Genomic DNA, 70,379 nt, shown 5'->3' on the forward strand with positions numbered 1-70,379 from the left:
TTTTCTTCAATCCTGTAGATCCTGCTTATGTTGAAGTTAAAGATTTTTGGATACAATACTCACAGATGATGCTGAAGACACAGTATCAGGCTGGTCCACATTTAGAGAAGACCAGACTCAGCTAGGGTAAGGTGGGAGGGGCCAGACTCTTCCACTGTCATTCTGTTTCCCCCTTGATGACCAGCAAGCAATCCCTGGGGAATAATCGTGCATATGTCAACATTCTGTTCCCTAGTGCCCTTTTGTGAACGATGCTGGCATGAAATCAGTTATTAGGGTATGCAAAATACTGATTTTCTATCATTCCTTTTACATTATTTGGCTGGCATATTGCTGTAAGAACTATTTCCACATCAACTGGGGCTACTTGATTTACTTTGCAATACACGTGCAACTAGAAGGCAGGAAAAATGTTTAATTCCTTTTCCTCCATTACCACTTTCCAGAGTCAAGAGTTGGTGTCATAGTTCCCACCAGTAAGTAAGCATGAGAAATGAGGGTTTTCAAAAATTGTTTTTTTTAGATTATGCTCACTCTTTCTGGGGAATGACTTTTTTATGACATGTTCAATCAATTGCAGTTTTGAAGTTCAAATTGTTCTAACTTTGGCCAGTGGGCATTCCTCCAAGCTGGCTCCCACGTCCTTTTAAAAAGACCTCATTTTACTTGTCTACTTCCTGACTTTGTCACCAGGCGTTCCAAGCACTCATTCATTCCCAGCTCTTGACGTGGCCTCAGCCCTTTCCCGTAGGAGCCCTGCTACTTCTTACTGGAGAATAGAGGTCAAAATCTAGTTGCCAAGAATACTGCTTCTAGGCCCCGAGTTCATATGAATTTCTCCATTTCAAAGTTAACAATATAGAGTTTTATTTCATTGTTTTCATACTCCTGTAATCTTATTTTACACTAGGGTTTTTGCACTTAATGACATTCACAAATTACTCTTTTAATACTTACACCAACGGGCAGCGTCGGAATTTAAACTGGGCACCGCACTTCCGTTAGAGAAGGGAGCCTGAGACATTCATAGGGGCTTCTCCAGGAGGCAAAGGGACCCTAGAAAAGGTATCAAGGAGACCATGTGGGCTGAGGACACAGGAACCAGCGTGTGGGGTGACCAGACCCTTCCGGACAGATTCCTCCAAAGCGGGCCAAGGGCTAGCTGCCGGGAGAGGAAACCGTCTGAGCCCGGGCCACTGTCTCGGCTCAGATCTGCCCTGATCCCCCTAAAGTGCACACACGACCACGTACTCACACTCGCCCCCCCCCCCCCCCAATACACACCTAGAGTAAAAATTCCTGCCTGGGGCCCGCACGCCAAGACCCCACAAAGAGCCCACGCGACCTGACCCGCCGCTGCGAAGAGCCCGCCCATCCGCCAATCAGAGGCAGCCTTGACCATGAGGACCGGACAAAAGAGAAGCGTGTCCAATGAGAAATCAGAACCCCGTGGCCTTAGGATAGAGTATTTCCGAGTCTAAGAGGAAGGTGCGGAGGTGGTGCTGCAGTTGACCAATCAGAAGGGGCGGATTGCAACGTTGGGACCTACAGCCAATCAGAAGAGCACTCGCCCCTGACCCTTGAGACCCTCACTTCTCGCCCAGCCCCGAACGCTGGAGGCAGTGGCGGTGTGGGGACCGCTGAGTTGGTGTCATCCCCCAACCAAGCTTCGCTCACCGTTCTCTCCTCATACTCTTGCTGCCAACGCCTGGACCGTGCGGCATCTAATGGGTCATGGCGACCTCGGGCTTCAAGGACCAGCGGGGCCAGGAAGAGGAGAGTTTTTTGTACTTCGCCTATGGCAGCAACCTGCTGACCGAGCGTATCCATCTCCAAAACCCCTCAGCCGAGTTCTTCTGCTTGGCCCGCCTGCAGGTCAGTGCCCCCCCCCCCCCCCCCCCCCCCCCCCCCCCCCCCCCCCCCCCCCCCCCCCCCCCACGCCCNGGCCCCCCCCCCCCCCGCCGCCCCGCACCACCGCCCCGTCTCCACTCAACAGTGGGTACAGCGACTTTGTACCTATTTAACAGACAGGGGGCCAGGCACTCAGCTCTTCCCGAAAAGAGTTGGTATTATCTTCTGGCCGCTGCCCTCTTGGGCAAGCCCACCTAGCCCTGTTGGCTCTATGCTTGACTCCTACTGAGCGCTGACACCCCAGCAACAGCGCCCCGACAGACTGCGATGACTCCCCACCTAACGTTCCCACAAACTGCTCGTACTGCCCAGATCTGGCTGCCTTCATCCACCAACTCAGGGGCATCCTCCCTGAATCCACTCAGTTGATACTTCTGAGTTTTCTCCAACCCAAGTCAGGGAATTGGCTGTTTTCTGTTATATACATACGTTTGCAGCTGGACTGGTCTCCTGGTATTGTAATAATCTGTTTACCTACCATTTACTACCCCGACCTCCCAAACTGAGAGGCCCTGAAAGCTGGAATCGTTTCTTATTCTGGGTGAGGGCTGTGCTCCATTAAGTGGCTGGATGAATGGTAACCCATCTGTGGGGGAAAAAAATCACTGCTCTTCAGTTCATTCCATTCATTCATTAGTACATACTCTTCCAGCGCTTACCTGGAGACACAAAGATGACTGGGTAAGCTGGCTGCTTTGAGAGCCTCCTAGACTGTAGGAGAAACACGCAGGCAAATTGTTAGAAAACCGTTGGGCTTGCTGAACTAGACAGATATGGCCTTTGCTGTCATCAGGGTTCTTCGTTGCAAACAAAAGAAAGTGGCTGATTTAAGCAGAAAAAGAATGTATTGAAAAGCTGTTGGAGAGCTTACAGAATGACCAGGAAGTTAGGACCACAAAGTGCATGAAACAGGCAAACATAAAGGGAGGCCAGCAACTGCAGTGCAGCCAACGTCACAGACAGAAGCAGCCAGGAGGCCACTCCTGCACCCCTGCTGAACTCGGTAAACGTGAACACTGCCTCTTGCTCTGGACCCTGCCTGCTGCTGTCACTACAGCCCTGCAGCTCCTGGAACCCAGATGTGGCTGCCACCCCCAGGGTGGAGTTTCTGCTGTCCTTGGTGGGCACAATTCAAAGTCCCAAGGGGTGCCCTCATTGGCTAAGTCTTGGCCACATGCCTGTGCCCTGGCTGCAGGCAACGCAGAGAGAACCAACTTTTGGTGTCCAAAGTTTCAGAATTGGGAGTCGGACTCTGGCACACTCAACCCTGCCAGACACGTAAGATGGGGAATTCCCCAAATGTGGGAAGGGGGTTCAGATACTTCTAGTTGAGATGAGGAGGGGAGCTATCCAGCAAATGATTATTCAGTTACAGGTGTGGTTAGTCTTAAAAAGGAAACATGTTGTACCTTCCTCTCAGTTTTGCTGTGAACATAAGACCACTCTAAAAAAAGTGAAGTTTTTTTATTTTTTAAAGGAGACGAACAAGGCACTAGCTATGAAAGTGTAACAGGGGTGTCCAACCTGCAGGCTGCATGTGGCTCAGGATGGCTATGAATGCATCCCAATACAAAATTGTAAATTTACTTAAAACTTTTTTTGCTCATCAGCTTTTGTGTTTGTGTATCTCATGTGTGGCCTAAGCCGCCTTCTTCCAGTGTGGCCCAGAGATGCCAATAGGTCAGACACCCCTGGATGACATTGGGACCTAGCCTAGCTGGGATGATCAGTAAAGCTCTTCTTGAAAACATGGTTTTAAAGCCAAGACTGAAGGATTGGGGGAGGGAAGACACAAACCAGATGAGGGATGGTGTGTACAAAAGACCTCGGGAGAGAAGCTGGATCATCCAGCTAGTGAGGCTGGAACCGAGCATGCGAGGAAGACGCAGCATGAGGACTGCAGGGGTAGCGAAGGGCCATGTGTTGCAGGACCCCAGGGGCCAAAGAAGACCTTGGTTTTTAACTTGAGAGCAATGAGAAGACCCATTGCGGAAGTTAAGCAAACAGAAGATCAGATGTGCATCTTCAAAAACGCATCTGGTTGCTGTGAAAATGGGTCGGAATGAGGGGAAATTGGATGTGGGGAGCCCAGTTAGAAAGCATTTGTACAGCCCATACTGCAGATTATGGCGCCTTCGGTGGTAGCAGTGGAGGGGAGGTTGGTTTGGGAGATACTTACGAGGTGACACTGTCATCTTCTTGGTGACGAATTATAAAGGGAGGAAGAGATACTAGAGATGACTCAGGTCATTGGTGTAATAACTGGATGGGTGATGGCGATGTTTGCAAAGGGAACAATAAGGTTAAGGAGGGAACATCAAGCTCGGTTTGAACAAACTGGGTTTGAGATGCTCATTTCACATCCAACTGAGCAGAAAAATATTAGTGAACATTTATTAAGGACTTGGTATGGGCCAGGCCTGTTCTAAGCACTTTCGAAGCTCAGAGAGAGAGAGAGAGAGAGAGAGATTTGGGTTGGATTAAAAGATGACTAGAATGTTGGATGGTAACTGAAGCTGTTGGGACGAGGCTGGCTTGAGCAAACAGCTGAATGAACAGACAAAAGGGCCTAAGCTGAGCCCTCAGGAGCCCTGGTCTGAAGACCGGGTTGTGGAGGAGGAGCCGGGTTGTGGAGGAGGAGCCGGCACAGGCACCAAGGAGGTCAGGGACCGCCCAAAACCAGGAAAGAGGGACACGAAGGCAGGGTGGCTAATTGTGTCGGGAGCAGCCAAGAAGTGGAAGGAGATGAAAATGAAAATCATCCCTTGGATTTAGCAGTAGACAGCCAGTTCCTAGTGTGGTTGTAGCTTTTGCCAGACCCGCTGATGAGAGGCTTGGTCCTGGAATATCCGATATACCAGCTGAAGATACGGGTCACTCAAAACAACCATTTCCCTAAAGTGTCTGACGAGGTTTTTAAGAAAATAAAGGGGACAAAGATAAAACATAAACCTTAGACTTACTATCTAGTCCAACCATTTTTATTTTATGATTAAGGAAGCTAATTTCGGAAAAGATGGAAAAGAAACCTTCCCAGACCAAACAGCCAAGTAAGAATGTTTACGCTTCCGCAGGACTGCTTTTTTTGTGAGGGAAGAAGCCACACCCGAGACCTGGCTCCATTGCTTATTAGTGGTGAGACCTTAGACAAGTTGCTTAATTTTTCTAAGCCACAGTTTTTCTTGCTGTGAAATGGATACAGTACGGTTATTAAGCAGGATAAAAATGAGCCTATATAAAGTTCATTCCACAGTATACAGAACCCAGTAATTTTCCGGTATGTGTTAGCTGCTTTTATGATTATTATAGGTAAATTAGTATAATTTATTAATATTAGATTAGTGTTCATAAGTACACAAATCACCCTCCAATGCCAGCTCCCTTAGGGCAAACACAGTGATGAGCGCTAGTGGGATGCTCTTTACGCACACAGAGGTAGGGAGAATGTTACCGCCCCTGGGTAGCTTTCCCCCGTGTCAGTAATACACCCTGTGATCGCCTCTGAGTTAGTCTACGGGCAAGTAGGCTGGGATGTAATTTTCAAAAATGAAAATAGTGGTGTTAAGGCATCAGGATTATGAGATTTTTCTTTCCCCTTAAACCTTTTGTTTATGGTGAAATACATGTACATATTCAGCATATATTTAATTTTTTAAAGAAAAATATGAAAAAATACATCCAGTCCTTGAGATCTGGGTTTTTGTTTATCTTTGTATTTTCCACAGCTTCTTACACATAGAAGGAACTCAAAGTTTATGTTTTAATTGAATGAAGTTCAGGGTAAATCTCTCTTCTCTTGAGGAGGAGGAAATGTTTGGTTCAAGAGGATATTAATCATTATCACTTGGGTTTTTTTGTAGGATTTTAAGCTTGACTTTGGCAATTTCGAAGGCAAAGAAAGTGAAGTTTGGCACGGAGGTATAGCCACCATTTTTCAGAGTCCTGGCGATGAAGTATGGGGCGTAGTATGGAAAGTGAACAAAAGCAATTTAAGTTCTCTGGATAAGTAGGTGGTTTCTAATTATGCATTCCATAATTATAAATTCCAAAAGTGGATCATATGCAAGGATGTGTATATGCTTGTGCGCACACACACACACACACATATATGTTGGCTTTTCAAAACTATGTACTACCTGTTCTTTACACTTTAGAGTTAACATAAAAGGTATACTATGTGTGTCCTAAAAAGGAAAGCCTAGAAGAGTCGCATTTTCTGATTGAGATTTGGGGGCGATTGTGTGATCTCTTCTGTAAAAGATGGAAGTCCTCATTTCCTTCTATTTTATTTGTCTTATAAAAATCTTTGTAGTTTCATATGGTGAGAAAGCATGGAGACGTTAATAATTGTTACATGTGTTATTTGTTATTGATTTATTTGTTATTATTGATTTCAAAAGCAGTTGTTCTGTTTTTCTTAGAGCCAGCTTTTGCAAACTAATTCTTTACAGTGGCAGTTGAATGTAAAAGTTAATAATAATTTGTCAAAACTTGAGCAACGTATTAAGAATGCTTTGTTACTTTTTCCTAAAAGTCAACTAAAGCAGAATTCAGCTCAAACTGCTGCCTGTGGAATTCCCATGAGGTGTGCGCAGAGCGTTTACTACAGCGAGGGTGGGTGGGAAAGAGTGGGACCTGGAAGGGCGGATGGCCCAGCGCGCCCGGCACTGTGGCTCACCGTGAACGACAGTGAGTCATTCTCTCCATTCTTCTCTGGCTGGCCATTCTCCTCCTGTCAGAACACACCGTCCATCTTCTGTGGCCTAGAGAGCAGTGTTTCGGGACATAAACACGAAAATAACTGCGCTGAAGCATGTTTTTACATAGGGTAACTACAGAGGTCTGTTCAAAGTGTACCAAGTAGTAATAAGTCTCTGGTTTTCAGATCAAAATACTGTTTACATGTGGAATATGTTCTATATCCCCAAATATTAATACATAGGGAGTAAATACATCCATATATAGTTAAATTCTTAATTCAGTAAACTCACTTGGCTAAGTCAAGTGTGGTTAAAATTTGGCGGTTCTGGTTCCAGGCAAGAAAAAGCATATGCCCCCATAGAAGTTACTGTTTACACTCAAGAAGGGAAAGAGATAACCTGTCGAACTTACCAGATGAGAAATTATGAGAGCGCTCCTCCTTCACCCCAGTATAAGAAGGTAAGCTGCGTACAAAGATTTTTGGTGATTGCTCTTAATTTTCACGGAGCTAAACTAAAGACATGTCTTATTTTTAAAAAGCTTTGTGTGTTTTAATTCTACTTGAACAATTCATTTTAATCAAAAATTTTAAATACAAAAATTATAGTTATTTACCTGAAGTACAAATGTGCAGATTTATTCGTAATGCTAGAAGTATATCCCTAAGATTTTGTTGATTGAAAAAAAGGCTTTTAGAAATACATATGATGCACAATTCCAGACACGTATTTTATTCCTACACATAGGCTTTTGTAACAGGATTTTTCTCCCCAAAACGTGAACACCAAGATTAATTGTAATGGGGAAAAATGCATTTCCTACTGCTGAAATGTTTTCCCTCCCTACATAGAGAAATAAAAGTCACACTGCCTTTCAGGGAAACCACCCCCCACAAGCACAGGGAAAAAAATAGAGACCCGCAATGTGCCTTTTCAGAAACCCCAACTCAGGTATTGTTAGAAGGCCCAGTCAGGACCTGGCATCAGGAGTGGGTGACCCAGCACCTGGGCCTGCTCTGGGATTTTCTAGCATGGCACCCAGAGGGCCAGCCTGGTACGGGTCTGCGGAGGACCGCTGACCTCACAGGGGTAGACTGGACTCTGAGTTCAACTAAAACTGCTCCCTGTGCATTTGAACTTTTCTCGAAGAATGATTTCTTAGAAGATCATGGAAAGTCTATACAGAAAGCTTTCTGTCTTGATATAAAAATATGTTAAATCTTCCTGTTGAGTGAAATCGGCATTCCGGGGGATGGATGCCGTGGCTCTGAGAGCCCCATGCACAGCCAGGCTCGTTGAGAAGGAATGACCAGGTCCCCGTCTGTTCTCTCCTCGTTTATTCTGGAGGTGACCTGGAATTATCCCCACGCTGACAGTGCAGACAAAGCTGTCTCACACGAAGTTAGACTACATTCCTAACTAAAAGAGGTGTTTGCTCCTTTTACCCCTTTCTAGGTCATCTGCATGGGCGCCAAGGAGAACGGGCTGCCCCTGGAGTACCGGGAGAAGCTGGATGCCATAGAGCCCAACGGCTACCGAGGACGGGTCTCGGACGACGTCGAGGACATTATCCGAAAGGGGGAAACAAAACTCATCAGCACCTAAGAGAGGAGACCTATGGGTGTTTTCTCTGCACACTCATTTGATGCATTTTTAACGTGTAGAACAGGGGTCTGGGATGTCTCTCCGTCTAAAATATTTTGAACATCGTTCTGAAGGGATGTATTGCTTGAGTGATTCCTTGTTTTCAAGCTGTGGGAAGAAGCTTGGGTGAGGGTTGGGCAGTTGCCAGGAGGACCAGGAGGCACCAAAATGCAGGATGTGTGGATGTGGGTTCTTCTTCTGAGAACACTTTTCTGTGCTTGAGTTGACCTGAAGTGCATTCTGACTCTGGGACAAAGGATATATCTGCAGCTTCATGGCAGTGCTGGTGACCCACTATGCTCTGGAATTACTATTATTATTTTTGTCACCTTAAGAAGAGCAAGCAAACTGCAGAGACAGTTGATAATAAAACTTTTTAAATGTAAAAGCTGGTATACTCTTCTCTGAAGAATGCATGTGTCTGTGGTTTAACCTGTGTCCCCCTGACACACCCCATTTCACTTCATTAGGTTCAAATCGTCACATGTGTGCGTCCCCTCTGGGCTGTGTGTAGTCCGTGTCCTGTGAGGGTTAGGGCACAGGCCCCCAGACAGCCTGGGGCCGGTCGTCGATTCCACCAGTTTCTGGCTGGGAGGCTCTGGGCTATTTGAGTCTGTGCTTTGGTTTCCTCCCCTGTTGAACGAGGGCAGCCAAAACACCTATGCCTTAGGATTGTTTTGAGGGGTAAATATATGTCATGGCTTTAGAATAGAACCTGGTATGTCATAAGCATCAGCGATCATTGCCATTCCTGTTGAAGAATCAAGTCTGTACAGCGCCACCTTTGGAAGGGGGACTGCAAAGTAGGAGAGTCAGGATTATGGGGGAAAGTGTTTTCTGACACTGACCTTGACTTGGAAAGAAACGGTCACTCTCACATTTATTCACTGAATCAACACGGGAGTGGAGTCACGCAGAAAACAATGCTGGTTATCAAAAACTGGCTTCGCTCTCTGTGAGGGGCCATAAGCCCAACCTCCAAAATAGGTAACTGGGATGAGAGAGCTACCTGCAGGACCACAAAATAAAGATTTGGTTTGTTCTCTTGGGAAGAAAGACCAAAGGACTTTCCAGCTCTGGCTGCGATTCTGCAGTGACGCCAAGCCAGACTCCAGGTCAGCCCCTATTTTACAGTTGTTACACCCCTCGATTGCTGAGTATCCCCTCCAGTATTCTAGTTCCCTCCAGTTCGTGATGCCTCCAAAGAAGACCTAGTGGGTCGGTGACCTGGAACCCAGTGGTGGCAACATGGTGGGCAAGGCTCAGTTTTGCTGGGGACACTAGAAATCAAATACTACTTTAACAATGCAGTTCACCCGAAATGACAACTATCATTAAAGAATTTAAAACACAAAACTTTTCATGCCTGGCCTTTTAAAAAAATCTTGTTATCAGACATAGTTTTTCCTGTCACTTTGAAGGTGATTCTACCAAATGTCTTATGGAAGGGTGTCTGTTTCTACTGGTGATTTTGGCTTTCTAACCACAATAGAAACCAGCCCCTGGATAAACCATAAAGTCATAGGTTTATGAAAAGCATTTCTGGGCTTGCAGGCAAACAAGAACAATCTTCAAAGAGTGAATTCCCTTCCCACAAAACAGAAGACAAACAGCAAGGTCAATGGGTAGACAGTACTGGTAAACGGATGATCCTGATGTCCTTGGGTACAAATGCCAATTACATCCCTGGGATTAGACTCACAGCCCTGTTGCAGGGCAGGAAAACCACCTGAGAATTCTCCGTGAAACTAGGACCCTTGGAGAAAACTAATGCTGTCCCCACTCAGTAAGTCTTAGGGCTCCCAGCAGAGGCAGATGCAAATCCTCTGAAGAAGTAGCCCTGACTTCGGTCCTCAGGGCATCCACTTTAAAAGATAAGGAAAGTGATGCATCAGGAGTGGGAACAGAAAAAGCAAATTGAGCTTCCCTAGGTTCTGAGATCATTGAAATAATCGAAAGCACTATAAAATAAATATATATGGTGACTTTGGTTTCTGGGGAGACAAAGTGGACATACTTTTCCCTATTCCTTTACTTCAGTGCAACTGAATTCCCCAAACATGCTGTGTAAAAAAACCCAGAAGACTAAAAGCTGGAGGGAAGGCAGACCTGCCAGGGGCCTCGGGACCCAAGGCACGGGCACGGCACTGCATCCCCTGGATTTTCTTTGCTTCCCCTCACTCTGACTTGTAGCTGAAGGAGCCAGCAACCCCAAAGCACCAAGGAGCACAGTCCCCAAACAACAATGAGAAAGCCTGCTCTGTCTAGCAAAAGGAGTAGGAAACATGATCTAGCAAGACAGAAAATTTTTAGAAAATAAATGCTGTACTCCAGCCAAATGACAGAGAAAAACTGTGGAACCCTTCCCCGCTCCTCTAGCTAGCAAAGATCAAGAGGAGATTTAGACTTCAGCCTCCCCGGACTGTCACTGGGCACCCTAATCCAGTCCACTGCCACCACTACCAGGGCACTACCAGAAAAGGCAGAGTAGGGGGCAACCAGCAGTCACAAGTGTCACCTCCCCCGCTCCCCATAATGACCTCTTTAACAGTGCTGGAAGTTCTAACCAGTGCAATAAGGCAAGAAAAGAAAGTGAAAGGCATATGGACTAGGAAGCAAGAGATGAAACAGTCTCTCTTTATAGATAACATGATGGTCTATGTAGAAAATCTCCAGGAATCTGCCAAAAGCATCCAGTAAGATACTGGATAGAACCAGTAAGTGAGCTCATCAGCAAGGTCACAGCACACAAGGTAAACACAGGAAAATCAGTGTAGTTCTGCATACTAGAATACACGGATGCTGAAACTGAAAACATAATAGCACTTATGACTACCTTTTTAAACTAACTTTCTTATTGAGGTGAAATTCACTTAACCTAAAGTTAACCATTAAAAACTGAACAATTCAGTGGCATTTAATACATCCAGTGTTGTGCACCGGCTCTGTCTACTTCCAACATATTTTTCATCCTCACAGAAAGCCTAGATTGTTAAGCAGTTACTCTCCTTCCTTCCTTCCCCCACTCCCTGGCAACCACCAATACACTTTCTGTCCGTACGAATTTACTATTCTGAATGTTAAACATAAAAAGGACTCATACAATATGTGGCCTTCTGTGTCTGGCTTCTTTCACCTAGCATCACACCCTTGAGGTTCACCAACATTTAGCATTGTCGTTTCCAGGCTGTGCCATATTCTGTTGTGTGAGTACACGCAGTCTGTTCATCCATCCAACCACAGGTCACGCGTGCATCTGCGGCTGGGAATGTAAGGCGGCACAGCTGCTCTGGACAGCAGTGGGGCCGTTTAAGAAACTAAATGTGCCACTGCCCCCACACCCAGGAGGCGCACTCTGGCGCATTTCTCTGAGAGGAATGAACACCTGTGTTCACATGTAGACCCCCTACATGGTTGCCTATGGCAGCTTTAGTTACAAAGGCCAAAACCTGGAAAAATGGGTTATTGAGAATGGCGTGGCACTGTGTGTGGTCATACTGTGAAACTACCTACTCACCATTAAAAAGAAAAGAACTATGTACTGACTGACAATCAGTGACCTGGATGAATCTCCAGAGAACTGGACTGCGTAAACCAAAAACAGTGCTCGAGCGTTACATACTGTGCGCTTCCATTTACAAAGCATTCTTGAAATGACAAGTTGCAGAAACGGAGAACAGCCTCGTGGTTGCTGGTGGTTCAAGAGGGGGCGGTGTGGCATGACAGGGCAGCGTGAGGGCTCTCTGTAGTGATGGAAATGCTCTGCATCCCGACTGTACTGACACCACATCCTAAATGTCATACTGCCAGATGTCACCACTGAGAGAAACTTGGTTAAGGGAACATGGCTACTTCTGCATTATTTCTTAAAGCTACATGTGAATTTATAATTATCGCAAAATAAAAAGTTAAATAAAAACAAAAATTAATGCATTTTTTAAAAGATGGAATCAGCATAGGAGACTTAAAAAATGACCAAGTAAACTGGAAATAGAACCAAAAGACTCTTTGAAAGCCAATGCATTATAGTGGAAGCTAAAAACTCAAATGGGTAGTGTTTTGCTTTCTTTCTGCTGCTGCAACAAGCTACCACAAATTGAGTGACTTACGACAAAACAAATTTATTATCTCACCGTTCTGGAGCTCCGAAGTCTAAATGGGTCTCACTGGAGCTCAAGTCACACCGTCAGCAGGTCAGCACTCCTTCTGGAGGCTCGGTGGGGGAATCTGTTTCCTCTGCTGCTCTGGCTTCTAGAAGCCACCCGCATTCCTTGGCTCATAGCCCCACTCCTCTGTCATCAAAGCCAGCAACATCCTTCTGGGGCCGCTGTTTCTGATTCACCTGATTCCTTCTTCCTCTTGTAAAAACCCTTGTGATTACATTGGGCCCACATACAAGTAATCCATGATCATCTTCCCATCTCAGAGTCAGCTGAGGAGCACCCTTCACCCCATCTGCTACCTTAATTCCCCCTTGCCATAGTCACAGGTTCCAGGCATGGGAGGTGGACCTCACAGAGGAGGTGGGGAGACTAGTCTCCCTTTCAATTATTTATGAAATGATTAATGAACAAAGGAAAAATGGAAGAAGTTGTCCAGAATGCACCCAGACAAACAGGATATGGAAAAAACCGAAAGCGTTAAAAAGACATGGAAAGTAAAATTCAGAATCCTAGAAATTCATAGAAGGGTACACTGGAGGAATTAGTATCTTCAGCACCTTAATTTTGGGGCTTGGAAGTTTGCACAAAGGGGCCCATGAATTTTGCATTTGCAAAGTTTCACTTTCTAGTTACGAAGACAGCCTGTGATGGAAATTTCATGTTCATGAGTACATGTGGTCTCGTGATTGGATGTATTTTAGTGTGAATAAGTGACAATTTTGTATAGCATCCCTATGCCTAATGCAGACATTCCCCATTTCAAACATTTAAAGCATATTTTATTAGGGAAATTTATTGCTGTTAAAAATCTCTTTACAAGCCGTCACAGCAAAATGCACAGAATGTAAAGTGTACAACTGCCAAAAACAGATTTAAGGCCAGGAAGAAAAACTCAGATTTTAAAGTGTAACTCAAAATGTATGCTCTGTTGCAAGATGTTCGATTACTCTGAGCTAGTATTCATCTGAGAGCACGTGTGGCATTTTAAACAAGAGTTTCGCTGTCCTACGGCTGGGTGGGGGGAGGGTATTGGTGGAAGAGGGCAAAGGGGGATGAACAGTAGCAGAAGGTGGCCGAAAGAGACTTGACTTTGGGTCGTGAGCGCACGATGTAGTATGAAGATGATGGGCTATGCACTTGAAACTTGTATGGTTTCATTAGCCAATGTCACCCGGTAAATTCAATTAATAAAAAATAGTTTCACTGTCATACCCAGGCGTTGCCTCCAGTTGCAGCTGCTGGGTTGGCACTCTTAGGGGGACGGGCCTGGGCTGGTGGCAGTGGCCGGCCTTGGCCCAGCTGGTGTGACAAGTTTCCAAGAGTCACCCCTGGGCGAACTCTCAGGCCTGCCCACCCTCCCCTGCACGGTGGCTTGACCGCCAATGCTCAGCAGGGAACGCCCACCCAAGGCCAACTTACTGGCCCCCCCTCGCACACCGGGGGAGTTGCCGCCCCCGCCTCGGCCACCGGGCACGCCCGGGGCCTCCCCTCGCAGCCAGAGAGAGGAGTCCAGCCACTTCCCGTTCTGGGCGGGCCGGCGGTGGCTCCCGCCCTGTTCCCCTGCTCCGCTGCGGGTGCTGCGGGCGCAGCAGGCGCAGCGGGCGCTGCGGGCTCTGCGGGCTTGGGGCTCGGGGCTCTGACCTTAGGCTCAGAGACCCGGCTGCCTGCTCTACAATCCTGGAGGCCAAGTAAGTCCCAGCACCGGGGCGGTGGGGGGGGCCCGCGGTCACGCGGGGCAGATGTGCCCCGCCCCGGCTCCGGAGTGCTGTGGAGGGGCGGTGCAGGCGGGAGGCGGCACCCCAGGTGCGTGCGGGCTGCGGAGCAGCTCTGAGAGAGCTCCCGGGGTGGGGGACGGGAGGTAGAAACTTTGGTGGCAACAGAATTGTTGGGCCCACGGGGGTCTGGCCAGGGCTTCTCAATCCTGCCTGCACCTTCGAATCACCGGGCGCTCTTAACGTCCAGATGCCCAGGCTGCACCACACACCAATGCTTCAGAGCCTCTGGGGCTGGGACCCAGCCTCCGGATTGTTGAAACATCCGGGTGATGCCAACGTTGCAGCCAGGGCAGCGGACGTCCCCTAGGGCTTCCTGCGTGGAAAAGAAGGGGAGACAGTTCCACGCAGCGTGCCCTGGGTGGGGTGTCCAAGAGAGGCTCAGCCATTCAGTCTTTCGGACATTGTGTAAAACAGAAGGAATGCCCTCTTGGCATTCCTTCTGCATTCTGGGAAATGCCTCCATAGTTGGCATTTCACATTAAGCTGGGGGCAACCTGTAAACCCGTGGCCTTGACAACTTCTGGGTTTTCTGCTTTAGGGAAGCCACAGGGCTCGTCCAGCTTGTCTCTCTTTCTGAAAGTAAATCTAAGGTTTACTATGAGCAGAGAACCATAACCTCTCCCACAGATTTTAGGAGTGCCCAGGGTGGACCCGCCTCACCCTGGGGTAGGTACTGGGGGCAGACAGCTGGAGACCGGTTTTCTCCGAATATGCAGGGCAGATAAGAAAGGTGGGTTTAAAACTAGCAACAGCTGGGAGATGGGAGTGACCTGGACTTTCAGAGAGTCTGAGAAGTAGTTTTTATTTTTGTGGACTGGAGAAATAAGGTCAGGCTCTGGAGTTCATCAAACGTGGGCCCAAGTTCAGATTCTGTCACCTGGGACCTGGGACCATGGGCACATGATTTAACCCTTCCAAGCCCGTTTCTTACCTGTGCGATGCGGGTGGACGTTGTAATTGTCCTGGGGCTTACATGGTGAAATGAGGCAATGTGTGTCTGATGCCTGGGTGGGAGGCACGTGGCAGGTGCCGTCACAGGTAGTTTTCTGACACAGTAGCAGTGATTTGTGTTTGGCAATTGTTTATTTAGTATAGCCGCAACGAGGGAAAGTGTCTGAAAACCGTCTCCCTCACAACACTTTTCTCCCATTCTCCTCCTGCCCTGCTTGGGGTGGGGATGGGGTGTGTTGGGGGGTGGGCTGTGTGGCTCCACGCTCTGCGTGCTGTGAGGTCTGGAATCTCAGGCGACTCCCCACCAAGAGGACTTAGTAATGAATCTGAAATACAGTGTTACTCCGTGTGATAGGAATACATTTCTTGATAAATGAAACTGGACCTTAATCTTGAGACATCCTCTGCCCCATTGGCACATATGTCAATCAAATGGGCTCCCAAGAGAGCTGGGTGGTCGACAGGATCTCAGACTAGACACATGGCCACACGCAGGACGCTGCTGCTGCTGGCGGCCTCCTTAGGTCACACCCTGGCTGTGGGTGTTTTCCCCTTGACTCTTGGCCTAGGGACAATGCATTCTTCTTGGATGATCTAGAGCAGTCAGGAATCTGGAGAGGGAGGGGACCGACATCCTACCATTGTCAACGCCAGCAGAGTATTTCTCCCTGGTCTCCAGTCTGTGTGTCGGTGATGATTAGTTTGATAGTAACGGCAGCACCATTAAGCCATTAGAAATATAAGCAGTGACATAATATAGGCATAAGGTCAAGTGTTCTCACAGTGTCTATGCAGTTGCTGACATTAATTAAGAGACTATCAAATTCATGTTCTTTTTAATCTAAAGAAAAGAGTTCAATATTTCTTCAAAATCCAAGACATAAACCTTTGAGGTCTGAGTTACCAGTTTTTCATTTTTGGGGGTTTTTTAAAATGATTCTCCTTTAGGAGAAGGGGATTTTAGGCAAGACAAAATTAGAAAAGCTAAAATTGTTACCTGTGCTGAATTTCTGTTGAGCAGAAGCAACGGCATTTTGCAAGTTTCTGAAAGTCCTGTTCTCTTTTCTCTCCTGGACAAAGTCAGTGGTGACTCACACCAAGAGCCTCCTTTCATCCGCCCACAGAGTCCAACCTTGTTTTCAGGAAAACTCTTTGGCCCATCGGATGCTCGCCAAGCGCCCGAGTGGTCTCTCTGACCTTGACTCTCGCACGAAGAAGCCTTGTCACTGCCATTTCCATGAACTGATGGCTTTTCCCCAGAGCCAGAAGTCTGTCACAGCGAGACTTCCTGGCTGGAGTTCTCATTCTTGTGTTTTATCTGGGACTGCCACGGACCCAACTGTGGGCAGAGATTGTGAGCCAGAGTCAGCCAAGGCAAACTTGCTGCCGCCACCACCCCCCTTCCCCAGCCATCCTTCTGGCCTCTGGAGCCACTGAGCCAGCCGGGCTGGGGGTGCTGCCCCTGCAAGTGTTGGCTCTCTGATGGGGCCGATTGCCCTAACAAGGCAATTTTGTGTTGCCCTTCATTAAAATCAATAAGGGTACCCCTAGTAACATGCCAATATGGAATTTGTCTTGCTGAATAGTCATGTTCCTGCAAAGTATAGAAAACTATAGTTTAAAGAATAATTAATAGGTCCATGTGAAGGCCCAGGTAACTGCAAAGTGAGCACCAGATTAGCACCAGGTTTGGGTTGGTTAATATTTTAGTAAAACACAAAGTCCCCCTGTGATGTCTTTGCTTCATGATGCTGCGATTCCTCGCCCTTCAGTCTCATCGCCACCACACAGGTCAGAGTGCAAAAGGTACTGTAACTGGTAGGTATTTTCAGAGCCACATGGGACCCCGAAAATATCTGGGTAAGACAGTCACGTATTGCTATGGAAAAGCCTTCTATGGTAAAAGATCTGTGAGCAGACGCTGATTTACATGAGACAATGTCTGTGTTGTTCTAACTCCCAGAAAAGAAAAGTCGAATGACTAAGAACTTCCTGTGATTTGTTTCAATCCATTTCCCAATTGTTGTCTCTGACCCCCAAACCAAACCCTCTAGAAGGAACTGGATGGAAAACTATGCTTTTATTGGGGGGATTTCATAACTCCTTACAGTTCAAGACAATGGATGGGTTCGGCCATGTCTGGACTCCATTCAACAAAGGATGCTGTTTTATATTTCATATGAACTCAGGCGCATGGATGTTTCTAGTGGAGATAAAAGACCTGTAGCGAATTCAGCACATGGACTCCACCGATACTATCAAGAGATGGCACTGGTGCAGGGGTTTCCTAAGTGGTGAGGCGTTGCCATGGATAGGACAGACCTGGCCTGGCAAATTGGAGCTTGCAGGTTCTTGGAGGAGGGCGGGGTGGGAAGCACATGAACGGTTTGCATAAGCGGGTAAGTCCCTTTGGTGAAAACAACACCATGGGTGAGACACATTAGCAGAGCCGTGCTGGGGTCAGGGAATCTGGGATGTGCCTCTCCACGAATGAACCTTTGCAACTAATTCTTGGGAATGAAGAAGGGCGGGAGCATGCCAGACCCCGGGAGCAGCATGTCCAAAGGCTCGGTTTGGGAATGAGGCGGGTGCAGAGACAGCTGAAGAAGGAACACCAGGCTCAGGGCCCGCGGAGCCTCCTGGGCTGCGCAGGATTTGGATTTTCCTGTAAAGGGAGTAGGAGGCCTTAAGGAGCACAGCCCCCTCCCCCTGCCAAATGTTTTCTGCGTTAGCAACCGACAAGAAAGAGATAATCAACGACCTTTATGCCTAATGCATAAAACAATTCTGGAGACAAAAGTGATGGTTTCCAGGTTCCACATGAAGGAGCTGAAGCACGGAGCAACGTGCAAGGTGGCAGGACCAGCGCTGGGAGGCAGTCTCCCCGAGCAAGCACCCTCTGTGTGGTTTTCTGGGGCAGGTGTGAGTCACAGAGTGTGGGTCTCCTGGGTGCCAGTGTCTGTCAACAGGAGCCCGAATGGGGGGATGGATGCAGATGGATCCCTGTCCTCCTGGCTCCTTGGAAACAGGAAGGAAAGGCCCCACAGAGCGGAGGTTGTCAGCATCCGCAGGTACAAAATGCTGTGGACCCTCCGGCCAAGGGAAGGGGTGTCAGACAGTTTTCATGCTAGTCTGTTCTCCCTCTGGCTCTAACTCTGAAGTCCCAAGAGAGCTGATTTCCTTGCCCTGTTCATTTACTGGGGAATTTGCATACCGTTAAAAGGCACAGTTAGAAAAAAAAGTCTTCTTTATTTGCAGTTTTCAGGTCACAGAAAAAGCCTCCAAGCCGTGAGGGGCTGAGAATGCACCATGCATACTAGCTGGTTTTGGGGTGTCCACACTACCCGCTTCCTCTTCCTTCGTGGGAGGTTATGAGAGGCCACGGTGGGTCAATGCATCTTGGCCAGCTGAGTGGGCCTGCTCCTAAGACAGCGCCCCACGGGGTGGTACAGGCCCCGGGGAACTTGCTGCCTCAGGAGAACATGCACCTTCTTATTCTTTCAGTGGCACCCAGGAGTCACCCTGACACGTTCCAGGCATCTTCTAGCCAAGCCCAAGCTCAAGGGTTGAGCTGTGTCCCAGGCAGTTGCTGACTCTGGATACCCATTCAAGTGGGATGAATAAAAGTCTCAGGCTAAGTGTTTTGGCTGTCAATCGGCAGAGTGTTTATTTCCGCCAGGCCAAGTTCAACACGAGCCTCCAAGGGAACTAACATGTTTTGTTCTTGTGGAGCGCCTTTCATCGGAGAAATCCCAGACACTTTCTGTGTCGGCCCTGAACGCCATCTCTGGAAGCCCTCTGGCTTCTGGACCTGTCGCTGTGTAGCACTTTCTTCCGCACAAGCACTCAGTCCCACTCCCAGACTTCCAGGTCAGGGTTTCTGATTCAAGGCCCTGTTTCTTTCTTTACTAAGGTGGTTGTACCACTGGCCCCTCAGAGATGACTACTAAGCAGGGTGTTTTCAGAACTTGGATTTTCAAAGCCTGGATAACACCAGGAAAATGACAGTCAACCAGTATATTTCAACCCCTGTGTGGGGACTCTGTCACAAAGCAGTAGATGACTGCACCAGGATAATGCTCTGGAAATTGAGAGCTGGGCTCTGGTTAAACTTGTTAAGGCAGCAGCTGATAGAATAAATGCCTTAGCGCAGTAAAAGACACGGGGGCCTGCAGATCAGAATTTATCCACCAGTAAACTCGGCAAGTGACATTCCCTAAGTGAGCCTGTGAACTCTGGAAATCCACGTGTTCCTTCCCCTGCACTGGACAGGCACCTGGTGTGCGCTGTGCACTTTGCCAGGGTCACACGGTTGCCTGTTTTTTACCCAGCGTCCTCTTATGTGCTGGAGACCCAGTGACCAAGCTGATGGGCCTGTCCCTCATAGTCAAATGCTGGGACTTGACGATGGACCAGACAGAAGTCCTGGCCTAGACCTCTGTCTCCTTGATCCTGATAAATGCTTGCAATGTGACCTGTGCTGTTCTAAGCGCCGCATTGTCCTAATGCATGAATCGTCACAGTGATCTGTGAGGTGGGTGCTATTACGATCTGCCCTTGCAAAGAAGGGGGGTGTTATTTGTCCAAATCACACAGCCAGTGATTAGAGCCAGGCCGCCTGGGTGTAGAGTCTTTGTCTTTCACTGCCACCGTCCACCAGTGTGAAGCAGAATTTAGGAAAGAAAGTAGCACATCCTCTGACAAGGGTGGGGATAAAGAACCAGGGAGTTTTAAGTGGGAGGGAGAGTGGCGAGGGGAGGAGCAGGGTGGGGTGGAGTCCCTGCCCTTTCCCCATTCTGATGGGTGTCAGCCCTGGGGGGGGGAGGGGGATGAGGTGACCCTCCAGGCTGCTGAGGGAGCTGCTCTAACCAGAAGTGAGCAAAGGAAGCACTTGTCTCAGAGCTGGAGACCTGGGTTCTACTCGTGATGGATTCTGTCCTTCCCGGGGCCTCGGCTTCCTTGTTTCTAAAACGGGAGCATTTGACAGCATTCTGTCCTATTCCAGAAGTCCTTGGTTTCAGCCCATGAGGGAGGGGCTGGCTCTGCACGCACTCCACAGGGTTTCTCAGCTGGAAGAAATAGGTGCTTGGCTGTTCTGAGAGACAAGGAGCCAGATGCACCTGACTTCCTCTTGGGGGCCCAGGCAGCTGCGGAAGGATGTCTGTGCCTCACCACTGTCCACCAGCAGTGCGCCCATCAGCTCTCTCTGCCTTCCGTTCTTTGTAGTCAGGGTGGCAGTGTCTGTGTGGAGTTCAGACTATATGCTGCTTTGACAAGAGAGAAAAGGAGCTAGAGAGCAGGAGGGAGAGAGCAAAAGAGAGAGGCGGAGGGATCTGCTTTGTAATTCCGAGGAATTAAGTGCTTTCCGATTAAAGTGAATGAGTGTTAATGGGGCTTAACAGCTTCAAATAATAATTGTAGTCTTGTCCATCTGCTAAATTTTCTCCAGAGGCAGCCATTAGTTTTCCAGTATGGCAGAGGCAGACAGGACTGGGCTTATTTTCCAGGAAAACAAAATAAGAAAAAGGAATAGACCAGAAAAAAAATCTCACAAAAGACAAAACCAACCATGAGAGACAGGGTTCTATGCAGACCGAATGAAGCACGGTGGCAGCTTGCGTTGATTTGGTTTCTGAAGTCTGGGAACGTAATGGAGCTAACGTTGTGATGGATTGTGCAGCCGGGGAGGGAGGACCCACTCTGAGCCGTGGCGCTGTGTGTGTTCGCTGTGCAGCTCTGTCCTGGCATAGGCGCGTGCTCAATGTCCACTTGTTCTTCGATTGTCTTTGGGCTGCAGTAGTCCACCCACCTTGCTGTTGGGCAGCTCGAGAGTGGTAAAGCCAGGCTGCTCAGATCATCACTTGGCCCTTGAATTTCCAAGTGATTCATGTCAACAAATGTGGTATAACTATCTCCTTCACAGGAAAGGTCTGAAGAGGCTGTGGATCTTATTTGCCAAAATGAGCCTTATTCAAGAGAGCGGTAGTTTCCTCGAGGAAAGGTGGGTATGACCCTTGACATTCAGGGACGTGTTCACTGGATGCCTGGCTTTACCATAGGGCTGGCGAGGTCTCCTCTCATTGGCCTTTTGCCATCTGGTTGTAGCACCTGGGACTGCAACAAGCCATGTGGCCACCTTAGTACAAATCAAGAGTATGTATAGCTTCATGTTTCAACCTTTTTTTAAATGTAGATTACTTCTTACATCAATTTTCTTAAGTAGTTAACTTCTAAGCTTGAGGTAGACAGGAAACAATGCTTTATGTTAACTTTTAATTCTACCAATAAAGTTAGTTTTATGGTATCTGAAGAATGGTAGGGGTTCTTTACCATGAGTGGTCCTTTAATGTCGTGGGTTCTGTCCCACAGAAACTGTCCAAGGAAGGGAGAGAGCTGTGGCACATATTCTGGGCGACACTCTTCAAGTTCCATCTCCGACCGGCTGTCTGGAAACTGGGCCTTCATTTCCTAATGTGCTCGATGTTCTTCTTGTGCAAAATTGTGGTGTCCGCCAGGCTGGGCTAGGTTGTGCCCCAGCAACAGATAATCCCAAACTCTCAGTAGCCCACAGAGCAAAGACACATTTCTCACTCTGTATGTACATCCCAGGTTAGCAGGGGGCAGTCTTCATTGGTGTTATTGGTGTGCCCTGGGGTGGGGGGGGGTGGAGCTGCCACCACCTCACTGGAGCTGCATGTTGCTAAACTATGCACTGATGTCAAAAGCTTCCTGCCCAGGGTCACTCATTCCCCTTCTGCTCACATTTCGTGAGTCAAAGCCGGTAATTTCAAAGGGGTAGAGAAAGGTGATCCACCTGGTGCTTAGAAGGAAAATCCCAACCACCTCATGTGGTCATCCTTTGCTCACTGTGGTGTCTTTCAAGGAAGGGGTAGGAAAGTCCATGGAAACCGTCTGTGGTCAATGGAGTCACACCGCATAGACTCCTCCTTTCTGTATGTACAGAATCATTGACCTTTTCCCGAGGCCTCTGAGGTTGCAGAGAGCAGCAGCATGTTGGGGAACCGCATTCTGAGAAGAGAGCAGAACTTGGGGAAAGGCAGGGTCAGGACAGGAGCAGAGGCTTCCAGCCCTGGGCCAGAGTCCATGGAGCTGGCAGAGGCCTCAGGTCTGTTTCTGTCGGTTCCAGCTGATAGGCAGGAAAGGTCGGCGTGGAGATGCTTGTAGAATGGCCCAACTGATAGAGCCCACTGTTGAACAAACTCTGGGGTTGTGATTCCAGGTCAGCATCTACTGCATCGGTACAGACTGTTTTGAGGAGCAGGACTCATCTGTTAGGAATCTTATCTGCTGGGATTGCAACACCGGTTTGCAGAAAGCTGTATCAGTTATTGTGAAATATACAAATATATTATAAAAGAGTGAGTGATGATTCCCAACGATTGGGCATCTGAGAAAAGAGTGACATCGAGAGGCCAATGTGGGTGGCAGGAAATGGTTTTCTTGAGGTCTTCCCCCTCTTTACCCCCAACAGTTTGGATAGAGGCCAAATTCTGTCTGCGCCTCCTGGGAGGGGACAGTCACACTGCTGGCGGGGTGACCTCTACGCTCAGGCTCTGCTGGGCGGTTTGGCACAGAATGGAGCTGCTGCTGAATGCGCGTGTTTGCTAGCGTCCTTCTGGGAACGGGGCGCGCTGCAGTGTCTCTGTCCATGGGGTTGGTGTAAGGACACACGGGACAAGGGTTGGCATGCCTGGGTGACCGTGGAGACTCTGCCCCTCAGCAGGAGGCAGCCTTGTGCACCACTCATGTGTTCATGGGTTGTGGGGACTCTCTGGATGTCTCAGATTCAAAGTCCCTCGGGGACAGGGGCTCTGCCCACTTCTCCCCTCCTCTACAAAGGGCTCCGGCGGTGGGGGGGGGGGGAGTGCCGAGGAAATCTTCGGGATGTGTGGACACCCTGGCCCTCTCCGCCCATTTCTCCTGCCCCATGCTCACCACACTCTCTGCCCTGCCTGGCTGTAAACCCTCTGAGGGCAGGGAGCTACTTAACCTCAATGTGCCTCAGTTTCCTGCTTTGGAAATCTATAGTGCCAGTGACCTCTGCTTCCTACCATTCAGTCCTAAGGATTCAGCGATTAAAGATGAAATGAGGTGATCATTATCAAGTATTCTCTGTAGGCCATCCCTGGTCTAGACACTTGGAGGATGTTAACTTAGTCCTTACAGTAACACTGGCCAGTGGGGGTTCTCATTTTGAGGAAACTGAGGCACCGAGAATGGTTACCTTGCTAATGAGCCCAGCTGGCCCCAGAGACCACCTCTACCCCGGGTTACCCTGCCTCTCACAGCAAAGGGACAGATTTGACCCATGCAGGGCCTCGAGTAAAGCGCTTACCCAGGGCTCTCTCTGATCATTCCATGCCTGCTGGAATCCCCAGGCGACACGAGGTTGATGCTGGATCACAGGAGAAGGATGCGTGAGACGGCTGCATTCTGGCGCCTTTCCCGCACCCCCGGCCGGGGCCTGGCACAGGGAGGTGCTAGCATTCAGCGTCATCTTTGTTCCTCTGCTTGGCACAGGGAATGTCTCAGACTCAGGGCTTTAGGAGAGCAAAGAGTGATGGGTGGGCCTTAGTATTCTTTATAAAGTAAAAACCAGGTGAGCAAAACATCTGTCAGAAACCAGCCTGTGCAGCTGAAAAGAGAAACATGAAATAATGGTGAAGGTGCAGAAACATAGGTGCCCTTGACCCTGAACAACATGGGTTTAACTTTGCTGGTCCACTTATGCATGGATTCTTTTCAATAAACATTGTAAATGTATTTTCTCTTCCTTATGATTTTCTTTTTAGAAAAAGACTTTATTTGTTAATTTTTTTGAGATTGGGGAAGGGAAGGAGAAAAAGAAGAGAAATACCGATGTGCAAGCAAAACAATAATCAGTTGCCTCTCACACACCCCCAGGTGGGAAGCTGGCCCACAGCCCAGGCCTGAGTCCTGATCGGGGATCAAACTGGCGACCTTTCAGTCTACACATGACGCCCAAGCCACTGAGCCACCCCGGTCAGGGCCTCACAGTTTTCTTTTTTCTAATTAACTTTGTAAGAGTAGAGTATATAATACATACACAAAATATGTGTCCATCGACTCTGTTATTGGAAAGGCTCCCAGCCAACAATGGGCTACTAGTAGTTAAGTTTTGGGGGGTTGACCAGTTATACATGGACTTTTGACTGCACGGGGTTTCGTTCCCCCAACTCCCTGAGTTGCTCAAGACCAACGATAGTGTGATACAGAACACGTGAAAAATCAGTGTGGGCACCGCTGCCCGTAGGGGAAAGCAGAGAGGAATACTCTGAAATCTTCGTAGTGGGTGGTAGGTGACTTTTTTTTATCTCCCAAATTTTCCACAGTGAGCAGGTATTGCTTGTACACTTGGGCAAAGTTGTTTAAGCACAGAAGGGAGCATCTCTGGGGATGGGGAACGTCTTTCTAATTTATTTTTAATTTTAGCTTCTCAGTTACAAAGAATGTACATTTCCTTTCAGGGCCCCCTGGGGTAGTGGAAGGGGAGGAAAGAAGCAGTCTGGGGTGAATCCCTCTAGACAGTGGGAGGGGGGATGTGTGTGTACGTGTTCTCTGGGGTAGAAGCAGGCATGGAAGCCACCCTCTGCCCATGTGTCCTGGTTGCTCTCCTGAGGTGGGACTCCCTCATAAGTGAATCCTTTCTCCCAGGTGCCCCAGTGACCACACTGTGTGCATTCTGACAACAGGTCAGCCACAGTGCCCCTCTAAGCCTCTCCCCTACCTTCCCCAGACTTTCAGCAGACAATGACCTCTTTCCATTCTGGGGTGCCAAGTTCCCCTCATTCAGAAGCCTTTGCTTTCTTTCCTCCATTATCATTACCTTCTGTCATTCTGTTTGCTTGGCATTTGGTGGTTTGGTAGGGTTCTGTCAGTCACTGTCTCTCTGTCTGTAAGCCCCCAGAGGGATTTATTCACTGTATGTCCTGTAAGTTGCACAAATGCATGCTGACTGAAAAAGAATTATGAATGTCAACCATAAGTCTTCTGTTCTTACTTTCTGGTGTTTCAGCAGCCTCATTGCCCATCGGGCACTAGGACTGCCTTGAAGTAGCCCTGTCCAGGCAGGTGGGGCTGCCTGCTACTCCAGCCCTCCCAGTTCTCCTAAGGCCAATTTCATTCATTCATTCACCATTCATTACAATCTTTTCTTGGATTTTGCAGATGCCAGAAAGACATTGGACACTGAAGACTGAAGGGGAGAAGGTTGTTTTAAAATATTCTGACTTACTTCAAAGAACAATGCCAGAAACTTAAAAAGGTATTGTTAACTGCTAATTTAAATTTCACATTCTCAACTGGTATTCCTTCTAGAAACCAATTTTCTAAAGCTATGGCTCTTAAAAGGGGTCATAGAATTGACCACAATCGAAAAGGCTGAATTGGTATATAATAGATAAGCACTTTTCTTAGTGGACTAGTAACTAATCAATCATGTCATCTCCTAAAAAGTTTGTCTACCTCTGGTCACTGACATTTGCAAAGGAACCTGTTAGCAGAAGCAATTAAATGAGGATTTTTTTCTTTACCACGTCAGATCACTGTCTTCAGCAAGACTCCCGCTTGCTCTGAACAGACATATTCCAGGACCGAAGACCTTTCCCAAGGTCTTTGCCTTCGTACAGGGGCTGTGCTGAGAGGCAGGGGCCCTGGACCCTGGTTGTCCTCTCACATTGCCAGGAAGACACATTCAGCCAAAGATGAGTTTGGGACAAGTAGCCACTTGCTCCTTTGACCATGGAGAAGCAGGGCCACAGTGAGATGGAAATAATCCCCTCAGAGTCTCTTCACTCCTACATTAAGTTGTTGAAAAGCAACCGTGAACTTCTGGTCACTCACATCCGCAACACGCAGTGTCTGCTGGACAACCTGCTGCACAATGACTACTTCTCGGCCGAAGACGCAGAGATCGTGGGCGCCTGCCCCACACAGCCTGACAAGGTGCGGTGGGAGGGATTGGCCTGGCCAGAGGCGGGGCTTGGTAGGTGGAGGGGCTTCTCTCGGTGGACCTGAGTGAAGAGCTTTGGGAATATTGCCCACTGGGCAGAATTTCCCAGTGCGGCCATTTCTAGAACAGAGAGGCTGGAGTTATGGGCTTATTGCACAAAGATGGGTCATACCTCTGTGCTCGTGGGAATAGCAGATTCATACATCTCTCCTGCCTGTGAGCATTGGTTCCCAGCAACCGATTTATAAAGTCACTTTAAATTAGCAGGAGGGAAAAAGAAAATGAGCATAAACCATGAGCAGTGACGTCCACCCTGGGTTTTTACTTTAGAGGCTGGGCCGCTGCTCACTGCTGGTAAGACTGGGTGTGGCCCTCTGGCTCGGGATGATGGCATCCGAAGCCAGGTCCACAATAAAGAGTTCTCCCCACTCCACTGTGGGAAGTCTCGGCAGCCCTGGGTGTCACACTAGCTTTGTGTCATCTGAAAAATAAAATGGGCAAGACCCAATTCTCCTTCCTACTCGGAAGAGACCAGAGGGTGTTGGTAAAGTACAATAGCCTACTCTGGTCATTGTTCTCTCCTGCATGTTAAAGAACACAAAAAGCCTCTTGAAAGGTCTACCTTACATAGGGGTCTGTTGTCCCCTGCTGTGTGACCCAGTGCCCACCTCATTTGCCTCTGGGGTGGCTCTCTCCCCTCGGCCCTCACTCCTGGAGAGCAATAGTGTTTGTTTCAGAGAGAAAAGGAGACAGAAAATTTCAGAGGTGGGCGTGGCCTGGTTGGGAGTCTGACCTCACTTTCAGGCTCATGGAGGCCTCCTGGCCTCTTAGAGCTGCGTGGTTCCCGCATTTTGCCTTGTGTGATGTACACTCACAGTTTCTGCGTGAGTTATACACAGGACTATTCTACCCATTATACCCATGTATAATGTGCATCCTTATTTTTCCCTCAAAAATTTGGGCAAAAAGTACACAGTACACATGGCAAAACACAGTATTTTTAGCTAACGTGGCCCATTCCACAGATTCTAGGTCTTTGACACAGAGCATCTCACTTTGGCTGGGGAACCATCTAGGCTGTAGTAAGAGCATGGGGCCCGGCTATGAGGGCCTTTTTCAGGAGAGGACATCCCAAGCACCAGGCTCCCGCCCTCATGCTTGTGCCATTACCAGGTCCGCAAAATTCTGGACCTGGTGCAGAGCAAGGGTGAGGAGGTGTCCGAGTTCCTCCTGCACGTGCTCCAGCAGCTTACAGATGCGTACGTGGACCTCAGGCCGTGGCTGGCGGAGATCAGCTTCTCCCCTTCCGGGATCATTCAGAGCAAAACCGTTGTCAACACCGACCCAGGTACGAGTCAGCCCCGGGGGACAGCAGATGGCAGGCGGACAAGGCCCTGGGTTTGGCAATGCTATAGAGGGTGCACTCAAGAGGTCATGCAAGCTGGCCCACCATGGGCTCAGGTGCTGGGTTCCTTTTAGAAAAGGAGAGCCGGTCCCTGTCATCCATGGTAACCCAGGGGACTGTCACTGAAATGACCACATGCAGCTGGTCTGCTTGATGGAGGAGCTCACGGGAGTGTGGGAATCACCTCTGTTCTGACCTCCTACTTCCCATTCTGATGTGGGTAGACATTCTCATGGTTGCACAAATTCAAGGTTGCATCTCCCCCCTTTTAAAAATCTTTCCAGATTTGATTCTAGACAAAGTATTCTTCTCTCACCCCTGACTGCCAGTCCCTATTTCCAAAGTGCCATGGCACCCCATTAGTTACCTGAGTAATTCGACAAGTGTTAATGAGCCGAGGCACCTTGCAGGATGCCAGGATCCAGTTGGACCCAGATATGGTTCCTGCCCTCAGAGAGGTGACAGTAAATCATCACTCAAATGTATCACAGGCCCGGGGTGGGGGGGTCTTCTTCCTGTGCTCGCACCCTCTCCACTTTGAGACAGTTGCTGGCAACATACCAGCACCAAAGCCCTACTCTCTGGTTTTTAAAGAATCCAGTCTGACCTTGAAAACAAAAACAAAGGACAATGGCCCAGAAGGTGTGTGTTTAGGGCCAACCAGGCCAACCGGCAGGGTCAGGGCCAAGTTCCCCGACTGCCGGTGCTAGCGCCCCACCCTCACTGTTCGTCCCCCCTTCCTCGAGGTCCTCCCCCAGGAAGAAGGGAAATATTCCCACGATGAACAGTTCTTTCAAAATACTCTCCATGGGTTCCGTTAGCCAGCTACTTTGGTAACTTTTAAAGTATGATTCATTTTACAAGAAGCTAGATGTGAAAGGCTGCATATAACATAATTCCATTTCTACAAAATGACCAGAAAAGGCAAGTTTCTAGAGGTAGGAAGCTGAGGGGCTTAGTTAGTTGCCTCAGACCAGGGGTAGGGACTGACACTGGCTGCAAATGGACTCCTGCGGGCCATGCTCTAGAACTGGAGTATAGTGACGTTTGCGTGACTTTGTAAAGTCACTGAAAATCAGTGACTAGTACACAAAAGCTACTGTAAAATGGGTGAATTTCATGATACGTAAATTATGTCTTAGTAAAAACTGCATAAAAGTATAATTCACTCAGCAAATTTTAAGCTGACCATCCAGTTGGATAGATGGGAAGGCTGGCAGATACACCGGGAAATGTGCATGTGTGCCTCCGGTTTGTTAACTGGATGATAATGACAGCCCAACACCCATTTTAAAGGAATGTATGGAATGCCTGTTTGTCTGGGGCAAGGCCATCTTCCTTCTGGCGTGAGCCCCATTCATAGCCCTGGTTTGCTGAGAGCGTGGGGTGGAGCCCACATGAGTGCCCCACTGCATCTGCTCCCTTGCAGGCAGGCTCAGGGCTCACCCTGGGGCACGTGCTGAGCCTCGGCGACACCCTGTCTCAGCTTGGGAGCCGGGCTGGTGTGCCCTTCGTAGTCTAAGGGGGCCCTTCTTCTTGTTTGCTCACTGGTGGTGATTTAGATGAGGCTCCTTTGCAATCCAGTTGAACATCCCATGTTGTATTTTATCACCAAAAATGTTTGCATTTGGTTTTGTAAGACTGTGAGTTGTTTCCAGAGTGGGGTAATATGTTATAGAAAGGTCAGGGCAGTGCAGCCTCAATGGGTTTCAGTGGGGACGGGCTCCAGCTAGTCGAGCAGGGCCCTGAGGCAGGGGAGGGGGGCACTGCAGGGCCAGTGGGCCTGGCCTTGGAGTGAGAGAGAGCTTCAGTTTCTAGCTGGAGTTCAATGACAACTTGTGCAGAGCAGAAGGGAGCCTATCTCAGACATTATTCCAGTTGAAGTCCATCACCCTCTCGCTGGCCAAATCTGAGGTCAGGCAGAGGTGCCAAGGCCCGAGGACCAGCAGATCCTGCAGTTCCGGCTCTTTGAGGGTCCTTGGGGCCTGCCTTGGAGTCATCCTTAGCCTTGGCCTCAGGGTCCAGGCTGTGGGTCTATCTGTGTGCTTGTTTCTCCTCCTGAGGCTTCCCTGGTTGATGCTCTTTGCCTCCATCTCTTTCTCTGCCTCCATCTCTCTTGGGGTCCCTCATCTCCTGTGATGCCTGTGCCCCACCCACCTCACTCTCCTGACAGTGAGTAGGTACACCCAGAAGCTGCGACACCAGCTGGGCCGAGACTCCAAGTTCATCCTGTGCTACTCACAGAAGGAGGAGGTGCTGCTGGAGGAGACGTACACAGACACCATCATGGAGCTCATCAACTTCAGCAACGAGAGCCTGGGCAGCCTGAGCAGCCTGGCCTGCCTCCTGGACCACTCCACGGGCGTCCTTAATGAGCAGGGGGAGACCATCTTCATCCTTGGCGATGCCGGCGTGGGCAAGTCCATGCTGCTGCAGCGGCTGCAGAGCCTCTGGGCTACCGGCCAGCTAGACGTGGGGCTCAAGTTCTTCTTCCACTTCCGTTGCCGCATGTTCAGCTGCTTTAAGGACAGCGACACGCTGAGCCTGCAGGACCTGCTCTTCAAGCATTACTGCTACCCGGAGCAGGACCCCGAGGAGATATTCACCTTCCTGCTGCGCTTCCCCCACACCGCCCTCTTCACCTTCGATGGCCTGGATGAGCTCCACTCAGACTTTGACCTGAGCCACGTGCCTGACACCTCATCGCCCTGGGAGCTTGCCCACCCCCTGGTCCTGCTGGCCAACCTGCTCAGCGGGATGCTACTCAGGGGGGCCATCAAGCTGCTCACGGCCCGCACAGGCATCGAGATCCCACGGCAGCTCCTTCGGAAAAAGGTGCTTCTTCGGGGCTTCTCCCCCAGCCACCTGCGGGCCTATACCAGGAAGATGTTCCCCGACCGGGCCATGCAGGACCGCCTGCTGGACCAGCTGGAGGCCAACCCCAACCTCTGCAGCCTGTGCGCCGTGCCCCTCTTCTGCTGGATCATCTTCCGCTGCTTCCAGCATTTTCACAGCGCCTCCGACAGCTCCCTGCAACTGCCCGATGGCACCGTGACCCTGACCGATGTCTTCCTGCTGGTCACTGAGGTCCACCTGAACAGGGTGCAGCCCACTAGCCTGGTGCAGCGGAACACGCGCAGCCAGACAGAGACCTTCCGCACCAGCCTGGGCACCCTGCACTCGCTGGGGCGAGTGGCCCACCAGGGCATGGAGAAAAACCTCTTTGTCTTCAGCCAGGAGGAGGTACAGGCCTCTGAGCTGCAGGAGGCTGACCTGAAGCTGGGCTTCTTGCGGGCTATGCCCGAGCTAGGCCTTGGCGAGGACCAGCAGTCCTATGAGTTTTTCCACACCACCCTCCAGGCCTTCTTTACTGCCTTCTTCCTTGTGGTGGACGACAAGGTGGGCACTCATGAGCTGCTCAGGTTCTTCCAGGAGTGGGTGCCCCCTGGGAAGGCAGCAGCTGTGTCCTGTTCTCCCCTCTCCTTCCCTTTCCAGTGCCTGGGGGACAGTGACTTTGGGGGGGAAGACCCCTTCAAGAACAAGGATCATTTTCAGTTCACCAACCTCTTCTTGTGTGGGCTGTTGTCCAAAGCCAAAAAGAAACTCCTGCAACATGTGGTGCCAGCTGCAGCCCTTAGAAGAAAGCGCAAGGCCTTGTGGGCACACCTGTTTGCTAGCCTGCGGTCCCACCTGAAGAACCTGCCCCGTGTTCGGTGTGAGGGCTTCAACCAGGTACAGGCCATGCCCACCTTCATCTGGATGCTGCGCTGCATCTACGAGACGCAGAGCGAGAAGGTAGGGCAGCTGGCAGCCAGGAGCATCTGCGCCAACTACCTCAAGCTGACCTACTGCAATGCCTACTCGGCCGACTGCAGCGCCCTCTCCTTCGTCCTGCACCACTTGCGCAAGCGGCTCGCCCTCGACCTGGACAACAACAATCTCAATGACTACGGTGTGAGGGAACTGCAGCCCTGCTTCAGCTGCCTCACCATCATCAGGTGAGGCTGCCAGGCACGGGGAGCACTGGCGGGCCGAGGTGGGCCAGGCTGGGGGACGCCAGGACTGGCGATGTGGAGAGGGATCTTCTGGACTTCCCCGGGAGTCCCAACCACTGGTCTCGGAACATGCGCACTGTCTCCATCTCAGGGTGGCAGGAAGCAAGGAGCAAAGCTTCCAAGTCAGGCAGACATGCTGCAGCCCCAGCTGAGTGTCCTTGAACGAGTGCTTCACCTCTCTGAGCCTCAGTGTCCTCATCTGGAAAAAGGAAACGCTTGTATCCTAGTCATGAGGGTGCAGCTGACCCTTGAACAAGGCAGGGGCTGGGCATGCTGAACCCTCTGTAGGCAAAAGCCACATATAACTTTCGACCTTCCAAACACTTAACTACAAATGGCCTACTGTTGCCCGAAAGCCTTACTGAGAACATAAACACTTGATCAATAATATAAGGCATGGGCAAAAGTAGGTTTACAGTTGTCAGTATGCGAAACAGAGTGTATCATCATATTATCATTTATTAATTATTGTATTGTTTTCCATATGAACCACTGCAAACCTACTTTTCCCCACTCCTGTACATATTTGTATGTTACATGTATCCTATACTGTATTCTTACAATAAAATAAGCTAGAGAAAAGAAAATGTCATTAAGAAAATCATAAGGAAGAGAAAATACGTGCTATTTTATGTGTTCATGACATAGCTCACTTTCTCTTAATTTTTTTCAATTTTTTAGGCTATATGTTTTGTCTGTTTTCTCAAATTTTTGCAAATCTTCAAGAAAGTTTTCAATGTATTTATTGAAAACATCCACGTGTCCGTGGCTTGCATGGCTCAAAGCCATGTTGTTCAGGGTCAATGGCAGTGACAATCAGCACTTACTGAGAAAGGCTGAAGTCATTACAAATACTCTAATGTAATCCTCTTAACACACCCCAATAAATTCAATAAAAGTTAAAAATTAATAAAATAAGTATGCTTAATTTAAAAAGTTCTGTAAGGTAGATACAGTTATTGTCTTTATTTGGGCAAATGAGGAAACAGAGGCAGAGAGGTGATACATTGCTCAAGGCCACCCAGCTGGGCCAGGGTGGAGCCAGAATCAAAAAGAACTTACCTTTTACGATTTACGCAAGGGTCAGAGTTAGCTCCTGTTTGCAGAAAAAGTGGACTCTGTGCGAATTGGCATTTGTCGCTTGCTGTGATCAAAGCTGAGCTGCCAAGGATCTCAGTAAAAAACGCTGCCTCTTGATTAGTTTCCTGTTGGTTGCTCTAGAGAAAAGGGAGGCCAGCCTGCTTTCTTCTATTAGCATTGCTGTATACACCTGTACATCTCTCCACGGGGTTTAGTTCTCCATTAGTTGGCTCATGCATTTCTAGGGAGCACAGGGGATTTGGAATTGTTTTGGGGTAACTGTTACGTTGATGCCAGAGTGTAAATTGTGTGGGGACAGTGGGATATAGGGAGCCCAAGGCTGCCTGGGCCCAGGAATTGAGAGGGGCTCAGAGTCTTTTCTCTGTGCTCAGCCAGCATCTCTCCGTCTGCAGCCTCAGGCAGCCTGAGACTCAGTGCCTCCCTGTGCTCATCTCATTAGAAGGAATCTCCATACCAGTGTGGTGGTCCTGCCCCAGGCAACTGTCCCAAGTTTTTCTCCACACCAGTAGAGGAGAAAATAAGAGGGAATGGGTCACCCCAAAGAAACATTTTGAGCTCTGTGAGGGTATCTGTTAGGATTAGTTTCAACTGGGAGAGAAAACTCAAAGTATCAGTGGTTTAGATAATATACGAGCTTACTTATCTCTCAGGCACAAGTCTAGAGGAGGGCAGTCCTGGGCTGCATGTGCTCCTGTGACCCTCAGGAGCCCAGGCTCTCTTCTGCCTTGCCCTCCTGCCGCCCTCACTTCCTGACTTCCACCTCTTGGCCCAAGATGGCTGCTCAAGCTCCAGCCCTTCAATTAACATTCTAGCCACCTGGAAGAAGGAAGGGCGAAGAAGGACACACCCCATGGTTTTAAGAAGACTTCTCAGTTATTGCTAATGATTCTTCTGCTTAAATTTCATTTGGGCAGAAGTTGATCACATGTGCCTAAATGAAAAAAAATGGGGGACTCTGTTTCTAGGAAAGCATAGATATTGGGAGTGACCAGCAGCTTCTGCCACGTTGGGACAGTAGTGCCCTGTGCGCAGACACTGTGCCCAGCGCCAAGGTGGGGACCATGGGGGATGGGGCCTAGAGTGTCTGACCCTATCATTTGGATGAGGTCTAAAAATCAAGCTTTTACCTGTTCAGCCTTTTACCGAGTGAAACAGTCAAGCTGTGCCTGCAGTCTGGCCTGAGGCTTGTGTTTGTTTGTAGATGAAGTTTTACTGGAACAGTCACACCCATTTGTTTATAAATTGGCATCTTCACACGAAGGAGTTGAGTGGTGCAGAGGCCACCCACAAATGCAGGGTGTCAGAGGTGGCTATCCTCACGTGCCCTTCATGTGTCCCCTGTAGTCCTTGCGTGGGGTCAGGGCTGTGCACCACTGGGCTGATTTTGGGCGGATGTGTTGGCCCCACGCTGACTGGGCTCTAAGTTTGGGGCTGTCTGTCTGGCTGCTATGGTCATTCTCTCAGGTGGCATTTATAGCTAGAAAAGTCCAGAACCTACACAGGCTTCTGGGTCCTCATGGAATGAATGTCCCCTTTCAGTGAGCAGCTGCCGTCCTTTGTAACTTCCTCTGCTGTTTTGTCTCAGACTCAGCGTAAACCAGGTCACTGATGCTGGGGTCAAGGTGCTGTATGAAGAGCTGACCAAGTACAAAATTCTGACATATTTAGGGTACGTATTTCTCAGGAACATCGGGCCAGCTACGTAGTAATAACACAGAGGAGCAGGAAATTGCCATTCACATGCATGAGTAGGTGGCTGGAACTGATGGCCAAGGGCATCCGGAGGTGCACTGGACTGGGAGCCAGGAGTCCCGGGCGCCGCTTCTGGTCCAGCTAGCACTTGGAGCAAGTCAGGAAATCGCACTGGGCCTCAGCCTTCTCCCTTGTGTGATTAGAATCCTAATAATACAGGCGAGTGGCTCCAGGAGTGGTGGCTAGGGGGTGCAGTGAGAGGCTGTCTTGGGGTGTGTTTTATAAACATCAGAAAACTATGTATTAGGCTTCATCGAGATGGGTCCATGATCCCTGGGCAGAAGCCTTGGGGCATGGCCAGTGGGGCCTGGGGCAACACCCCGTTTTAAATACTTTAATATTTCTTCAGCCAAGTGTATGAATAGTCAAGCCAGTTGGGATGAAGGCCATGAATAGCTCCATATCAGTTGCCACAGTACTTATGAAACACTTTGGGTTTTCAGAGCCCGGGATTTGGGGGTTTGGGATAGCCAGCCGACACCACTGTCGACCTTCTAAGAGGGAGCCCATCGGCCATCGTCTTGGGCCTCAGTCCCCAGAGTTGTGGGGTGAGGGCAGGGTGCCAGGCCACCCTCCAGCTCGGGAGTTGTGTGTTAGCATGGAACCCTGGAGTCCTGTCTGGTCCCACGTTCACCTTCTGTGTGCGTGTTGTTGAATTGGTATCACCTGGTGAGATGACTACAAGACAGACACTGAGGTCCCAGGACTCAGGAGCTTCCCCCCACCCGCAAGATGCTGGTTGGTATCTTAATCTAAAAATGCCCATCGCCTGCCATTTGTTGGGTGCTTACAGACAGGGGCTTGGAATGATGTCACGTGATCCTCAGGACAGCCCTGTCAGGGAACTGTCACTCCCACCCCAATATTACAGAGGGAGAAACGGTGGCACAGAGACATTCGGTAACTTGCCCCAGGTCACAAAGCTAGAGGGGGGCAGAGCAGCTTTGAGCCCAGCCTGTGAGACCCCGGGTCCCCAAACTCTGGTCTCCATGTGCCCTTTCTTTCTTCCTTCAACCCAGACTTTGGAAATGAGACGCACATGCTCAGATTTTTTTAAAAATGGGGTCATTAGGACGACATCAGGAGTCATCAAGTGTTATGACTGTGCTTTCTCTCGAAGCTTGTACAGCAACCAGATCACGGACGTTGGAGCCAGATACATTGCCAGAATCCTGGATGAGTGCAAAGGCCTCACTCACCTAAAGTAAGTGGGGCAGGCATGGTGGGCTCGTTAGGACCATCTCTTGGCCACCTTCCTTATTCAAACAAAGACTATAAACGTCACCACGACGAGCTCCCACCTAAAGCCTTTTTCGGTGCGCCCAGCCTTGTGGGTGAAATCAGACCTGTGTGTGAAGGTGAGCTGGCCGCCTGCAGGGTCTATGACCTGTTGGTGGAGCTCAGTTTGGGAGGAACCACTTACCATTAGTGGGGGGAAGGAAGGCCACAGCTACCACCCTTTTGGAGGTCTTTTTTCTCCCAAGGAAGTTCCCCCTTGTCTTAGTCCCTTCAGGCTTCTATAATAAGATATCCCAAGCTAGGTGGCTTAGAAACAGCAAATTTTTTTTTTCTCTTGGTTCTGGAGGCTGGGGAGTCCGAGATCAAAGTTTTGGCAGATTAGGTGTCTGGTGAGGTCCTGATTCCCAGTTCATGGATGGGGTCTCGTCGTGTCCTCACCTGGTGGGAAGGGGGCAGGGAGCTCTCTAGGGCCTTTTTATGAGCTTCTAACCCCATTCCGGAGGGCCCACTCTCATGACCTCGTCACCTCCCCAAGGCCCCGCCTCCATATTCATTACCCTGGGGTTAGGGTTTTGGAATATGGATGTTGGGGAGGACACAAACACTCAGACCCTAGCACCCATCCAGTTGCCAGGAAGAGCTTACCTAACCAAGGGTGACGGAGCACCAGGCTTGAAGGAGCCCCTGGTGGTGGGAACACACACCTTGGCCATTTTCAGCGAAGTGGGGACCTGCTGATGGGAATGAGGGATGCTCCAGAGGTCATTTAAAGAGCCCCCAGGAAAGCTCGGGTCACTGAGTTTCTGCGCATCACCTGGGGAGGAGTCCCGACTGGCTGTCCTCCAGGCTTCAGGTCCCTCCCAGAGGGGGAGTGCAGAGCGCAGCTGCTGTGGCTTCCAGGAGAAAAGCCACACCTCCCAAGAGGCACCAGAGGGGCTCTGGGCTGGGGATGGGGGTGGCTGAGTCCCCTTGCAGCTGGAGGCTGACGTAGGCCACTCTCTCTGCAGACTGGGGAAAAACAGAATAACGAGCGAGGGAGGCAAGTGTCTCGCCCTGGCTATGAAAAACAGCAAGTCGATCTTTGAAGTTGGGTGAGTAGAGACAAATGCCATGTGTGTGCGGGAACCCCGCCTGTTCTGGGTCTGTGAGCACCTGCTGGGCTTTCTGTGCATAAATACACCAACCAGACTGCTGTGTGGGAGGGGCACCAAGAGCTTTCCTCAGGGAGGCCCCACGGGCCCCCACTGCTCCCTGCACAGACACGCTGTGGGGAGTCCCCAGATGGACGGCGACGTTCTGACGTTCGTTGCTGGGGCTCTTATCTGATTCATGCAAAAATCAGCATTATCACCTCCAGCAAATGGAGGGAGCTCTTCTAGTCCTGAGTGGAGAGTTTCCACAGACAGATGCTCTTCACTTTAACAATATTGTGTATTCCCTGGAGGGTTGTTTTTGGTTTGTTTGTTTGTTTGTTTGTTTGCTGTAGTTTAATACACATAACATAGCAGTTACCATCTTAATCATTCATAAACATATGGTTCAGGGACATTAAGTTCATTCCTGTGGTTGTATGACCATCACAACTACCCATCTGCAGAACTCTCTTCATCTTGCAAAATGAGAAACTCTCTACTCATGAAAGAGTAACTTTCCATCTCCTCTCCCTTCCATCCAGGTTTATTTAACTCCTGTCAGTCCCTCATGTAAGTGGAGTCATAGAGGATTTGTCTTTTCGAGACTGGCTTATTTCACTTAGCCCAAGGTCCTCAACATTCATCCACGTTATAGCGTGTATGGAAATTTCCTTCCTTTCTAGGGCTGAATAATGGCCCATTGCAGGCGTAGAGCACATCATGTTTACCCGCCCATCTGTTGATGGGCACTTGGGTCGCTTCCACCTTTTAGCTGTTGAGAGCAGTGTCGCTATGAACGTGGGTGTGCATGTCTCTTGGAGACTCTGCTTTTCATTCTTTTGTTTTGTTTTGTTTTGTTTTGTTTTTTGGTTATATACCTAGAAGTGGAATTGCTGGATCAGATGCTATATTTTTTAATTTTTTGACAAAACACCATACTGTTTTCTGCAGTGGCTACATCATCTCTCATGCCCACCAACTGTGCACAAGAGTTTCAATTTCTCCACATCCTCGCCAACACTTGTATTTTCTGTTTTTATTTTCTAATAGTAATCATCCTAATGCATGTAAGGTGGTATCTCACTGTGGTTTTGATTTGGAGGCTTTTTAAGCTTTTTATATTATCATAATGTTTTATTTGATTATAAAGCAAATATAGATAATCTTATTTGTTAATGATGGAAAATATGAAAAGCATAATAAAAATCAGTTTCTCAGAAATAATTATTACCAACATTTGAGGTCAGTTAAGCTTTCTTGCTCTCTCCATACTATATTTTAAAGATTTTATTTATTTATTTTTAGAGAGGGGAAGGGAGGGAAAACAGGAGGGAAACATTGATCGCATGCCTCTCAAACATCCCCAGTAGGGGCCTGACCCGCAACCTTGGCATGTGACCTAAGAAATGACATAAGTCTCCCAAGCGTGTGCGTGTAGTAGGTCAGAGGCAGGATGTGAGGTCCTGCTCGGGAGCCCAACCTCTGACCTCAAAGACCCTGTTCGGGCAGACCCTTGCCTTTGCCAGGTCCCCTTGGGTGACCTGCTCTGGGGGAGAGAGCACGGCTCTGTCACTGCGGCCCTCTACCCACACCGCAACGACCCACGCAGCATGGTGTGGTGCTGCCCTCTTACATCGAAGGGTCATCACTGTGAAGACTTCTGAATGTGCGTCCCGGGCCTGGCCTCACAGAAGACTGGCTGTGCCTGCATGACTCTCTCGGACCCCTGCACAGAGCCGAATAGGCACTGGGAGTCCAGCGCCTCCACAGGCCTTCCTTCAAGGCTGTACACTCTGTGGGTGACACTTCTGGGACAGCCTTGGGCTTGCGCTCTCTGATGGACAGCTGTCCAAAAGCTGAGGGATGAGACTTGGTCTCTAGTGGTGCAACTTGCTGACGGGATGCTGTTCTCAAGGCTTCTACCGCCTGTTACCCTGATACTTCCCTCCGAATTTGAGATCCCCAGGCAGGGCACTAAGGGGCTGGTGTAGGCATTGGTCCCCAGGCCATGGCTCCCAGGACGGAGCAGAAATGCCGGCCCACTGAGTGTACAGCCCAGCTGTGGGCACCTGCAGGGAATATGGGGTGGCGTGCACTCACCTTCCCCATCTTGTCTCTGCCCCCAGGATGTGGGGCAATCAAATTGGTGATGAAGGAGCAAAGGCCTTCGCGGAGGCTCTGAGGAACCACCCCAGCTTGACCAACCTGAGGTACCTGCTGCCTTCTGACACCGGCTGTCTCCAGGGCCAGCCGGGCCCCTCATGGGCCTCTTGGTGTGCCAGGGGAGGAGCTGGGGAAAGAGGGTGCTTGGCTTTCCTAGGGACAGAGGTATGTGTGTGTGATGTTTTTCTTTTTAAGATATTTTTGTTGACATAGAGGAGGTGTACAGTAAAGCACATTCTTAGGTACTCTGCTCGGTGATTTGACACGGGCACCCACCAACACACCCACCTCCTGAGTGAAGGCCAAGGACATGGCTGGCCCCTCAGCTGTACCCCCACGCCCTCAGGGGTGAGGAGGAATTCCGAAGTCCAGATAAAACTGAAAGGGACCCTGGGTGGCAGATTGCCACCCCTTCCTCATTCTCAGGACGGTGCTGGGACAGAGGGGGCCCTTCGTCTCTGGACACAGGCACACTCCTCCTGGCCCTCCTTTGGGCCTCTGGCCAAACCTCAGAGCCTCGGTGCCCCCTGTTGCTCGTGTCCTTCCCACCACTGGGGGGGGGGAGGCAAGGAGATGGTGGGGCAATGGCAGAGTTCCTTTCTGATGAGAACAGAGGAAGTCCCCCCAGCTCTTTCTCTTGAGGAAGCCCACAAACGGGCACATTGAGAATGTCAGCCCCTGAGGCAGAGCTGGCCAGGCCTCATCAGCCCTGAGTCTGCTCTGTGACCAGGTCCCACCCATGTCCAACGGTTCCCCTCTGACCTCCCACTCTGAGCAGACACTCAGTAGCAGCAGAGCCTGGGGGCGGCAGACAAGTCTGAGAACCCCTGCCTCAGGTCCTCTGGGCAGGGCAGCTCCAGACAAAGCCCCCTGGCCATTTTGGTTGCTATAGCCAAAGCCTGATATAATTACCCATTCCTGTGTTTTTTGTCCTAGTCTGGCATTCAATGGCATTTCTACAGAGGGAGGAAAGAGCCTCGCCCAGGCCCTGCAGCAGAACGCATCTCTGAAAATATTCTGGTAATTGCCAGAGGCATTTTGAAAGGTTGGATCTCAGGGTTTATTCCAAAGACTGTGCTCACAGCCAAGAATCTTAGCAAAAAAGCTATCTCTCCATTGAAAAGGCTCTTAGGCTTTTCCTCAAAGTTAGGTCAATAATCTCCTGCTAGAGAAGAAAATAGTCATTCTCAGAAGCACGACCAGGCACAGGAGGAGAAGTGGGCTCAGGGGTGTGAGTTTGAGGCCTTAGCCTTCTTCCGCAAGCAGGGCCTCGGGAAAACCACAAGGTTGACCTTGGTCAGGAGCAGCCTCAGAACCCTGACCTGTGCCATGTGGGCTCCAGTGGCCACGTACTTGGCTCAAAATCCTCTTTCATCTTCCTCTTCAACTGTCTTCCTGTCCCTGCAGCCTCCTCCTTCCTTACATAGCCACGTCGGCGGGGTCTGGCCTTGGTGCTCCGGCTCACCTGTCCCCTGTCACCTGTCACAGGATGCCTGCAGTCCTCATGTCCTCTTTGCACTCCAGGAACACTAGTGTACGTTGCCTCTGACAGTGTTCTTTTTTTTTCCCTTTGTTCCTTTTTCTCTTGGTCATTATCATTTCATTTCATTGATTTATTTGTATTTTACTTACTTGCCTGTGTCAGACATGGCTTGGGGGTGAGGAAATTCTGCTGTGTGTCTAGGTGTCCTCCTCTGGAAGCTTCGGGCTCATGAGATATCAGCTAAGTCATGACAATAGCATCATGAGGCAAATTCTGATATTAGGGCCTGATGGCCAGGAAGTGCAGTTTTCAAAAAATTCTTTTCCTTTTTTTCTTTCAAAATTATTTCAAAACTTTTAGAAAGTAACATATCCTTTTTTTAAAAAAGTAAGACACGGAAGTCTGAAAAGTAGAAAGTGAAAGTACCTCCTCCCTTGTGTTTTCCAAATATACCGTTTCTTCTCGTCTTTGAGTGTGTATTCTAGCCTTTCCAGCATTTGAATGCATGTCTATGCAAACATATATATCCACTATTCAAAGACATATATCCACTTTCTTGCAGAATAGAATAGCATTTCCCAAGTGGCTTTAAAAAATCTTAACAATGTATCACCCACATTTTACATCTCCCTTTATGTTGGGGTTCCTCAGTTTCAACACTGTCAACATTTTGATCAGTTGACATTCTCTTTTGGGAGGGGCTGTCCTGTGGCTTGAGGGGTGCTTAGCTGAATCCCTGGCCTCTGCCCATTACAGACCAGTAGTCCTCCCAATTGTGACAATCAAAAATGTCTCCAGACATGGCGAAGGCCCCTGGAGACTGAGACCCACTATTTTACAAGGACAGTGATGCCAAACCCAATGCTTCCCGAGCACCGGCGACACTGGGCGTTATTCTCAGCCTGTGTATGTTTAGCTCACTCTCACGATGACCCTATCAGATCTCTCCTATCACTGTCTGCATTCACCTGTGAGAAAAGTCAGGCCTAGAGAAGGGAGACCGCCCACCGAGGTCGCCTTTGCTCGTAGGTGATGCACACCCGATGTGTCTGGCTCCAGAGCACCTTAAACACTGTGCCCTCTGCCTCCTTCTCTTTATGACCTCATTCTTGAAAGCCCGCACAATGTTCCATTGAGTGGACATTCACGGTTTATTTTGCCATTTGCCTCTGTTGATATTTAAATTTGTTCACATTTATATTATGACCGATAGCGCCACAGTCAATACTGTGTGTATAGGTCCTTGTGTACCTCTTTGCACACTACAATTTCTAGAAGTCTAATCATTGGCTCCAGGTGTAACACATTTAAAATGTGGGTAGACACTACCAAATTGTCCTTCAAGGAATGATTTTAATGTTGATTCTATCCAATTCTTCTTCATTTATTCTTTCATCCGCTGGCACAACAGGGTCCAATCGTATTTATATCCGGAGCTTCTAGCCCTTGGTGCTTTATCCAGAGCACTTCCAGTTTTAAGAACAATTGGGAGACTTCTGACCTTTCAGTCTCTGGTGTTGGGCCCTTCACAACTGGTCTCAGAGCAGAGAGTTAGACACATGGTTATGGGCCGTGGGCAGGCTCTTCTAGGTCTTTATCTGGCTGACTTGGGTAACCCACTGTCGGTGGTGTTCAGGGGACCTAGGGGGCCACCTGAAAAACAGGCATTGGCCTCTCATTTTCAGGGGCTCGGGTCCTCTTAGAGATCTAAGGGCTCAGCAAGGATGGAGATGGAGCGTGGGCACCTGTGAAGTAAGAGTTGAGGAGTAGGATTTGCCCTGGAAATGAACCACCACTGGTCATCCATGAAGCTCCGAGGCTGGGCTTGGAGCCTGGCTGTCTGCCAGCAGGAGGCTGTGTAAGTGGGAGGCACCTGGGCTGGGGTCCTGCACCTGGGAACTCACTTAAGACATGTGCCAGGTAGAGCTCTCCAAGTGACACTTCCTTTCCTTTCTAGGCTCACCAAAAATGAACTCGATGATGAAGTGGCCGAGAGCCTGGCTGAGATGTTGAAAGTCAACCAGACGTTGAAACATTTATGGTAACTCACAGAACCTTAGAATCTTGGTCTGTGTGCTTTTAAAAAATATATTGATTTAAGATGCACATGCTGTACAATGCACCCTTTTCAAGTGTACAGTTCACTAGTCTTTAGTATATTCACAAGGTTATACAAATCACCGCTACTCTCTAATTCTAGAACAGTCTTATCTACCCACCTCCCCGACCCCCAAGACTCATGGCATTAAACAGTCATTCCCTGCCCTGTTCCTCCCCCAGCCCCAGACACCCACTAATCTACTTTCAGGGTCTATGGATTTGCCTATTGTGGGCATTTCACAGACACGGAATCAAACGATGTGTGACTTTTTGTCTCTGTGTTCTGTCATTAGTATACATTTTGAAGGTTCATCTACATTATAACTTGTATCAGTGATACTTCACTACTTTTTATGGACGAATGATACTGTGCTGTGTGGGTTTTCCGCAGTTTGTGTGTCCATTCACACACTGGTGGACATTTGGGTTGTTTCTACTTTGGGAATGTTATGGGTGGCGCTGCTGTGAACATTTGTGGACATGCTCCTGTGTGAACATCTGTTTTCATTTCCTTGGGTGTGTATGCGTACTTCGGAACAGAATTGCTGGGTCATATAATCCCTCTCAGTGAACTTCTGAGGAATTGCCCAACTGTGTCCCGCAGCATTGCTCTGCTTGACATTCCCACCAGTAAAGCACGAGGGTTCCCGCTTCTCCAAATTCTCTCCATCACTTGGCATCGTCCGTCTGTTTGAATCATGCCGTCGCGGTGGTGGGAAGCGGGACCTCACTGTGGTTTTGACTCATGGCTCCCCGATGGCTAACAGTCTGGGGCGTCTTCTCATGCTGCTGTTGGCCGTTCGGGTATCTTCTTTGGAGAAATGTCACCACATCCTTTTCCCATTTTTAAATGGGGTTATTTGCCTTTTTATTGCGGAGTTGTTAGAGTTCTTTATATATTCTGGGTACCAGACATTTGTTAGACATACAATTTGCAAATATTTTCTCTTTGTGGGCTTTTTCATTTCTGGGTTTTTTTTTCATTTTAACTTTTTAATAGAAGTTGTATATAAGGTTACTTTATTCCTGCATATGCTCACATTTCTTCCTTGTATTTGTCCTTTATCTTTCCTTCTTGGTGAGATTTGGCTTTACCTTCAAGAGTCTTTTTGCGGTCATTGCCCCGCTTTTGCCTGGTGATAACCACCTGGAAGCAGCGAATGCCCAGGTGAGCGGGGGAAGTCCCATTAGCTTTCTCCCCCTTCACGTGTTCAGGGTAGACAGCATATTTCTTCTTACAAACCTGGACTACCTTGCCAATCTGCTGTCCTTTGTAAAGTCCTCGCTCAGCCTGACCTTCACCCTCATTTCGGACGGGCATGGATCAAACACTGCACTTCTGTCTCAGCTCTTTGGAGAGAGAAGGCATACCACCTTTTACAGTTCCTGCTGTGGTCAGAAGCCACAGAGGCATTGAATTTCGTTTTGACCCCTGGTTCTTCTGCAATGGCCACAAAAGGGAAGAGAGACCCACATGCTGCTGCTGGTTTTTCACTTTGCCGATCATGGCCTTTGAAATGCTGAATTTTTTAATTTTGATGAAGTCCAATTTATCTAGTTTTTCTTGGCCAGCTGTGCTTTAGATGTCTTACTAAGAAATCACTTCTCAAATCCAAGGTCACAAAGACTTACACTGAAGTGTTTCCTCGAGTGTCTTAGTTTTGCTCTCTGGCCCATTGGGGGTTCACTGCTCTGCGCGGTGTGAGGTGTGGGGTACAGCTGCCTTCTTTCGCATGTGCGTGGCCAGTTGTCCCGGCACCTTCCCCTTTTGAATGGCCCTGGCCCTTTTGCCAAAAAAATAAATCGACAATAACTGTGTGGGTTCATTCGTTTATCTCTGGACTTTCTATTCTATTCCATTGATTAGTAGGTTTATCCTCTGCTAGCCACACCCTATCCTGATTATTGTAACTCTGTCGTAGGTTTTGAAATCAAGAAGTGTGAGTCTTCCAATTTCATTCCTCATTCTCAGGACTGTTGTGGCTATTCTGGGTCCCTTGCACTTCCGTGTGAATGTTAGATCCCCTTATCTGTTTCTGTAAAAAAAAAAAAAAGCCAGACTTTTTGTTTTGTTGTTTGTTTGTTTTTTCCTGGCTTGTAGATTTTCTTCTGTGCCTGTTCCTGGGTGCCAGGCCAGCCCCTCTGCGGGGAACAACAGAGCTGGAACAGACTAGAGAGGGAGTCAGTCTCCCTGGCTTTGTGCCTGCACAGCAGGCGTGTGCGCCTGAGCACTGCCGGGCCGTTCAGCTCTCTGCCTGCCCAGCCTCTTGCCAGGTCTTGGTTGGAGCTGCCTCACCACCCTGCTCCCCAGCAAGGTTGGCAGTGCAGCTGTGAAGGAAGTGACTAGAGAACAGCAGAACTCTGTGCCCACTTCCAGGTTTCTATTTTTGCTCCTTTTGCAGAAGTGTCAAGTTGCTTACCAGAAGGTCAGCATCACTGCCACTGAGCCCAGGGGTCCCAGCCTCTGGGAGGTATGGCAGGGAACACGGCCACCATCATCCTGTGTGTGTGGGCAATCATGATGACGAGAGCTCCCTTCCACCGGGCACCATGGCGCAGATTGCGAGGAGTGCTTCCTGCACATCCTCTCACCGAAACCTCACACACCCAGGGCCAGAAGCTTCTCTTAGACTGATTCCCCTTTTACAGCCTGGGCAATGGAGGGACAGATAGCTGTTGTTTATTTCTTCAAGGATCTGTAGCTAAGAAGTAGGGTGTGTGTGTGTTTGTGTTTGTGTGTGAAGCTTTTAACCATTACCTCTTAAGAGGTTGGCCCCTTCACCCTTACTTTCTATAATTGCAACAATCAACAGCATGGGCCTTTATCTTCCTGGCAGGGCCGCCTTCTTGGGTCCTCAGTGCCTAGGATTAGTAAGGGTCAAGTTCAGTCATAGCCAGGAGTGAGGAATGAGCCTGCAATGAAGGGCAGACCCATCACGACCTGGCGCTGCGGTTGATTTCTAGCCGCGGTTGCCAGCAGAGCGGCTCGGGGAGCACTGCGGGGGTGGTCAGGGCTGCCTAGCCGTCTCAGAAACCCCTTGGATGGCTGCCACCCAACATGACGGGGTACTGATCATGGCCCCATTATCCCTGCTTTTCCCCTGGGCCTGTGAGCGGCACCAGGAGAACTGTTGCTCCTCTTTGCTGCTCAGAGGTTGGGGAGGACATGGTCCTGTCTTAGAAGCCTTTGTTTCCCCCAAAGACGAGAATGGCCAGTTGGCAGCTCCTGAACTACTCACCTGGAAGGAGACCTGACAGCCCGTTCCCTGAAGTGTTTCTTAGAATTTGTGTGGTCTGCAAATGTTTCCGAGTGGGCTCAATGTCGAGCATACACACACATTAATGTTCGCATACTAAATTATCTTTGTGTGAACACCCAGATATATCCTACTCACCATAAAAGATACAGAAATATGAAACATTTTAAAGGCTGTCCTTTACTTGGTGGATTGGCTCCAGATACCCTGAGCAAGATTTTTAATCGCCAGATTAAAAATCGCGTGGATTCAGTTCTCCCCTTGCCCCTGTCTCTTATCCCACCATCCATTACAGTTACCCCCTAATGAAGGGGGCAGATTTTGTTCAGTACTGTGTGTTGTATACAAAAGGTATGTCCGCCTTCCAGGCTTATCCAGAACCAGATCACCGCCCAGGGGCTCGCCCGGCTCGCAGATGCACTGCAGAACAACACTGGCATTGAGGAGATCTGGTAAGACGCGTCCCCTGCTAACGGCGGCAATGGGTGTGTGCTCAGCACCCTCAGCTGTGTGCCTGGCACAGTGGCGGCCGATTCCCATTCATTCCCAGCCTCCCTCACACCTGTGGTCCCTTCCCCAGAACTAAACCCATTTCCTGTTGATTCTATTGTTAGGGCGCATCCCACTCCATTATAGTGGCTTTCTGTGTGGCTGTCCCCTCCAGACTGTGAGCTCCTTGAAAGTAGGGCCTGTGTCCTGGTCACTGCTGTGTCCTCAGGGGCTGGCACCGCATCTTCACTCATTTGTTGAACAACCCAGTGCTCGAGTGCCAGGCACTGTGTTGGTACTGAAAACCCAGCGGTGGACCAAACGGACATGCCCTTATGGCTAGTGGGGGCGACAGGGTAGAAAAGTCATTCAAGTACTCCTTCAAGGACAGTCCCAATGACTGCTATCAAGGGGAAAGCTGGGGAGGGAACCTAATGCAGGCGAGGTTTCGGAGACAAGGCCCTTAAGGAAGTGGCGTTTAAACTAAACCACGGAAGATGACTAGGACTTAGTCAGGTGAGGGGGAAAGTGTCCCATGTAGGGGGAGCAGCATATGCAAATGCTCTGAGGCAGGAAGGAGCATGATGCCAAGCAGCTGATGTGCCTGGGGCTCGGACAGTGTGGAAGAGGGGTCAGCAGCAGGCGGAGGACACAGAAAGTCACCGAAGGATTTGAGGCAAAGAGGATGTGGTCGGATTTGCATTGAAAAAAAAAACACCGTGGCTCCTCTAGGGACATGGTTCTGAGGGCACCAGAGTGCACGTGAAGGGACCAGTCAGGAGGGCCTTGCAGTGGGCCAGAGCAGACACCGTGGGTGCTAGGACCAGAGTCGCGGTGGGGAAGATGTGGTGAGTTCCAGGGAGGCCTTCTAGGGATGTTCAGGGACTAAAATAGAACTGGGTGACAGACCATGAAGATGAGGAAGAAGGGACCAAGGCCGATCCCAGCGTGGATGAAGAGTGTGATTCACTGAGGTAGGGAAACCTGGGGAGGGGTGGCCACTCTGAGGTGGCTGGGAGCCCTTCAGAGAAGATGTCAAGGAGGGAAGTGGCCCCTCAGTGGAGAGGTCTGGGCTGTGGGTCACTGACAGACAGATGAGGCCACGGCCTGGGGAAAGGGCCTCGCCCCAAGTTTGGAGGAAACGCGTTATTTAGAGATCGCATGGATGGAGTGGCCAGTATATGGGAAAAACCAGAAGGCATGGTGTCAAGCCGAGGACAGGTTGTGTTTCCAGGAGGAGAAAGAGAGAAAGCAGGACACCCAAATGCCTGTGAAGGTCCAAAAGGACAAGGTCTGAGAAATGCCATTAAATTCAAGTTCCTAGAAGCTATTGGTGACCTTAGTGAGACCTAGTTCATAGAATGATGGGAGCAGAAAAGGATCAATGTTAGTATGAAATACGCAACTGGAGCACATTCCTTAATTTCAGCATGGTGTGGAGCACAGGTGGTGAGGAGCACACGGCGTGGACGGCACTCCCTGACATTTCGCTTGTTTTCTCTGCTTTCCTCCAAATAGCCTGAATGGAAACCTGATCAAGCCCGAGGAGGCCAAAGGCTTTGAAGATGAGAAGCGGCTTGTCTGTTTCTGAGAGGACGCTTCCCTGTCTGTGGGCTGGGCCCCTGGGGGCTCTAGCAGCCACCACGGAGCTGGGTGGTCACTTGGTCTGGTCACCTGGTCTTCCGTGTCTCGGAAGGGGTCCACTGAGATGCTGAGATGGGACCACCTGGTGGGAGCCTCTGCCCCCCACAGATGCAAATCAACCTCCCACAGCTGCTGAGGGGCGGACGCTGAACTCCCCGCACTGCTGTTACGTTCTGTGGGGAGAGGGTGGGCTTTGTAAGACATTTTGGTTACTGTAAACATGTTATGAAGAGATAGGAACGCACGTCCACGATCACTTGAACCTGAAACTAGAGGAACAAGACTGGGAGCTCCCCCAAACGCCTGCCCTGAGGACCGGGGGAGCAGTGAGCTGGCCACTGCTGTCATCATGGAACGACTGAGGGCTCAGTGCAGAGGTCGGTGCCGAGTATCTGGGAGGAAAAATGCTCAGCAAACTTGTTTGGCCTGATGTATTCTCTTGCTCAGTCCCTCCCCCACGTGTGGCTACTATTCCCACTTCTCGGCTGTAGATTCTGAGGCGTGTGCAGGGTGGGGAGGCAGTCGGTGCCAAGGAAAGAACTCATCACAGGCTTTAGTTTGAATCGTGGGGTGTCACTGCCAACAAAGACCCCTGGTGCAGGTCTAAGGGGACAGACGAGGCCTCTGTAATGCCAAGTTCCCACTCGGGGCTTCCGCTTGGCTCAGCTGACCCTTCGGGAGACCAGCACTAGGGGCAGAGCCCCTGCCTGGGAAGAAGCACTGCCCGCCTGCGAAAGCAGTGAGGCATGGCGCATGTCCATGGCCCTGGCACCCACACAGAAGTGCCCCCCTCTCTCTCTCTCGCGCCCTCCTGAGGAAGTCTCCTCCTGCCCCTGTGAAGTTGGGGGGCTGCTGGGCTAGAGCCAAGACTAAGGGAGCTGCTGAGAACCCGGCTCGCAGAACATGTCAGACCGACTGCCACGGCGGGCACAGGGTGGACACTGAACGGGGCCCAGGGTGGCGACAGGACCAGAAAACTTGTGCTCTTACCGATTCATTTGTTAATAAAATAGTGAACACACTTTCTAATTGCTGAGTCTGGGTTTTTTTTTTAACAGGGACTGCATTTGGTAAGCATGCTCTGTTCCCCGGACCCCATGCTGACTCCCTTCTGAGTGCCAGGGTGGGGCCCCCAGGGCGACACGCTGTGGGGACAGCCTGTGGGGACAGCCTGTGAGGGAGGGTCTGAGGCCTCATCATTTTCTTCCTTCCTAGGCCTCTCCACCTACTGAGAGGCCAAAAATCACCTGGGGAAGCAACCGAGGACTCTTCATCTGGCCACCAACTCCAAACAGGTCACTTGTCAGAGGAAATGACTGGCGGCAGGGGTGGCTGGGGGGCCAGGCTAGCCTGTGCCAAATGTCATGGCCCTCCCACTGTGCCCAACAGGTCCCGGCAGGCCCATCTCCACGTCCACTGCCTTCCTCGGCTGTTCTCCTGGGGGGAGGACCCAGGTGGGGAGGACCCAGGTGAGCCGGTCACTCACGGTGGCAAGAGCCCCACGCCGGTCGTGGTGAAACGTGAGAGGGGAAGCGGCGAGTGCCTCCGATGGTAACCTGCATCCTCAGAGGCGTGGCCTGCTTGGCACAGCAGCCCTGTTAGGAAGGGTGCAGATCAGGGCGCTCCCCTGAATGTCCCAGGGAAAATCCTGTGCAGTCGCTCAGCCACAGGGCGGCCATTCCCATAAGGCACTGCTTTGGCGGTTCCTGCCCGCCCCTTTCTTCCCCGCAGATCTGGGCCTTCACCCAGTAGTCACCCCCAGAGGCAGTAATTCTCTCCCTACCAGAGACCCTGGGTAGCAGAGATACCCAGAAAGCACAGGAGGGCACGTGGGTGTGGACGGCCCCGGTGTTGGGGGCGGACCTCAGACACACAGAGTGCAAGAGCCACACTTCTCATTCAATAAATTCTTATTTGATTATACCACTGACTCTTAACTTTTGAGAGCCCCAAATTTACTCAAAACCTACCAAAGATGACTGCTTTTAGAGGCTATCAAAGTGTTCATGGTGTTGCTCTAAATTTTATTTGGAAGTATTTTAGTCTTCTAGATAGTGAATGACAGATTTTTCCACTTCTCTCATAAAAGTAAAATCAGGCCCCTGATTTGCCAGAAAGCTTCTCCATTCATTTCTCACAGGTGAGCTTCTAGGCAGAGACGAGGTTACTTTTCCTACACAAGAAAAAGGCAACTGCCCTGCCTGGGCAGCTCAGTTGGGGTGTTGACCCGATACGCCAAGGTTTCAGGTTCAATTCCCAGTCGGGGCAAATACAACAATCAACCAATGAATGTGTAAATAAGTGGAGGAGCCACAAATCGTCTCTCAAATCAATAAATCAAAAAAAGAAAAGAAAAAGACAGTTGAAAATTGAAAAAAAGAGAACTCCACAAACTTGGGATATAACTATTTCTTTTTCCAGGATGCCTGGGTGGATTTGGGGAAAGAAATCACAGCTCTTATATTTCAGTCCTGCATTTCTGGCATGTTCTTGCTGACTTTGAACTTATTAAAAAAGCCAGCCAAAAGCCCTGGCTGGTGTAGCTCAGTGGATTGAGCACGGGCCTGCGAACCAGACGATCACGGTTTGATTCCCAGTCAGGGCACATGCCTGGGTTGCAGGTCAGTTCCCAGCAGGGGCCAGTTCCCAGCAGGGGATGCACGAGAAGCAACCATACACTGATGTTTCTCTTCCTCTCTCCTTCCCTTCCCCTCTAAAGATAAATAAATAAAATATTAAAATAAATAAATAAGCCATTCAAGTCACTGCATGGCTTTGGGCCAGGTCCTAAGGTTGCTGGAATCTCAATTTCCTCCTTGAAAAATGGAATCTGAGGGTGCTGATTCACAGCATGGCTGTGAAAATGAAATGAGCTGATGAAGGCAGTCAGCACGGTGCCCGGCATAGGGCCCTGGAGTCTGTCTGCGCTGGTCGTTGTTGGGCCAGTGGAAGCCCACATCATTGTCAGCTCAGGCACACGGAACTTCCTGACAAGATCAAATGAGGGACTGGAAGCTCTCAAAGTCAAGTCCAAAGTGATTCAACATCACGCTTTTTATAACATCCTAGTTTTGTCTGTGAAAAGCATAGGCAATAACCATTATTAGTGCCAAAAGTCCTACCATGGAAGTGTCATTCACTGAATCGGGAAGCTGAGTCCACAGCTCTGTGGCACAGCAGGGAACCAGCCTGCTACGCAAAGCCAGGTCCATGCGCCTTTGCCAGGCACCCCTTTCGTTCCTGAACTTGGAAGGAGCATTGGCTCGTTGATATTTTAGTCCACTTCCAGGTGTGGCATACATCTATTTCCAGTAACTAACTGCTCACTTAAACAAACAAACAAACAAACCCAACTTCTGGTCAAGATGGAGGCATAGGTAAACAGGCTTCGCCTCCTCTCATGACTACAGAAAAAAATGATAGCTAGACCTCAAAACAGCTAACACTCAGAACTGTCAGAAAACTCAGCTGCCTGGACAACCAAAGATCCGACAACCAAGTATTTAAAGAAACCACATTCGTCCAGATGGGTAGGAGGGGCAGAGACACAGGGATGGGAGTAGTGGATAAAAGTCCAGAGGGATACCTTGGGAACGAGGGATCCCAGTGCCAGGCCAGACCACATAGCCCATGGCTCCAGTGCCAGGGAGAAAAATTCCTATAACTTCTGGCTGTAAACACCAGTGGGAGTTGGGGCAGAGGAAGAAACTGCCAGATTTTCAGGAGACTCTGCTTAAAGGGCCGGCACAGACTTAGAACTTATGCAGACCCAGCCCCTCTGAGACTCAGCTCCAGGGCAGCAGCTGGAAGGGGACCAGTCCCATACAGGGAGTAAGTGAAGTGACTGGAAACCGGGCGAATGCCAGGCAAACCCTCAGAAGCTAGGCAGTGGCATTGTCCTCTCTCTGAGCCCTCCCCCACACAGAGCCACAAAGTGGTGAAGCAGGTTACCCCACCCTGGCAATTACCTAAGGCTCTGCCCTACATGGGGTGCCTTTTTACAGGGAGTCAAAGCAGCTCTACCTAATACCCAAAAATAAATATGGGGAGGCTGCCAAATTGAGAAGGCAAAGAAATATGGCTCAAGTGAAAAAATAGAACAAAACCCCAGAAAACGAACTAAATGAAATGGAGATAAGCAACCTATCAGATGCATAGTTCAAAACACTAGTTATCAGGATTCTCAAAGAACTCATCGGGTACTTCAACAGCATAAAAAAGACCCATGGAGAAAAGAAGTTTGCGTAGTTACATTAAGTGAAATAAAAAAAAAATCTACAGGAATCCAACAGTGGAGAGGATGAAGCCAAGATTCAAATAAATGATTTGGAACATAAGGAAGAGATAAGCTCCAAACAGAACAGCACAAAGAAAAAAGAATTTAAAAAAATGAAGATGGTATAATGAGCCTCTGGGACATCTCCAAATGTGTCAACATCTGAATCATAGGGGTGCCAGAAGGAGAATAGGAAGAGCAAGAAATTAAAAACTTATTTGCCAAAATAATGAATGAAAACTTCCCTAATTTGGTTGAGGAAATAGACATACAAATCCAGAAAGTACAGAGATTCCCAAACAAGTTGGACCAAAAGAGGACCACACCAAGACACATCATAATTTAAATGCTAAATGTTAAAGAGGGAATCTTGAAAGCAGCAAGAGAAAAGGAGACAGTTACCTACAAAGGAGTTCCCATAAGACTGTTAGATGATTCCTCAAAAGAGACCTTGCACGCAAGAAGGGGCTGGAAATAAGTATTCAGAGTCATGAAAAGCAAGGACCTACATCCAAGATTGCTCTATCCAGCAAAGCTTTCATTTAGAATGGAAGGGCAGATAATGTGCTTCCCAGATAAGGTCAAATTAAAGGAGTTCATCATCACCAAGTCATTATTACATGAAACGTTAAAGGGACTTATGTAAGGAAAAAAAGATAAAAACTATGAACATTAAAAAGGCAACAAATTCACAACTGTCAACAACTGAGTCAAAAGCAAACAGCCAGAAGAGGAACAGAATCATAGATATGGAGATCACAAGGAGGGTTATCAGCTGGGAGGGGGAAGGGAGAGAATGGGGAAAAGGTACAGGGAATAAGTAGCATAAATGGTAGGTACAAAACAGACGGGGGAGGTTAGGAATAGTACAGGAAACAGAGAAGTCAGGGAGCTTATATGCACAACCCAGGGACGTGAGCTAAGGGGTAGGTGGGGAGAATGCTGGAGGGAGGGCAGTGCAGGGTGGAGGTGGGCAAAGGGAAAATCGGGACAACTCTAATAGCATAAACAATAAAATATATTTAAAAAACCCCCCAACAACAACAAAGCCAACCAACCTTACTCTGGAACGCAAAGGCAAAACCACGGCCATTATCCCAGGTGTGATTGTAGGGAGGGATTTTAGTAAAAGCAGCTGGGACTTGAGCCTCCACACAGATGGGCTCAGAGCAGAGCTGCGGGCCCGGGCCGCCCCAGCTCGGTGCTCTCAGCTGTGAAAGTGAATCGGCTGCAGCCGAGTCTCGCTTAAAACTTTTAGAGGCACTAAGCATTGGGAAGGTTATGGGCCCCGGTAATCTGTAATCCAAAAAACAAAACAAAACAAAAAACAATACTAGATTATAAAATAAAACAAGGGTCAGGATGTTAAACAAATTTCTGGTTTCTCCTGATACGCTTGGGTGCTTTTCTGGGCAAATATCAAAATATCTCAATTTTTTTTCTTGATTTGTTTCTCTCTCTGTGCTTTATTTTTCTTATAAAAGCAGTATCACAATATGGAAATTTTAAAAATAATGTTTATGGTGACACACATTCCTAAAACAGCTATTTTAAGTTTTGTACCTCATCTTCCCACGTTTTGCTGCCTTGGAGAATTTTTTTCCCCAATGTTTAAAATTGTGGTTGAATAGACAAGATGGAAAACTGACCGTCTTAACCATGTTTCAGTGCACAGTCCAGTGGCATTAAGGATACTCACACTGTTGTGGGACTGCCACTCACACTGTTGTGGGACCGCCATTCCCCCTGTGTGGGGCCGCCACAGCTCTTCCTCCCTGTGAAAGTGAATCTTGGCCTGGGGAAGAAGTAACCACCGTTCCCACTGCAACCCTCTCCCGCCCCCAACCCGCAGTAACCCACTTTCCCTTTCTATCACTTTGACTAAGTCCTCCGGATATGTTGAACCATGACATATTTATCTTTTGTGTCTGGCTTATTCTTTTCCACCCTGTGTAGCCCATACAGCGTAAGGGTGCAGTAAGCAGCGGGAAGCCGGTGGAGCGCGTGAACAGTGCAAAGCGAAACCAGCAGTGACTCCCTGGAATGGGAGCAGCGCCGCTGTCCTGGACCTCCCCTGGGTGGTGTCCCCGACGCAGGTTAGAGCCCAGACTGGCGCTGGTAGTAATGACGGCCAAGCTGCAGGGAAGAATGCAGGACCCATAGGTGGGCACTTCTTTGAAAGGGATGCTGTCCCAGGAAACCATTTTGTAGTACGAATGTCAGTGTCTTCAAAACCAATTTTCCTTGGTTGAAAAGTATATATAAGTGTGTGTACGTGTGGCCTTGCTTTGTCTAAACGAACAGTCTGACCGAACCCATTCACACCGGGTCACGTGAAAACTTCTTCCCAGCAGCCCTGTGAAGTAGGAATGATCTCATGAATAAGGAAACTGAAAAGCAGAGAGTATGGATACATACTTGGTCATACATATATAATTGGGATGTATATATACATGGAACAAAACAAGGGCAAAACCCTTCAGGACAGGGATTTTGGCAAATGTAGAAAGTTGACACTATCTCCAATTTTGAGCTCTTAGTTCACTTTTCTGGTTCCGTCAGTGAGGGAACTGTTGTCACAGAGCACAAGTATGTCCAAGGTCAAGTGCTTTAATACTGGTGGGGCAAGAACTAGAACATGGGCCTTCTGGATGATTTTATTTCTCCTCGGTTCTGATAGAGTTTGCAGTTCATTCTGCAACTAACCTTCCTGCCACTGCTGTTGAACCTGGTCCCAATCCACTAGGGCAGGTTATGCAAAATGACATCTCTCCTTAAGGACACATGTAGGGTCTCTTTAATGTCCCCGGGATTCTCTGGGAAGCCTGATCTTTAAGCCTGCATCCATGTGCTAACAGCTACCGGGCTCCGGAGTCCCATTGACAAGCCTCCCAAGGCAGGAACACCTACAGAACGCCTGGTGACAACAGAGCCTGCAGCTTCTTCTCTGGCCACACCCCCACCCTGCCCCCCAAACTCTGAATGAACCTCAGCAGGTAGGTACATGCTGGAAACCCGGTAGTTTGGATGGTTTCACCACCAGAGGGCAGCACGTGCCCAGCAATGGTTCATTATGTAAATGGCCCTGATGAGGGACTCATTGTTTTATTTAAATAAGGCTCCATCCAAAGTACAAGGGGTTAAAAGCAATTTCATCTTAAGCCCACTCATCCCTGAGTTCAGAGACACTGGTCAATAAGAAGAGTTGGCTCCAAGGTGCTGTGAACAGCACTATTACAGAAAGTTCTCTGGGTGCTGAGCATCTGGGTTCAAATCCCAGTGCTGCCAGTAGCTGTGTGACCTTGGACAAGTGACTCAGCTTTTCTGCGCCCCAGTTTCCCACCCATGATGATAATGTTCCCCTCGCAGGGCTGTTTGATTATGAGAAGTAAATTAATACAGGTGAAGCACTTCAAACCTGACACGGAGTAGGGCTCCAGGAACAGTAACTCTTGTTATCTCCCCAGACCTTTTCCCAACAGCACTGGCTTAATGAGGATCAGGGACAAGGCGAGAGAGGAGAGGGGCTGTGCTGGAACCCCCTTCCTATCCTTGAGAGCCCCTCCAAAACAACACTGCTACTTCTAAAGTGAGAGCAAAGTGTAGCCTTTTAAGCAGCCCGGAGACCAGAAGCCACTTCCAAGGTTAGATACCTGTTGGATAAGAACGAACCATCCCCTGTATTAGCACTGTCTTTGCTTTTGTTTTGTTAAGAAATTGCACATCCAGGTCATACCCAGAAGCATGGATCGGGAAAAAGCCCCCAAAGCCCACTTGCATTCTGATCCAATGTCACAGATGTTCAAGTGCACTAGCTGGCTCTCCACACTGAAACCATATGGCGATGGTTGGTTTTCTCTTTGATGCCAGCATGTGGTTCTTGGTTTCTAGCATTGTTTTCCTTTCACTCATTAACACGGCCACTGCCTGCAGCAGAAGTGAATGAGGGGAGTCCAGAGAGCAAGCAGGAGAAGAGAAGAGAGCAAACACATTAGAAAGCGGGGAAGGGATGTGTTTAGTCCTGGAACTCTGACTTGTACTTCTTCGTCCCTCCTGTTGCCGTGACCAGGAACTGGCCTGGTGGGTCTGGGGCTGTGAGCAGCACCCTGGGCACCTGAAGTTCAGGGGAGCTGGCAGCTCATCACCTACAAAGCAGCTGGGAGGGGTGTCCCACTGCCCGCCGCTGCTGCTTCCAGACTGCCCCGTGGGTACTCCCGAGGCAGCGTGGCAGGTCTGCCGGGACAACATGCTTCTTTCCAGTCCATTTCCTCCACCACTTACTGGTGGTCAATACAACCCTTCCATTTGAATCTCCGAGTCCAATATTTCTTAACCTTTAAGGAGACCTTGTAAAACATTGTTTTCTACTCGCCCCTCCCAGCCTGCAATTCTGATGCCACAAATATACTATATTTATGTACTTTATATACTTTGGACCTTTGGAGGGCCACACACCACTGAACATTAAAGTCTTTTCTGTCCCCAAGAACCAATTTCATCCCCTTCGTGGGGGTGTCATTCCTGTTGAGAATGCTTGACAATTCCTGTCACCCCTGTCATCTCTGAGAACCCCTGTCACCCATAGGGCCATTCAGCTTCTAGTCAGTTAATCTCAACAGTTATAAATTCAACACCCTCATTCCTCCTGTTCACTCTTCAATCTATCCTAAAAAACAATTTTAGTCTATGTGCAAGGACTCTGCCCATGCTATAAAAAACATGCTGCCTGTGAAAGGGGAAGTCTGTCCTAACCGGGACAGTTGCTGTCGGAAGTGTTCTGGGGCCAGCAGCTTCAGGGCGGAATTTCCCTGACAAGTCCCCGGCCACTGACACCAGGGCTCTGGGCAGAACTTGAGGGTGACCGAGTGTGCCTCTGCTCTTACCCGACTTCCCTTTCTCACTTCCTGGTTCGCCTACCCTCATCCCCCTCCAAGGGACCCAGGAATGTCCCAGATTCCCCTTCTGAAACAGAATCCAGGTCCCGCCCACCCCCAGGGTGCCTAGCTCACCTGAAACCACTACAACAAAGCCCAGTGAGATATTAGGACACCGATTCAAGTGACTCAGAAAAAATGCAACTGTCTGCATGGCCTGACAGATGATTTATGTGGGGCGGGGCGGAGGGCGGGGAGAGGGTGGCTGGTCAGAATGTTCTCCAATGAGACACATGAACCCAGAGAAACAGCAGGTCTCCTCTGTCATCTCCCTCCCAACCCCAGAATAATTCCAGAACTTGGGTGGCTCTTCTGAAAGGGTTCAATCCTTGCCACGCCATCAGCAACCTACTGCATGGGAGATGTTGTTTGCAAATGATATATCCAGTAGGAGATAACTATGTAAAACTTATAAGGAACTCATAAAACTCAACATCAGAAAACTGAACAAACTGATTTATAAACAGGCAGAGGACCTGAACAGACACTTCCCCAAAGAGGACACACAGACGGCCCAGAGACACAGGAAAAGACGCCCAACGTCACAAATCATCCGAGGAATGCAAATTAAAACCACAGTGCGGTATCACCTCACATGGGTCGGAAGGGCCATCATAAACAAATCAACAAACAACAAGTGCTGGCGAGGATGTGGGGGAAAGCAACCCTAGAGCATGGTGGGTGGTGCAGCCACTGTGGAAAACAGTATGGAATTTCCTCAAAAAATTAAAAATGGAACCACCATATTATGATCCAGCAATCCCACTTCTGGGAATTTATCTGAAGAATATAAAAACAGTCATTCAAACAGATAGATGCTCCCTGTGCTCACGGCAGCATTGTTTACAGGAGCCAAGACAGGGAAGCAGGCCAGGTGTCTGCTGATAGATGAGCAACAAGATGTAACGTGTGTGTGTTATATGCACACACACACAATGAGATATAGACACACTGAGCCGTGGTTCTTCCTCTTACTGGCTTTGCGACTTTGAATGAGGTAGTGAAACACATTTTTTCAAAATGTAGAAACATTTTTCAGGATTGTTACCTATTTCAACTCTGTGTGTGTTCGAAGAGAAATAAAAGTTCAAGTATTAAGAAAGAAGCATTTGCAATCTTCCACCAACTCCCTCCCCGCAGGAGGAAGGCCCCAGGGCGCACCTCACTGCAGAAAAGTGAAGAAGTCCGAGAGGGATTATTCTAATTGTGGGGACATCAGGTAGAAGGCTCACCACATTCCAGATCCTGTTCTAATCCTTTACATATTCCACGTTCATCGTTTTTCCCTCCTTGCACCAACCCTATGGAGCCGAGGACAGTGCGCTGTGGAGTTCGGAGTGGCCCTCGGTCATGCGAGGGAAGGGAGGGCAGATGTTCCCACGCCGGCGGTCTGGCTCCAGTGCGAGCCTAACCACTTCCCCTGTAAGGCTGCTGTAGATAATTAGTAACAAAGAGATAGCCCACAGACGAGGAGGGACAAGAGGCCCACAGATGGGAGAGACTTGGGAGAGTTGGGGGGAAAGAAATGCAAAGAGAAACAGGAGATGGAGAGAAATGAAGATTTCCATCCTCCCTGAAATGTTTATTATGAGAAATTTCAAACACACACGCAACTCAAGATATGATGGACATTCACATCCTACATCCATTAACGAGTCTTAACGTTTCACCATATTTATCTTTCTCACTATATATTTTCAATGTATTTTTTGTTGTTGTTGTGGCATTTAAAAGTAAGTTATATGCATCATGGACCTTTATCTCAATATTTTAGCAGGCAGCTCCTAAGAAAATAGGTGGCTTGCTCAGGCGGCTGCAGTAAAGGCTCCCCAGTAAATCACACTTCCCTTGTTCCCTTGGCCTGTGTGCTTTGCACTGGGTTCCCCCGCCCCTGGGTTCCCCCTCCCCCCCCCCCCCCCAAGAAGCAGAAGCCTTTGCAATGCAAGAGGGCTTGCCCTCATTTCCTGCTGAGAACCCTCTGCTACCAGGTGACTAATCCCAGGCAAACCTGCTGGAGACACGAGATCCAGCCAGCAGCCAGCACTTACCTCCAGCCGAGCGAGGGAGGCCACGCCAGGCCCATGGGCCCCAGCAGACCCACCTGCTGCTGGTGGCTGCATGGACAAGTACAGGCAACAGCCTGCCTTTCTGACTCACAGAATCATGAGTTAATTAATACTGTGGTTTTAAGCCAGTAAATTTTGAGGTGGTTTGCTATCCAGCAAAGGATAATTGCAGCGGTACCCCAACATGAAGGGAGGCTAACTGCTGTAATAACTGGACTCTGAAATACAAAATGGCTTAAATACAATAGAAGTTTGGCGGCTGCTCACATAACCAGTGCAAGGAAGTTCCAGGTCGGTGCCAGGTGGCTCTTTCGCATGCAGTCACTCAGGGACCCAGGCTGTGTTTTTGCCACCTTTTACACGTAGTTTCCAAGGTCACCAGAGGCTGTTTAAAGCAGACAAAGGGGGCAGAGAGAGCATAGAGAACAGCAAATGGGATGTTCTATTGGGCCTGGTCAAAAAATAGGCTGTGTCCTTGATTCACATTTCATGGGTGGAACCCGATCACATGACCTGGCCTAACTGCAACGGAGTCTGACTGTGTGCCTAGGAGGACGAGGAAAGAGTCTGAGGGACAGCTCTATTTGATGCTGTATGGTTGTACTGACTTGAGGAAATAAGAATCACGTGACACTCAGCACGGCACAGTGGGGACACAGGCTGGGAGTTAGAAAGAGCTGGGTAAGATTTCAGTTCCGTACGTGTCAACAATGCAACCCAAGCAAATGACCTAACCCATGTGTATCTCCACTTCTCCGTCTACAAGGTAGGGAAATTGCTGTCTTCCGTGGGTTGTGGTGAGGATTAAATGTGAAGTACTGGGTAAAGAGTGTGGCCTGTGACGGTCATCTGACAAAAGGTAGCCAATAGCATTGTTATTGTAACTAAATTGAATGACGTGAGAAATCAGAGTATGAAGAGGCACACCAAGCCATCGGATGGTGGTAGAACTCACGGCGGGCCCAGCTGTAAATCAGAAAAATCTAGCACACACCAGCACAATCACAAAAGGAGGGCTTTCGTGGGAGAGAAAGATGGGGTGGCTGTCAGCGTGCAAGGAAGGGCTGCTGAACTGGACCCTCCCCAGGACCTGAGGTCCAAACGCTTTCTTTTCCACATTACAGGCTATTTACCTCTCTTTGCTTCATTCTCTTCCCCCAACACACACCCCTGCGTGCTTCCACAACCTCCAGAATTGCGCATTTTAAATGTGTGATAATGTTACTTCGGTGTGGACAAAAGGGATGCTGGGGTGATCCGATCATAATTCCTAACTGGGCGGGTCTTGGTGACAGGCACACCCCAGGCACACAAAACTTCCTTAGTAAAAGGTTTGTCTTTGCCTTCTGCAAGCCCTGGCCATTGCTCTTGGGCATCTAGGTTAGTCAACCTTTGATATAAGCATTTCCATCCTCAAGAAAGCACAGAATTTTGTTAACTGTCCTGTAACCCAAATCCCGACCTTGCCTTCCCCCACCCTAATGCAATCTTTCTCTTATACAAGTTCTCTGCAGGTTTGGACATTCTTACCTAGATGATGGGCATTTTTTACAAGTCTCTAACTTCTACATACACGCGTTGAAGTATTCATACCATGACTTTGCTTTAAAACAGCACCTTTTAAATATACTTGAGGAAGAGGAGAACACAGATGACCTGCATCGGCCACAAGCTGACAATTACTAAAGCTAGTGAGTGGGTCATATGTGGGAGTCCACTATATTGCTGTGTTTGCATACATTGGAAAATTCTCTCTAAACAGACAAGCCCAAGACTGATCTCCTCCTGGCTTACAGGTTCAAGACAGATGAACCTGACTGGCCCATCTTATATGGTTCAGATTGTAAAACCTACCTAAAAGACTTGATCCAGACCAATAATAGGTGAAAAAATGGTTAAATCTGCCTCGCTTGTGGGTTCACCTTAACCCTGTTCCAAACTTTCCTGTTCATTGCCTTTCCTCTCCCTCCTGGCCCTTCTGTCTTTGGAATAATGCGCACTAACTCGAAGTCCCTGAACATTATAAACCCCTAACGTTTCCTAACACATCAACTTCTACTCCTGGTTACATTCCAGGTCTTTGTACCATTGCTCAGGACTTCTTGAATCCTGCCCCGGCCCATATATCTTCCTGACCTCTATCAAACAGCTCTTCTTTGATGGGTCTAGGAGATGCAAAAACTTGATATTATAAGCAAAAAGGTCACTGCGGAACTGTCTCATTTGAGCCCCAAAGAGAAAGAACTAGAAGCCTCTGAGCGGTCACAAAGGAGACCCAAGGGGAACCGCAGCATCCGAATTCCAGTGAGCCCCTGGGCCCAGGGAGGTGAATTCTCTCTGGTGGAAGGATGGGAACAAACCTTTCGAATGGACACGAGTCACACCATAAATCCGGCCACTGTCTCTGTAATTATAAAACTGAACTTTGCAGAATTATAAATTCCCAGGTGGTAGGTGAACTCCCCCATCTGATGTGCCTACATATGGCTCTCCATTTGATTCCACCCCGCCCTCTCTCCCCTTTCTCCTTGAAAAACATAAGGAATTAATAAAAAATACTGTGTTGTTATTCACATATCCATTCAGTCCAGAGAAAATTCAAATGATTTTTTAAAAAAAGTCTCAAGTTTTACACATATTGGCTCTTTGAATTTTTGTTGCTAATACCAATCCAGGAGAAAAAGTTAACTGTTAGTCCGAATAATGCCCTTATTAAACTTACAGCATGATGTACATTTTAGATTGATAAATACAGTGGCTCATGGTGTATCAGTTAGTTATACCAGAAAACAGTTCATGTAATTGTCCTGAGCACATCCCTTTGGGAAATGAGAATAATTCAATTTTAGTTTAAAAACAGCTCTAGGTTTTCTAATTTACACTCATGTAAAAATAATGTCAGTGCAAAGTGTTCATTTGTACAAGACTGGAATTTACTGTTTTTATGATTTAAACTCCCTAAAGCTCTCTCATTGGTTTTATGGGTCAAGTTGATTTAGTCATGCGTAATTCTTATCATGCTACAAACCATAAGGACTTAATATGTAACTTAAATCGTAGTTTCCAGATTCACAGTTAAGAACTAGGTTAATATTAAAAACTTGGGTTAATATGAAATTGAGTTAAATTAATAAATAATCTTCAGATACCTGGACAATTTATAAGAAAAAGATATAAAATCCTGGTCATCTACCATGGCTTTAATTCACCTTTGTCTCTTATTTTCATACATTATAGAAAGATTGAAAAATAACTGCAAATGCCTTTGGACAACATTAATTTATTTTTGCCACCTTAAATCTATAAAGGATACAAAATGTATAACCATGAAGAAAAACATTTAAACAAGTTTTGGTTTTATATATTCTAGTTCTGTGTTTGGGTGCAATAAAATGGGTTATTTTTGGCTAAGGTCATAACTATTAAAATGGCTGAGACTAGACACTATAGCACAGTTACCAAATGAGACACCTCATATGTGAGATAATAGATATGATTTATCAATTAAAGGACCTGTTAATTTTATTAAGATGGTAAGGTCAATGCAAGGGATATGTTGGTTTATTTAATGGACTTCATAAAGATAATTATATCTTAAAGCTAATTAGAAACCTTACTTACATTTATTACATATTTCCATGCCTAAACAAATATTTTAGAAGGCTTTAGAAATGTGCCTTAGCAGAGTTTCTACTTAAAAATATTGTGAAATCTTTATACTTTTGGCATACTCTTGAACTATTTTAACACAAAATTCCTCCTTTTTGAAAAAGTTTATTTTAATCATTACTGTTTTTACACTATCAACTTCTAAAACTTTCTTGCATTTAGATACTTCTTACTTACAATTATATTTTGTCTTCTTAACTCCACTTTGCCTTTCCTAATTTGAAAATAAAACTGTCAACGTGTCTTTTACAACTAAATGTTCCTTGGATATCCTGGAACAGCTACAAGGTAGCTCACAATTTGCTTTTTCACCTCATAAAAGGAAGAAAAATAGAAATAATTAAATTTGCTTGGCACTTCAAATTTTAATGAACTTAAAGCTATTACGAGAGCTCTTTAGTTTCCCAAACATAGGCTAAAAGAACAAAAACTGACAAATCATAATAGACGTCTTAAAAAGTAATTGAAACTGGAGAAAATTGACCTTGAGTGGAAGAAATGCAGCTCCCCAGGATACCTTCAGCTCTTGGGTGTTACGAACGCCGCCTCGAGCAGAGGCCCTGCAGGTGGAGACTGCCCACTCAGGAGCTTGGAGTGGGAAAGACAATGGCAAACGCAGACAACACCTACCCCACAGAGCAGGGCAAGGCTCATTGTTTTGATAGCTCAGATTTTCTTCGTTCTGCTTTGCTGCCAAGCTGACTTCTCAGCACAACTGGGTGCTCGCCTGCAATCACCTGAGGTTTCGCAGGCTGCTTTTCCGTATTCTTGCTGGTGTATTTCCATTCTCCCGTCTTCTCTGATGTAAGAAAAGGCAACGCTCTCTCTCGTTCCTCTGCGTCCACGGCGACTGCTCTAAATCTACTGACCGGCAGATGGTTTTCATCCCCCATCTGACCTCGTGACAAAAAACTGACAGCTGTAACTTTCTAGACCTCAAAAGGCGGGTCCCTTCTGACATCTGAATTTTCCTCCAGTATTTTAAAAACTGGAACCTAACCTCAAGTCAACAAAATACTTCCGCTGGAATTACTACAGGATGGACATTACAAGCTCAGTAGGAGTGGGAACAAATACTAGGGCTGTACTCGGGGAAACGGCCCGTCTGTCCTCTTTGGAGACTGTCCAGCACGGTTGGGAAGAACTTTCTACCTTCACTCAGGGGCTCTGCCTGCCCCAGGGGACAAGTGGCTGGCTCATGTCTAAGGTGATGTTATTTCCACTCCCACTATCATCTATTCCCATCCTTTTCAGCCAACCTTCTTTTCGTTCTTCTTCTTCAACCAACATATGCTTTGTGGGCTATAGCTAAAGCAGGACACAGAGGAAAATTAATAGCATTCTGTACAAACCCTTTCAGAACATAAAAGGTAGACACTTCCCAACCCCTTTAACGAGTGCTCCCTCACTGTGACACCAAAACTGAAGACACTGCAAGAACAGAAAACTACAGACCAACAGCCTTCATGGATATATATGCCGAAAAAAGCTTTACCTAAATATTAGCAAATTGAATCTATAAATATATAAAAACTTGGTTCACCATTCAAAAAAAAATCAATGAAATTCATATCAGCCAATTAAAGAGAAAAACAGTATGATCATCTCAGTAGACAGAGAAGAAGCATGTCACAAAATTCACCATCTGTTCATGATAAATTCTCTTAGGAAACAGGAACAGAAGGCAACTTCCTCAATTCTAGAGAGGACAGCTACAAAAAAAAATCTCACAGCTAACATAAATTTAATAGGGAAAGACTGAATGCTTTCCCTTTAAGTTCAAAATAAGCAAGGTTCTCGGCTTTAGCACTTCCATTCACATCAGAACAGAGATCCTAGCCAATGTAATATGAGAGAAGGGGAGAAGGAAGCCAGGACAGGAAGGAGAGTGAGAGAAAAAGAACAGGAAGGATATAAGAAATGAGGAAAGGAGAGAGGAGCTAAAAAGAAAGGAAGAAGAAAAAAGGAAATAAAAAGGGCACATGCATTAGAAAGAAAGCAATGACCTATTTGTAGACAGTATAATTGTCTATGCAGAGAATTGCAAAGAATCTACAAGAAAGCTACAAGAATAAGTGAGTTTAAGATTATAGGATAATCAATGTACAAAATTCGGTTGTTTTTCTGTAATAGCGGCAAACAACTGGAAGTTAAAAATTTAAAAACGGTATCATTTACAGTAACAATCTCATGCAATACTTAGGTAAAAATCTATCAAGATCTATATGCTGAAAACTATAAAATACTGGAGACACTTTTAAAAACTGAAATAAATGGAGAGAGACACTGTGCTCAATGGCTGGAAGAGTTAATACTGTCAGGACTAAAACAGCCAATCCTTAGATTCAACACAACCTCGATCAAAGTACCAGCGGGAGTTTTTGTAGCAAATGACAAGTTGATCCTAAAATTTATGTGCAAGACCAAAGGAACTGGAAAAACAAAAATATGTTGAAAAAAAGAGTAAGGAAGGAATTGGAAGACTCATATTACCTAATTTCAAGATTCACTGCAAAGCGCTGAGCTACGGTAATCAAGACAGAGCAGGACTGTGGAAGGGCAGAAACAGGCAGAACAGAGAGTCCAGAAGTAAACCCGCACATGTGTTGATAGCTGATTTCTGACCAGGTGCAAAGATAATCAGAGAAAGAACCACCTTTTAAATAAATGGTGCTAGAATAATTGGACATACATATATGCAAGTACAGAAAAAAATGAACCTCAACCCATATTTGCACCATAGTAAAAAATTAATGAGAAATGCATCATAGACTAACTGTAACATGTAAATCTCCCAGAACATGGGTCCACAAACTAAGACTCCCAGGCCGAATCTGCCCTGTTCCCCGACGTCGATAAAATTACACTGGAACACCACTGACTTATGTGCTGTTCATGCCCACTTCCCTACTACAACAGAGACCCACACCCTGGCCTGCAGAGCCTAATATAATTACTACCTAGCCCTTTACAGAAAAAGTTTGTTTGCCTCTGTTCTCTAAGACATACAAAGAAAATCTGTGTTACTTGGGATTAGCCAAAAATTCCTTAGATTCCAAATGAAAAACATAATAAAATATCAATAAAAGAAAAAAAAACAAAGTAGACTTCCATCAAAATGGAAAACTTCTGTTTTTTGAAAGACATTGCTAAGAAAACAAAAAGACAGGCCACAGACTGGGAGAAAACACCGGCAAATCCTATTTTTAAATAAAGCATTTGTATCTAGAATATGTAAAGAATTCTTAAGATACAAGAATAAAAGAACACAACCCAGTTTTTAAAAAATTTCTAAGAGTTTAACACTTTGCTAAAGAGAGGTAGCAAATAAGAATATGAAAAAATAGTCAACCTCATTTGTCACTGAGGAATGGAAACAGAAAACAAGATGAGGTGCCATGTATACCCAGCCAAAAAAAAAACAAAACCAAACCAAAACAAAAGCATTTAAAAAGCCAACCCTCCTGACAATACCAAGTTCTGGCAGAGACGTGAACCACCAGGAGTTCTCGTACGTGGCGGTAGGAATGCAAGAAGGCACAGCCACTTGGAAAGACTGTCTGGCAGTTTTCTATCAAGTGAGCATATAATCATCACACAGCCCATCAATGCCGCACTTGGGAGAGAAATGAAATCTTCTTTTGCACAGAAACCTTTAGGTGGAAGTGAATAGCAGCTGTATTTGTTGTCACTGAAACTGGAAACAACCCAAATATCCTTCAACTGCTCACGCTTGGTATATTCACACAATGGATTGCTTACTGCCCAGCAATTCAAAGGCCCAAAATACTAATCTTTAGGTCAATTGTCATAAGAAGAACTTCCTACATATCTAAGCCAAGATGACTTTCCAGTTTCAAACACAATACAGAGCTTCGATTATCAAAACCGTGCAGCACTGGCACACGATGGACACAGATCAATGGCATACAATTAGAGTTGAGAAATAAATCCATGCATTTATAGTTAACTGATTTTCAACAAGGGAGGCAAGACAGTTCAATGCGGAACATAACAGTCTTTTTGATAAATGGTGCTGGGACAACTCGCTCTCCTCGTGCAAAAGAATGAAGTTGTAGCCCTACGCCTCATGCCGTAACAAAAATGAACTCCAAATGCATCAAAGACCTAAATGTATGAGCTAGAAGAAAACTCTTAGAAGAAAACATAGGTGACCATCCTCCTCACTGATCTAGGCAATGGTTTCTTACATGACACCTAAAGCACAAGCAGCCAAAGGAAAAAAGATACGCTGGACTTCAAAATAAAACACTTTCCTGCCACAAAGGTCACCAGTGAAAGAGTGAAAATATAATCCACAAGGTGGGAGAAAATATCTGCAAATCATATATCTGATAAGGGTCTACAATGCAGAACACAGATAAAGAATTCTTGCAACTCAGCAATAAAAAGGCAAATAACTAAAAAATGGGGAAACGATTTGAATGGACATTTGATGTACCAATGGGCAATGAGCACATGAAAATGCAAAATGAAAGCCACAGTGAGATACCACTTCCCGGCCATTGGGCTGGCTGTATTAAAGACGAGCAACAACAGCGTTGGTGAGGATGCAGAGAAATCTAAACCTTTACACGTTGCTGCTGCTGAGAATGTAAAATGGGCAGCCTCTTTGGACAAAGCTGGACAGTTTTCAGCAAGTTAAACAGGCGGTTGCCATAGGTCTGAGCCAGTAATACTACTGCCAGGTACACACCCAGGTACCTGGAAACATAGGTTCACAAAAAGACCGCACACAAACGCTCATGGCCACATTATTGAAGATAGCCAAGGGTGGAAACAACCAAATGCCCATCAACAAACGGTATCTATACAATAGAATATTACTCAACCATAAGAAGAAATAAAAAAGTACGGCTATGTGTTACCACATGGATGAACCTTGAGAACATTATGCTGAGTGAAAGAAACCAGACGCAAAAGGACTGTGTGATTCCACTTAATGAAAAGTCCAAAATAAGTAGATCCACAGAGACAGAGAGGAGTTCAATGGTTACCAGGGGCAAGGGGTGGGGGGAGAGGTGTGACTACCAGTAGAAAGTTTCTTTTAAGAGTGATGTAAATGGTCTGGAGTTAGTGGCGGTGGCCGCACAGCTCTGCAACTACACTACAAACACTAAACTGTAGCCCTGGCTGGTGTGGCTCAGTGGATGGAGCGCGGGCCTGCGAACCGCACAATCACAGTTCGATTCCCGGTCAGGGTGCATGCCTGGGTTGCAGGCCAGTTCCCAGCGGGGGACTCATGAGAGGCAACCATACATTGATATTTCTCTCCTTCTCTCCTTCCCTTCCCCTCTAAAAATAAATAAATAAAATCTTTTAAAAAATTTAAAAAACACACTAAACCGTATGCTTCAAAACGGATTTTATGGTATACGAATGATATCTCATACAATTAAAAAAATGACAGCAAACTTCTCACCTAAAGCTATATAATTCAGAAGACAATGGAGTGGTATCTTTAAAGCACTGGAAAAACAGAAAGACAATCTAGAACTTGATGAGCAGCAAAATTTCTTTCAAAACCGAAGACAATGATTTCAAGACTTAATACCTAATCAAGACAGTATACTATTAGCATTATATACACACACACGTCACACACAGAGACACACACATCGCACACATCACACACACATCACACAGACACATGGAGACACACAGACATACCTCATTGGAACAAAAGAAACAGACCCACATGTATAAAGTTATTTGATTTTCAACAAAAATGCTAAATTAATTCAATAGGGAAAAGGTAATTATTTCAACAAGCGATCTGAAACTGAGGAGTCATATGGATAAACATGAACCTCAATACTTACCTTCACACAATATATAAAAATTAACTTGAATTGCATCACAAATCTAAATGTAAGTGCTATAGAGAAAATCTTCGTGAGTTTGTATTAGGCACGAGTATCTCAGAACACAAAAAACACAAACAGAAAAGGTATAAACTAATAATACACTGGACTAAGTCAAAATTCGACTTTTGCTCTTTCAAAGACACTTAAAAAATGCAAAGGCAAGTTGTATACTGAAGCCATTTGAAAATCATATATCTGATAAATGTATGCAGAACACATAAAATTCCCACAACTCAGTAACACAATACAGAACCCAATTTAAAAACAAGCAGCCCCATGAGACTTCAGGAATAACTGGGTAAGGAGCACGGCAAATTTTCTCCCTAAAAGTAATGATGAAACTTGACATAACTGTCAAACAATCACTTCAGAACTCTGGAAACTCACCAAAGGCACGTAACAGACGGAGAAACATTTACTCAAGACAGCCTGCTGAATCCTGGCGAAAACAGTGGGATCTGCCATTTCAGCCAGGAATAGGCTCACCCCCACCCCCTAACCCCCAAGTTCTGTGGCTCCACCAGAGTGGGGTGGCTCTGAGGACCTACAGCTTCCCTGCTGGAGGGGACGGAAGTGATTTGGGTCAAATGTGGGTAAAACTCACACTCGGGCAATGTTGGAAACAGTCAATCCTGGCAGAAATCAGGACAGACCAGCCGTGTAGCCTGCCTGAGGCTGAGATGCTGGTGTGGCCAGCAGCAGCTGGGCAGGAGAGCAGAAATGTAACATAGTGACCTGGGGATGAGAGGGGGTGGGCCTCTGACACGCTCCAGAATGGGATGGGACGACAGGTATATGCAGATAACCCCACCGTCCCGCTTCTAGGTACTTACAAGACACATGAGAAACATATGTCCCTCCACCCAAGGACTTGAAGGCCAATGTTCACAGCAGCTTATTCCGAACGGCCAAAAACGGGGAACCCACCCACGTGCCCAAACTGGTGGGTGCACAGATGTGGTACATCCGTACGCTAAAATGCTCTTCAGCAAAGGTAAGAATCACTGACCCAGGCCAAGCAGGGGTGAACCTCAGAAACATCATGTTAGGTGAAAGGAGCCAGGTGCAAAGCCGTATTTTGTAGGATCCCATTAAAGGAAACATCCAGAAGTGGGAAAATAGAGACCGAATGCAGATCCGTGGTTGCCTGGGGCTGACAGAGGGGGAGGTGGGGAGTGATTGCTAATGGGTGTGAAGTTTCTTTACATTAATAAAAACATTCCAAAGTCAGATGACACTGAGGATGGCACAACTTTGTAACTATACTAAAAACCACAAACATGTACACTTCAAATGACTGGATTTTATGGTATGTAAATTACACTGCAACAAAACTGTTAAAAGTAGTGGGGTAAATATTTGAACAGACCTTTTACCAAAGAAGATACAGAAATGGCTAATGAGGACATTAAAAAGTGATTAATATTATCAGTGGTTAGGTAAATTCAAACTAAACCATGAAATACCCACTCGAATAGCCAAAATTAAAAAGACTGACTGCCACCCGAGTGTGTTGGCAATAATGTGGCAAAAACACTATGCAAAGCTGGTGGAAATGTACTGTGGTATAACCACTATGCAGAACAGT

General features: G+C 47.8%; 3 protein-coding genes across 7 annotated transcripts in view; 2 read left to right on the top strand and 1 right to left on the bottom strand.

Annotated features, from left to right (window-relative positions):
- The window catches only part of LOC118983561 (membrane magnesium transporter 1-like), a 2,377-nt gene extending 983 nt beyond the window's left edge, over window positions 1–1,394 (bottom strand). Inside the window, exons 1-4 of one of the 2 annotated variants that reach the window (XM_037041208.1) lie at window positions 1,285–1,394; window positions 958–1,056; window positions 129–194; window positions 1–95 (exon numbers count right to left, since the gene is read on the bottom strand). The exon at window positions 1–95 is cut by the window's left edge and continues 983 nt beyond it. The gene's annotated coding sequence lies outside the window, so the exon portion shown is untranslated. Of the gene's footprint in view, window positions 96–128; window positions 195–957; window positions 1,057–1,255 lie in introns of both variants that reach the window. The other variant, XM_037041209.1, reaches the window with a different exon arrangement.
- Window positions 1,395–1,575: 181 nt separating this feature from the next.
- GGCT (gamma-glutamylcyclotransferase) lies at window positions 1,576–8,637 on the top strand. The gene is made up of 4 exons (XM_037041210.1): window positions 1,576–1,875; window positions 5,772–5,917; window positions 6,948–7,071; window positions 8,067–8,637. Exons 1-4 carry the CDS (start codon window positions 1,735–1,737, stop codon window positions 8,214–8,216), a joined length of 561 nt encoding a protein of 186 aa, XP_036897105.1. The 5' UTR covers window positions 1,576–1,734; the 3' UTR covers window positions 8,217–8,637.
- Window positions 8,638–13,930: 5,293 nt separating this feature from the next.
- NOD1 (nucleotide binding oligomerization domain containing 1) lies at window positions 13,931–48,987 on the top strand. 4 transcript variants are annotated; one of them, XM_037041213.1, is made up of 14 exons: window positions 13,931–14,106; window positions 21,068–21,145; window positions 25,354–25,450; window positions 25,727–26,130; window positions 27,311–27,485; window positions 29,716–31,540; window positions 34,284–34,367; window positions 35,571–35,654; window positions 36,697–36,780; window positions 38,949–39,032; window positions 39,922–40,005; window positions 42,426–42,509; window positions 46,194–46,277; window positions 47,833–48,987. In XM_037041213.1, exons 4-14 carry the CDS (start codon window positions 25,927–25,929, stop codon window positions 47,903–47,905), a joined length of 2,865 nt encoding a protein of 954 aa, XP_036897108.1. In that variant the 5' UTR covers window positions 13,931–14,106; window positions 21,068–21,145; window positions 25,354–25,450; window positions 25,727–25,926; the 3' UTR covers window positions 47,906–48,987. The 4 variants fall into 4 exon arrangements, with proteins under 4 accessions (XP_036897108.1, XP_036897106.1, XP_036897109.1 ...); XM_037041211.1 differs by lacking the exon at window positions 21,068–21,145; XM_037041214.1 differs by lacking the exon at window positions 21,068–21,145 and having other exon boundaries at window positions 25,815–26,130.
- The last annotated feature ends 21,392 nt before the right edge of the window (window positions 48,988–70,379 follow it).

Source organism: Sturnira hondurensis, unplaced genomic scaffold, assembly GCF_014824575.4.
Source record: "Sturnira hondurensis isolate 20B ecotype Veracruz unplaced genomic scaffold, ASM1482457v3 Scaffold0002840, whole genome shotgun sequence".
Lineage (NCBI taxonomy): Eukaryota > Metazoa > Chordata > Mammalia > Chiroptera > Phyllostomidae > Sturnira > Sturnira hondurensis.

Bases quoted from the DNA above. Each gene is read 5' to 3' on its own strand.
- GGCT (XM_037041210.1), top strand. From the start codon at position 1,735: ATGGCGACCTCGGGCTTCAAGGACCAGCGGGGCCAGGAAGAGGAGAGT. The intron at 1,876-5,771 runs GTCAGTGCCCCC...GTTTTTTTGTAG, and splicing joins TCTGCTTGGCCCGCCTGCAG to GATTTTAAGCTTGACTTTGG. The intron at 5,918-6,947 runs GTAGGTGGTTTC...TTCTGGTTCCAG, and splicing joins AATTTAAGTTCTCTGGATAA to GCAAGAAAAAGCATATGCCC.
- NOD1 (XM_037041213.1), top strand. From the start codon at position 25,927: ATGGAGAAGCAGGGCCACAGTGAGATGGAAATAATCCCCTCAGAGTCT. The intron at 34,368-35,570 runs GTACGTATTTCT...TTTCTCTCGAAG, and splicing joins AAAATTCTGACATATTTAGG to CTTGTACAGCAACCAGATCA. The intron at 39,033-39,921 runs GTACCTGCTGCC...TTTTTGTCCTAG, and splicing joins CCCAGCTTGACCAACCTGAG to TCTGGCATTCAATGGCATTT.